The 72,089-nt window shown below is 47.4% G+C and overlaps 1 protein-coding gene across 1 annotated transcript; it reads right to left on the reverse strand.

The window, feature by feature from the left end:
* Positions 1-6,244: 6,244 nt before the first annotated feature.
* LOC147737741 (uncharacterized) lies at positions 6,245-10,511 on the reverse strand. Its single transcript, XM_086935242.1, has 4 exons — positions 9,581-10,511; positions 9,106-9,495; positions 8,721-9,020; positions 6,245-8,635 (listed from the first exon to the last, which is right to left on the reverse strand). The coding sequence occupies exons 1-4, from the start codon at positions 10,432-10,434 to the stop codon at positions 8,344-8,346; spliced, it is 1,836 nt and encodes a 611-aa protein (XP_086791368.1). The 5' UTR covers positions 10,435-10,511; the 3' UTR covers positions 6,245-8,343.
* Positions 10,512-72,089: the final 61,578 nt, after the last annotated feature.

A 72,089-nucleotide genomic window follows, 5' to 3' on the forward strand; every position in this document is an offset into this window, starting at 1 on the left:
TCAACTTTCGTCAATGCCGAAGACCAATGTTTTCTCCTATTTCGGAATTGTGTTTGGGGATTCCTTGAGTTGGTGCCCTTTGCTTACTCGGAAGAAAGGGGATCTAAGGAAAGCTTTTGCAGCTGTTTTTAACTTTGCCAGCAGAGTGGGAGGGTAGCCAATAGAGGATCTTTTGAAGATATATGAAGCCAAAAATATCTCAAAGGTTAGTTATGGGCGTGAGATATTGGGCCACATTGGGGTAGGGGCAGAGCAAAGTGCCTGCGATGGCCCTTTCTGTCCCACAAAGCACCCCGTTTTATGTCGTGCACGAAGAATTGGGGATGCCTTTCCTCTCAAATTTACTGGCTTTCCGTTCCCTTGATTTGTGGCTTAATATTTGGGCTAATCAAGAAAATACACTTAGCAAAGACGTCCTACATGACCGCCTTTCACTTGACCATGTCTCAAGCATCCGATGGCTCCACTATATAAGAGTTGGCCTCTCCAGGGTAGGTAGGAACTATTTGTTAACCCTAAGCGCATATGTAAGAGGGACCTTTCTCTGGTCAAAGAGTGTTTTTTAAGAATGAGCCGCTGTGATAGAGAGGGAAATGAGTGGTGTAAGCCTAGTGTACGTAAGTACATTGTGTTAAAAACTGTACCAATCACCGAACCTTATCTTCTAGGGCTTAAAAGCATCCATGATCATTTTCTATTGACCCTGTTTCGGCTCAACCTCTACCATTACCTCTTGGCACACCCTCGTTACTCCCACAGAGGCCAGTGCCTCATGCCCTGTGGCTGCAACTGTAAGTCTCCTCAGGACATGATGCACTTTATAATGTTTTGTAGTTTTTATGCTGTCCCTAGAAAGTTATTTATTAATCCCATTCTCAAAAAAGTGGGTTTTAGGCGGGGGAGACCAGCTCTTATCTTTTTACAACTCCTCTCTAAAGACACTGTTTTGAATACGCTTAACTTTTAACGGGTCGCTGTTAGACTTAGGTCAAACTGCGATTAACTTCTGTACTATAATTCATGAATTTTTATCTTGTGTTCTGATTAACTTGGACATATTATATTTGTCGATCTGTAACTTGGAAGATGTTTCATCATTTTATGTATGACTTTTGTGATTTTCTTTTATAAAACCGAATAAAGTTTGTTGATAATAATCACTAGTGGATCCATTTACAGGGTAGCATGGTATCCCTCACAATAACTCCAGGAGTCACAGTCCCCACAATGTACTTGCTTTGTTCCCCCTACCCCAACCTTGCATATACCCCCAATCACCTGCCCAAACCTCTCCCAGCTGATGCCAATGTGGTACTCAGTCAACCCGCAGACAATATTTTTGGCCCCTTTGAAAGCGCCCATACAATAAAAATGCTGCAGTTGTAAATACATATCAACTACCATTTGTTGTGTTTGAAACATTTTATTGAATAATAAAACCTAATAAACATAAGCTGATTATTAAAGCAAAACAATCAGTCGCCATACACATAAGAGACAAAAGTTGTACATAAAAATCAACATACCGTAACACAGCAAAGTTATTTAGAGCACAATTCTTAATTTCGGGCAATCTTTAAAGTTCAACAATAGAAACGTTCATGAAGAACAGGAAAGGAAAGAAGGTGGGATACAGTGATTTCAATAATGTAATGGCTTCTACATATAGAAAAAGAAATTCTATTATTTTCCTTAAGCAATAAAGTCCGCGCATTAAAATACTAAGAAATATATTGAACAATGAACATTTCATGCGTAATTAGAATTCAATTTGAATATTTTAACCTCCTCAGCATTATTTGACTCATGATTACAACCTGAATGCTTTCTGGAAAGGAACCGCCTCATGGAGTTCAAAATCATATCTTTTGCAACAATAGGATTCAAACGATAAACTTGAATTTCAATTCAATTTACTGATTTAGGCCTTTTTGGAGATCAACAATTTTAAATATATACAAAATACACACGCTTTTGCAAAATTGTCTCCTAAACTTGAATTCCATCCACTTTCTGATTAAACACTTTCCATTCCAGCAAGCATCACAGGACCACTTGTTGTTATCTTCCCATTTAGTGATAATGTTTCAGATGGCAACAATAATAAATATGTTTAGAATTTTACCTCCAAAAGCAAAAACATGCCATTTCTGAATCATGGTGCACAATAAAATGTAGGAACAGAAGGGCATCTTTAGGTATAGCATTCATTAAGGTTTGACCAGGCTTGAAACTAGAATTCCTGAACTTTTGGATTTAAATGTCATATTTTAAAAGAGTTCAAACAGACCCAGCACGAGCTCCGCGAAAAATAGAAGATGACTGAATTGTACTTAGAGAAAATGTGCTGATAAGTAATCTATTGATGTAAAATACAGTAGTCTGGCAATGCTTGTGGATCTAATATATTCAGATTTTAACTCCATAGTTTGTTCAATAAATTGACTGAGCATAATACTTGATGAAGGTCCATCTCTCAGATCAGTTCTATTACAGTTTTAGTTGCGATAACACTAATAGAGATCATTGATAAATAGATTTTAAAAGCCATGGGTGGGATTGACCCTTGCTCTAAATCTAGATTATAGTCTGCAATAGAAACCAGTACACACAGATCAAATATAAAAGCATTGAATATGTTTATTATAGTGGTTTGGAGTAAACTCAGAAGACACACATTGCTCCTGAAACTCAGAAAATGTATCTAAAGATTATGATTACATCCTATTTTATGTCCAGAGACTGCTTTAGAGGCTTTCCTGTTTAAGTAACAACATTTGCAAATATATTTAACAAAACATTAAAGCTGGATGTCAGGAATTCTGTCTTTAAGTATTGTGTAAGAGTTATGTGTGATGGTTTTTATTTGATCTGAAGCAACACTAACACTAAATAGGTACATGCACAGGTTATCATTCAACTAACATTATTAGTAAACTTAATTTGGAGGGAATTGAGAAAAAATGGCCTCATGTACCAAGGGTTTTATTGTTTAAAAAATCCACTGGTTCAGTAATTCACAGAGTTTGTAAATGCTAAACCCCTTTTTAAAATGTACTGAGCCCATTTAACAATTCAGAATTTGGAAGGTGAATGTTAATAGTTTCCCTTCTGAATATTTAATACATTCTTAAGGTATGTATTAAGCTTTGAAACCATATGTGGGCTGAAAACAGTAACAGGAGTTAGTAACCCATGAGGACATTTGTAAATCTGAAAGTAAAATGGTGTGCATTAAAAAATGTCTTTATTTAAAAGCAATCACAGACACAGTAGTGTGCTGACTCTACAAGCAACTACTTTTTTACCAAATGGATTATTATTGCATGAACTTCAGTATTTCCTATATTGCTAATATTTTTGTAATGTTGAGTAAATATTTGTTCCTGTTATTTCCCATTTCAATATTGTCATGAAATGTACCTATTCTTTTTGTCAAACATATTGAAATATCTTTATCACAATTTTTGGGGCATTCTAAAAAGTGTTTTCACTCTCTAACTTGAAGCTTCCTAAGAAAAATACTGACGCCAGTTCCTGGTTTCTCCTAGGTCAGCATTTTTTGTATAAGCTGTGTTAAAAGTATGGGTAGGGAAAATGGCTATTTTGGCCAAAGGCTCCCCTTTCTATATGCATGCTAGTTCTAATTTGTACACAGAATCACAAGTTTTTATGTGGTACGCTGTAATGTTAGATGAATCTATTTTACCCTTATGATAAGCAAGGGATGACGATGAACCGTTTTTTCGTCCCTGGTTTTAAACGGATTCAGGTTGGAACAGACGGGGTGTTGATTGACTTTGCCTCAGAAAATAGTTGTTTCCCACATGCTGCTTTCATGCAATTTAAATCCCTTCAGTGGAAGAGGCGGCTGCATGCCTGCATATATGGCCAGATCAGTACTTGGCTGTTTCGGTTCTCCAGTTGGGCTAGAATAGAAGCTGGTAAGGGCAGGGGCTTAGCTTCCTTTTAGTGCAGCAGGTGCGGTGGCACCAGGTCCCAGATGCCTTAAAGGCCCACTGAACCCTGATAACTGCTGTTTGTCACAGTTCAAACAGAGGCCTGAGGGGCCCACAGAACAATGATTATTGCTGTTTTCCATAATCCAAACAGAGGGCAGGGGTCACATTTCCTTGCTTACCTTGGGACCCAAGGCACACTGGCTAGGCCATTGGTTAAGGATGCAGTGGGGAAGAGGTGGCGAGACAGGTGGATTATTTAAACAGCTCAACAATTACTTCTTGCCTGGGTATTAAAGTATTCATCGCAATTAAAGACTGAAGCAGGAATAGATCTCATAATATAGGAAGGCCCATGTACAAATGCAGCTCGATCAGACAGGTCGGAAACGCCTAATGGCTTTGAACTTGATAAAGCCACATTAATCACTGGTCTTGAAATACAAATGGCAGCATTAGGCACGCAGAGGTGTATTCTACGTAATCTCATTATGTTCAGGGTATGGGAGGGTGTTTAGGGCATAAAGCACTTTGACAAAAACATTTCCGCCACCTTAGATATTCAATCTTCCTTGTCCTACCCTAGTATACAAGTAGTACCACATTCTTTGTATACCTGAATTAAATAGGCACACAAAATAGTACCGTATTTAAAGGCCCAGTTCAGAATTACATGGAAGGTGCACTGTCCCAGACTACACAACGGTGCAGTTTTCAGTGGGTGCTATCATCCCACACAGGGGGGAGCACACCAGATTATGCTGGAAAAAACATGTGGTGCCCCAACGTAGGCGCAGTTGTAAACCACCAGTCTGCTTACACAGTAAAGCGCCTGGCAATTATGAGATGAGGCGGCACGTTTCCCCTGCAGGTGGTTGGGGTCTGTCACCATCCTGTCAGGTGGGGGGTATACAATCAGTGCGCCTCCTGACTGCTTGTTTGCCTTTTCGCCCGTGTCAATAATACAGTGCAGTCCTTGGAGGAGGAGTCAATTTGTATTCATGAAAGACACTTGTGTTTCTCGGATGTGTAATCCCCAGATGATGCCTGAACTGTTCCCCAATTGGCTATTTGTACATGGTATTCCTCCTTACTGCTTGTCTCCCTCGGCCACGCAATTCCATCACAGATCTCGTCCCCTTTTGTCTACAGTAGGGTTTCTCAACACTGCCAGTGCCAGACCCTGCTGCAAACTCAACAGGTCTCCCAGTTCTTTCATGGCCATGGCACATAAAGGCAACGCCCAGGACATCATGCCACTGCGTGACCTGCCTATACAACTGGTGCAGCTGCAAAACCTCTTTGTGTCCTGCCAGACACTGACTCACCCTATTGTAGGCAGTATCCAACATATTCTCCAATGAATTAGATTGTGCCAGTGGCAGACCCATCTCCCTATTCCACCCAGACTTAACAGTGGCGACGGATGTATCACTTCTGGGATGGGAAGGCCAAATGAGAGACATAGATTAGGGAACCCTCGTCAGCGGCAGAGACTCAACTCCACATCAAGCTGTTGGAGTGGCGAGCATTTCACTTGAGGGTGAAGGTCTTCCGGCCCACCATCACCGGAGGGCTGGTGCAGCTTCTCACAGACAAGACAGTCAATGACGATGGTCCCATTAGGAAGTGTCACATTTGAACTTGTTTGACAGCGAGCCGAGGATTCACCTGCTGCAGTTGTTTGGTCCGACAAACGGGCGCTGGAACTATTAGTTGAATTTGACTTCCTCCCAGGACGCTGCCCCGAGATACAGAAGAATTCTTACTGGGTTGTATTGAATATAGTAGAGAAGCATATTGGAGAGGCGGCGATCTACCATCCTGATGAGACCATGGTTATTAACTGGAACAGTCGAAATATTAACTATACAGGGACAATTTCATATAGTGAAGTAGTGTGGCTCACTGGTTAGAGGCGGCAGACCCAAGAGCAGAGGACGGCCCGGGACCAGGGTTCAATTCCCGGCGCGGCAAGTTTCTGGACCAGGGTCAGCGGACTCGATAATTCTCTCGCCTCGGTGCCCACTCTGATCAGCGATCACACTCGGCAACTCTGGGCATTAGCTTGCCTCATCTTCACTAACGGCCCCACCAGACCGCCGGGGATGCCTGGTCTCACCCTGGAGATACCCATTAAGGGACCATCTCTCAGGGAAGCCAGGAAGGGTTTTGCAGCGGTCGAAGCGCCTTGGGACCCTACGGGTAAGTAGTGCGCTATATAAATGCCAATACATTTACATTTACACATTTACATATAAATTAAGTCTTCCAAGAATCGCCTTTGCTTAACTTGTATTGTACGAAAGTATTTTCAGCCCTGTTTTTGTGAACAAAATGTGGATCGGACTGTTTTATCATCATATCACTTTCATCTTGAGCACTGCACAGTCATCACTCAATGCTTTATATATACACTTGATGCTGAGAATACAATTAGAATTTTTGGAAATGAAAAGGCCTCATCTGAATTCTAATCATGATAAAAATTGTGAATTCATATCTGCCCAGGGCCTGCATATGTGATACAGACCAGTGAGATAATGAACTCATAGACCCCTGTATTTGTTCACAGTGCACATGGGAAGTGCTTCTATGCGTCTACGCTTGTCACTTCTGGAGCAGAATGATGTCGACACTGAGCTGCATGATGTCTCCTACTGCGTGCAGCAGGACTGCTATTAAGTTTGAGGGTCCAGTCTGGCGTGTGGGGAATATTCAGAAGGTGAGGAATCTGCAGGTAAAGGAGTATCCACCAGAAAGAGCATTACCAAAGGCAAGTAACTGTCTTGTTATGTTTTCCTGCTGTTGTATATTATCTAATTCTGGGTGGTGAACTCAGCGGAGCTCGCAGGGTTCCTAAAAACTCTCCTCCATGGAGCGTAGCAAGGTTTTTTTCAATGCTCACGCTCTTCAACGTCATGTGCTGGAGCAAGGCAAATCCACCACCTGATGAGATTTTTCCTTGCTCGAGCTCGCCAAGGTCTAGTTGGCGAGCAAAATCAACCTCCTAGCGAGATTTCTCAAAGCGGGTCGTCGAATTTCTCAATGTAAGTGGTCGTGGCCGGTCACAACCACTTGCATTGAGAAACCTTCCTTCGCATTGACAAAGCTGCCGCTCGAGTAGGAGCAGCTGCACCCTCTTGCGCTGCACATGGTGCCTTTCGCGATTATTTTTACAGAGCGGGACAAACACCCCTGGATCAAAATCACCACAAACGGCATGACCCTAATGTACTCCGCTGCTCGCGGAACTCCGAGTAGAGCGCCAGAGTTTTTTTGTCACTTCGCGGAGTTCTTCATTGAGGAACTCCACCTAAGCTTAATCTTATCATGAAAATATTTATATCAGTCATATGTTAAGAAACAAAGGTGAGTAGAAACCTTTTGGGTGGAGTAAAATTTAAGACGTTAATATTTTGATTTTTTTGGCAATTAGTTGATTTTTGCAAGCACTATCACTTCTCTGTATAAAGTAAAGACCTTGAGAGTTTTGTAACTTTTAGATACTCAAATTGTGGATTTTGTTGAAATTAAAAAAAATTTAAGGCCTGAAATTTATTTGGAGGTTGCATGCGGGCAGCCTAAGTTATCCTGCAAGAGTTTCTTGATGAATTCTATTGAAACTACAATATGTGCTCTCTCATGTAAAGTCAGGTTGTTAGAAGCTTTTCGGCAACTCAAGATACGCCTTACTTTTCACCTGGTGTGGATGCATGTCTCATGTTTAGTGAGATCTCCTTTCTGAGTAAGACGTTTCTGGCTTTCCCCTCCTGTATAAGGCTTTAGTCCAGCGCGAATTCTCTCATGTGAAATGACATTGTATTCAAGACTAAACATTATCTGACATTCAGAACACAAATAAGGTTTTTTCTCCCATGTGAGTTTGCTCATGACAAGTGAGAAGTAATTTGTAACCAAAACTTTGCTTGCATTTTGAGCACTCATAAGGTTTTTCCCCAGAGTGGGATCTCTCATGAAGCATAACACTGTCTTTCAGATTCAACCTTTTATGACATAAGGATTTTCTCCAGTGTAGAGCTTCTCAGGGTGAGATAGCGCTTTCTCTGCAGCTTTTCTGGCATTCAGAGCACTCAAGGTTTTTCATCAGTACGGAGTCGTTTATGGTTACTGAGGCTGTGCCTATCAAATAGGAATTTCTGGCATTCACAGCGTTGGTAATGTTTTTCCCGTGTGTGCGTCTGCTCATGTAGAGTGAGATTGTGTTTAAAATTGATGTTTTTCTGGCGTTCTGAGCACTGAATTGTTTTGATGGTGTGTTTTCTTATTGCGCTTGTATCCATCTCTACCTCTGAATCTTTTCTGAAATTTAGAGCACTGATAATTTTATTCACCAGTCTGGATTCTCACATGTTCAGTGAGATTAGATTTTTGGCTGAAACACTTTTGGAATTCGGGAACACTGATAAGGTTTTTCCCCAGTGTGGATTCTTATATGGTGACTGAGACCGCTTTTTTCACTGAAACATTTCTGGCATTCAGAGCACTGATAAGGCTTTTCCCCAGTGTGGATTCTTATATGCTGAATGAGATTTGTTTTTACACTGAAACATTTGTGGCATTCAGAGCACTGGTAAGGTTTTTCCCCAGTGTGGGTTCTTATATGCTGAATGAGACTGAGTTTGTTTATGAAACATTTCTGACATTCAGAGCATGGATAAGGTTTTGTCCCCTGTGTGGGTTATTGTATATCGAGAAAGACTTCTTTTGTTTTGGAAATTTTTCTGGCATTCAGAGCACTGATAAGGTTTTTCCCCAGTGTGGGTTCTTATATGCTGACTGAGACCGCTTTTGTCACTGAAACATTTGTGGCATTCAGTGCACTGATAAGGCTTTTCCCCAGTGTGGGTTCTTATATGCTGACTGAGAACGCTTTTTTCACTGAAACATTTGTGGCATTCAGAGCACTGATAAGGCTTTTCCCCAGTGTGGATTCTTATATGCTGAATGAGATTTGTTTTTACACTGAAACATTTGTGGCATTCAGAGCACTGGTAAGGTTTTTCCCCAGTGTGGGTTCTTATATGCTGAATGAGACTGAGTTTGTTTATGAAACATTTCTGACATTCAGAGCATGGATAAGGTTTTGTCCCCTGTGTGGGTTATTGTATGTCGAGAAAGACTTCTTTTGTTTTGGAAATTTTTCTGGCATTCAGAGCACTGATAAGGTTTTTCCCCAGTGTGGGTTCTTATATGCTGACTGAGACCGCTTTTGTCACTGAAACATTTGTGGCATTCAGTGCACTGATAAGGCTTTTCCCCAGTGTGGGTTCTTATATGCTGACTGAGAACGCTTTTTTCACTGAAACATTTGTGGCATTCAGAGCACTGATAAGGCTTTTCCCCAGTGTGGATTCTTATATGCTGAATGAGATTTGTTTTTACACTGAAACATTTGTGGCATTCAGAGCACTGGTAAGGTTTTTCCCCAGTGTGGGTTCTTATATGCTGAATGAGACTGAGTTTGTTTATGAAACATTTCTGACATTCAGAGCATGGATAAGGTTTTGTCCCCTGTGTGGGTTATTGTATGTCGAGAAAGACTTCTTTTGTTTTGGAAATTTTTCTGGCATTCAGAGCACTGATAACGTTTTTCTCCAGTGTGGATTCTTATATGCTGAGTGAGACCGCTTTTTTCACTGAAACATTTGTGGCATTCAGAGCACTGATAAGGCTTTTCCCCAGTGTGGATTCTTATATGCTGACTGAGAACGCTTTTTTCACTGAAACATTTGTGGCATTCAGAGCACTGATAAGGCTTTTCCCCAGTGTGGGTTCTTATATGCTGACTGAGAACGCTTTTTTCACTGAAACATTTGTGGCATTCAGTGCACTGATAAGGCTTTTCCCCAGTGTGAATCTTTCTATGCCGTGTGAGACTACGTTTTACACTGTAATATTTCTGGCATTCAGAGCACTGATAAGGTTGTTCCACAGAATGGGTTATTGCATGTTGAGAAAGGCTTTGTTTGTTACAAAACCTTTCCTCGCAATCCGTGCACTGATAAGGTTTTTCCCCAGTGTGGATTCTTATATGTTCAGTGAGTCTGATTTTGTAACTGAAACATTTCTGGCATTCAGAGCACTGAAAAGGTTTATACCCAGTGTGGGTTCTTGTATGCTGATTAAGCTTGTTTTTGTCAATGAAACATTTTTGGCATTCAGCGCACCGATAAGGTTTTTCCACAGAGTGGGTGAATGCATGGCGAGATAGGCTCGCTTTGTTACAAAACCTTTTCTGGCATTCAGAGCACTGATAAGGTTTTTCCCCAGTGTGGATTCTCATATGTTCAGTGAGTTTCGATTTATGGCCGAAACTTTTTTGGCATTCAGCGCACTGGTAAGGTTTTTCCCCAGAGTGGGTTAATGCATGGAGATATAGACTCGGTTTGCTACTAAACCTTTTCTGGCATTCAGAGCACTGATAAGGTTTTTCCCCAGTGTGGATTCTCATATGCTCAGTAAGATAAGATTTACGCCTGAAACTTTTTTGGCATACTTTGCACGGAGAGTGGTTTTCCCCAGTGTGGATTCTCATATGTTCAGGGAGAGAAGATTTATGCCTAAAACTTTTTTGGCATACATTGCACTGAAAGTGGTTTCCCCCAGTGTTCATTCTGTTAAATTCAGTGAGATAAGATTTATGGCTGTATCTTTTTTGGCACATGTAACTTTTTTCCCCAACTTAGGTTATTTTACCTTGATTGAGGTGGTTTTGAACACTGAATTTGTTCTCACAGGTCGTGTTTTTATAAGGTGTATTCCTAGAGTTAATATCTCTATGTTTAGTTTTCTCTTGCTTATATGCCACAGTAAGAGTGAACCCGATTTTAGAGTTGGGCTTGTTTAGATGATGCTCAGCATTTATCTCTAAAAGAAATTGTGTGTAATCTTCTTAACACTTGAATTGACCAAAATATGTCTGGAAGCAGCCCTGTAACACATGTCGAAATGTTTCTAGTAGATAATAGTCTTTATGTTATAGCCTATCTGGCAGCAACTTATTTTGTGACTGAAGTTTTTATCAAATCTATTTGTATAGGTTCTTAGTAATGCAGTGATAAGGTGTTAGTCTGATATTTAATGATTAAACTGATAAGTACCTTTTTGCACTGACGTAATGGCAGTAACTGAAGGCGTTAGAACGTGCACAGTACTATTGTGGATCATTAGTCGCAGAACATCAGTTCCTTTTACCCTTTCTATGTTTGGTGTAAGGTTAAGATTTGTAGATCTGAAGACGAGGATTTATTCACATTACCTATAGCGCAACGGTGCTCCTTTAATCCATTTTTATATTTAACAGTTTTACATATCACTCATGCACAGTAGATAATGTTGAGGTGATTTACATAGAATTACAGAACAGTACACAATAAAAAGGAAACTATCTGAGATGGTTATAACACAATAAAGTGGTGAATTTTTAAGGTTTTCGCAAGAGTGAGCATAGTTGGTTGTGGTTTTCTACCCATAGGCAGATTGTCTCAAACTTGTGTAACTGGTTAAAAACGATGTTGAACAAATGTTATTTTCCAATCTTTTGGTTGTTAACGTGTCAGCTTCGGAGTCTTCTCTCAGCGTCTTTTCTTTGATGGTCGGCAGAAGAAACATTTTGTTATAACTTTCTTTTATGTAGTGTGTGCTTCCTCTCTGGAATTACATGATGTTTTAGATGAAGGTTATTCTGTGCACAGATATGGCTTTGCTCTGGGTTGATGAAATGCTAAATTAGAGACTTCACTTACAGTATAGTACTTTCCTCAGCTCCCACTTCCTCGCCACACCTAGAGTTTGGAAATTGTTTAAACGTAGAATGCTGGATGTCCTTCAGTTTTTCAAAATAATCCTTCTTATGGCACTGACTTCAGTTGCTTAGTGCTAAATCTTGCTTTCTTCGTCAGTAATTTTAATCACCTATAGTATTAAAATTAAATAGTTAATACATGAAAAATTCCCAAAATATAATTTACAAGCCAAATCAATGCAGAGTTGCAGAATTTTGAAAATGTTGAGCTGTTTTTCAAACAGAGCAGAGTGTAGAATGGTAGCCTGAGAGTACGTGGATGTAGGAGTGAGGATTTATAGAATTTTCAACATTTTATTAAGCTCACAAAGGATACATGCACCCTATGGAGTTGTAACATAGAATCCCAAAGGCAGAAATTAAAGTCATATGCACTGGCACCAAACAGATATTTAAAAAAGGATACTATTAATTAATTTTTATTGTATATTTCTGGGACGGGAATATCCCCTCCACGGACAACAGGCGTTTTCCACCTGCCCTGAGTTACCACCTACTTGTATCTGGTATCCTGGCTTTTGAGTTTTGGCCTCTGCCTCAAGCAAATCTATTGTGTGGTGCGAGGACTATGCCTAGACCTATCCCTCAACTATGGTCCAGACAATGAATCAAGGGCAATGAAATTAAGGCATACTTTCATGTGCTCATTTTATTCAACCTGATTATCAGTTGTTGGGTTTTTCTGCACCTGGATGTACCGGGTGCAGAAATACAGGACACAATTTTGTTCCAGACAGGAAAATTAGACTGAAAAGACGCACAAGACTCTGGGTGCAGGAGAAGCAGCTAAGACTTATGCTGTTTTTTTACAAACTGTGGGAAACACACAATTCTTCCCTTTGTTAGACATTTCTTTACCCTTCCCTACCCTGCTTCACCCATCGCCCCCCAACCAATCACATGCATTTATCTACCACCTGCTTAAAACTAGTGGTAAATAAAAGCAGAAAAACAGGACAGCCCAATCCCCATGGAAGGGAAGGAGAGAGTTTCAGAAATGTCCTTGAGCAGCAGGACAAGACAGAAAATAAACGACTTTAAAAGCCTGCTGGGTACCCTAGATAACAGTTTGAAGCAAGTCGACAAACTAAATACAACTCAAGAGCTAAATCCAGATTTAAATCGGGACTTATCATCAATGTCTGCTGTCTCTATGTTGGATCTAATGTTGATTCTCTAAAAGACCCAGCAAGGTCTATTAGAAGTAACCCTGTCTAATAATACGGTGTTAAATAATCAAACTGTTTACCTAGGCAAAATAGAGGGGGAGCTGCAAATGATAAGGGCTCTCATGCCAGCTATGGTAAGACAAATCCCCGACCATGAGCCACAAACACAGGCACAGGAGGAACGCAATGAACCACCCTTATGGAAGGAGCATTTGCCAAAGATTGTAGATAAAACTCCAATCCCAGATCGGGACATTAAGGGGAAAGGTCAGCTACAAACTGATAACCACCTCAAGGAGAGCCATCAAGTATATATATCAAAATGGCCTATGAGGATAATAAGGAGAGCAGAGCATAATAGATGTGGACAAAGAAGTAGAGTATCCAAAAGAGTAAGGGCCCAGGTAAAAAAACTGTAAGTAAAAGGAAGCAAACAATTAACGAGGAACCAGGGATGAAAAAGGAAGGAGGTACACTGGGAAGGGACATAAAAGGATCCGTACATTATAGTACTACGTTAAAAAAGGAAACAGCAAAAGGGCAGTTAAATCCAGCGCCCCTAAGAAAAGGGGGAAGAAACTTGGAAAGAGGCCGCCCCTAAATAGGTCACAATTGCTGCAAGGATTTGCAAAATGTCAGAACTTGAAAGCAATCGGAACGAACGACCTAAGGGTAGTAGGGTTCAAACAGGCTAGAGAAGGGAAAGAGATTACAAGAGTTATACTGTACTCCAGTTTGGTAATAGAGACGATCAAGAAAGCAGCAAATGAGTTACAGAAGGAGGGAATTAGACTGCTAGAGGAGAACGAAGTATTGGTAGGCGTAGATGAGAAGGAATGGCAGGGACAACATTTCCTTAAATGTCACGCAGGCCTAGGAAAGAGACAGGTCAGGATATGTGAGCACGAGGATGAGGATGGGGAGACGCTAGGTAACATCAAAATAATAGCAAACAATTCGAATATCGACCAGTGGTGGGGGAACTGGAGCAAGGAGTTAGGGCAGGCAGGCCCACCACAGAAATTCATGGAAGAGCAGGGGGAGGAAGGTTGGTTAGAAAAAAGGTATGCCACATAGCATAAGACTAGTCTCCTGAAACATAAATGGGTTAGGAGATGATGAAAAACAAAAAAAGTAAAGAAATTTGGAGAAAATGTAGAAATTATGTGTATCCAGGAGACCTGGTTATGTGGCAAGACACTAATTTTTGATGGTTTCTGCCAGTTAAATCGACCTGCAAAGAAGAATAGATTTGGGCGACCTGCGGGTGGAATAATGACCCTGGTGTCTACAAGAATTATGAAAAAAGTAGTGGACATAACAGACAAATAACCACAGGTGCACCTCAGAGTCAGTGCGCATGATACAATAGATGCTTAAAGGCAGTTCTTTCAGTACGGCGGGCACATTCGTGCCAGTCTCACAGCCAGCGCACCTGTGGGTGGGAACAAAGGGGGAAAAAAGAAAAAGGGGAACAACTCCTTCCCTCCCCCCTCCCAACCAACTGCCCCCCCAACCCCCCGAGCCCCCCCCACCCCCCCACCCCCTGTAATGTGCCATCAACCACTCGCTCTTTCCCTGTGGCAGCTTGGCGTCCCCTCCTTCCATCAGTTGCCTACATGGGCCATTTAATCAGGCGGATCTGGCAGCGGCGTCAGCCGTAGCAGTCTAAGATACCTAGGGCAAGTGATTTCCTTGAATTCTGAACTTAACAAATTATGGAAGGGTGCCCACAGCTCCTCAAAAGTGTCCACCTCCCCCGCCACCACTATGGACAATTTCTCCATGCCCAGGACATGCCACAATCTGTGTAGCCAGCCGACAACAGTGGGGAGCGTGGTGGAGCGCCAGTGTATGAGTATGTTCTGTACTGCTGACCCCAGGGCTATCGCTGTCTGTCTACCTCTCTTAGACCTCAGAGGGTGCATTAAACCATTCGGCAAGCCCAGTAGGATATAGGCGGGGTAATTCTATCCCAAAGCACTTATCAACCTCATTAAGGACCTCTTCCCAGTAAGGAGCCAGCAGGGGACAGTCCCACAGTATATGAGTGAGTGTGCCAATATGGCCGCAGTTGCGCCAGCATGTCCCGGGTATCGAGTGGTCCATGTCATGTAATTTCTCAGGGGTGCGATACCAATAAGTTGTGATTTTGGTGAAGGTCTCCGTGAGTCCGGTGTGATAGGCGGAGTGACGCGCTCGGTAGGAGATGTGGTCCCATTCAGTGTGGCTCAGCACTCGGCCAAGTTCCCGTTCCCACCGCTCCCTTCCCGGGTTGTAGATGTGAAAGGGGGGAGGCTGCAACATCCTATACAAGTCAGAAATAAGCTTGGCGTCCGATGAGCGAGTCACTAGCCAACGCTCATACGCCGTGATCGTCCGATCTGCAGTCGCTCGCACCTGAGGCTGTAGCGCCCAGTGACGCGCCTGCCTATATCGCATGCGTTCTGTTTCGGGGAGGCCATAATCCCGTCGCAAGTCCTGGAAGGAAACGACACCCTCCGGGCCATACAGATGAAATAAAGCGAAGCAGCAGGCCGCTCGCCAATGGTCATAGGCTCCCGGCTCCATACCCGGGCCAAAGTCCGGGTTACCAACTAGTGGCGTGAAGGGAGAGGGAAAAGTGGTGAGGTCGTGCTTGGTGGCCACAGAGTCCCACACACGGAGCGGGACCCGTGTCACGAAGGAGGCATAGAGGATAGGAGGGCGGTGGGCCCTCTTCAGGAAGGGCACCTCCTGTAGCGTTCTGCCCGCCACCGCCTGGTCTTGAAACAGCCAGTGTTTGTCCGATTCCCACCGGCTCCATTCCACCAAATAACGCAATTGAGCAGCCTGAAAGTACTTCTGCAGGTCCGGTATCCCAAGGCCACCAGACTCCGGCGCCAGTGTGGCAATGGTTCTTTTTATCCTAGGCCTACGGCCTTGCCATACAAAGCGTGTGATAGCAGACTGAGTCTCCGCTAGCCATCCTTTGGGGGGCTGTAGCGGGAGCGCCCGAAACAGGTACAAGACCTGTGGCAGGAGGGTCATCTTCACTGCGGCCACCCTGCCCAGCAGCGACAACGTGCCCCTATCCCAACGGGCCAGTTCCTCCTTGATCTTCTCACTTAAAGCTGTGTAGTTGGCCGTGACCATAGCGGGGAGAGAGGGTGCCAGAAGAATCCCCAAATACGGAATCCGGTCCCGAGACCAGCTCAGAGGGAATAGCCTCTGTAAGTCAGCCCTGGTGGTGCTAGACAGCGAGATGTCAAGGGCCGCAGACTTTCCAAGGTTCACCTTGAAGCCCGCCACTGTCGCAAAGAGGTCCAGTTCTGCGATACATGCAGGTAGGGACCTCCGCGGATTGTCGAGTGTCAGGATTACATCGTCCGCATAGAGACTGAGAGCATGATGGAACTCTCCCATTCGGACACCTATGACGTCGGGATTCTGGCGAACTCTTTGCGCGAACGGCTCCATATAAAGAGCGAAAAGCAAAGGGGACAGTGGGCACCCTTGTCTGGTACCATGCTCTATTGGGAAGTGCCGGGAGCTGCACCCGTTCACCCGTACTACCGCGGATGGGAAACGATAGCAATTGAATAGCAGGTGCCTGAACTTCTCGCCGATGCCAAATTTGCCCAGGACCTTCTCCAAATAAGGCCAATGCACTCTGTCAAACGCCTTTTCCGCGTCGATGGAGAGGAGCATGCGTTCCCCGGGTATCCGCGAGGCCTTCTCCAGGATATGGGTACCCTCTTTGTATTGTCTACAGTCTGCCGGCCTGGTACAAACCCGGCCTGATCCGGGTCAACCATGCCCGGGAGGTGGAGCGCCAGACGTGCCACCAGAATACTGGTGAAAATCTTCAGGTCCGTGTTTAAGAGTGAGATTGGGCGGTAGGACCCGCACCAGTCCGGTCCTTGCCCGGTTTCGGAATCACAGACACTGTAGCCTGAAGGAATTCTGGGGGGATAGCACCCGGCTCCGAGAACGTATTAAAGAGGAGCGTCAGAAGTGGCGCGAGTTCCTGGCAAAAGGTCTTGTAGAAGAGAGGGATAAAATTGTCAGGTCCTGGGGCTTTCCCGTTCTTAAGCCGGGAGATCGCCGTGACCACCTCCTCAATCCGAATCTCCCGCTCCAGATATTGGGCCTGATCTGGCGTCTATGACAGGAGCGACACCGACTCTGAGTATTCTGTTTCAGCTCGCGCGGAGGGGGGAACGCCGGCGTAGAGATCAGCGTGGTAATCGCGGAAAACTTCCGCGATCTGTCCGTCCTCCATGACTGACCCTCCAGCGGGGGCAACTAACTCCTTCACCCGGTGCTGTTGATGCTGCACCCTGAGCTTGTGCGCCAGGAGCCGGCCGCACCTGTCCCCGCCGGTGTAGTACTTGTGCTTCAAGCGAAGCACTGCGTACTCCGCTCTGTCCGTGTCAAGTGCGGACAGGAGTTTCCTGGCGGCCTTCAATTGTCTCCAGACCCGGGGGGCACCTGTCCTATGATGCACCTGCTCTAGCTCCCGCACCTGGCGGGTAAGCTCGTCCCTTTTGAGCTGGCGATCTTTGTTCTCCGCTAAGGAGATGGCGATAAATTCACCATGGAGCACAGCTTTCAGGGCAGCCCATTGCGTCGCGCGAGTGGTGTCGTCGTTGTCGTTTACGCGCTGAAAGTCCGCTATGGACGCACGGATCTGTTTCACCGCCGATTGCCTATGCAGTAAAGTGTCCCTGAGATGCCAGACCCTCCTCGAGTGAGCCACTGGAGGCAGACGGAAGGTGCCCTCCACTGGTGCATGGTCTGAGAGAGATAGGACCCCCATGTCGGCGCTCGAGGCCAGTTCAAACATCGGGCCCGTCACTAAAAGATGGTCCAGCCTCGCGTAGGACTTATGGGCGTGGGAGAAATAGGAATATGCGCGGGTTGCGAGGTGGAGACGGCGCCACATGTCGTGCATATCAAGCTCGTCCAATCTGGTACGAACCGAGCCCGAAAGCTCCCCCGATTGTTGGCGCCTCTGCACCGACCTGTCCAGAGATGCGTCAAAGACCACATTCAAGTCCCCCCAAGTACAATGTGCCTGTCAGGAGTGGATGCCACATCTTCTAGTGCCCTGTGTAGAAACTGGTCCTGATGGTCATTGGGGCTGTATATGGAGCCTATAGTAAACACTAAACCCCCCACCTTGATCCTATATGCCAAGAGCCTCCCTTTCTGCTCCGCTACCTTCTGCAAAACTTCCCCCCTGAACCTTCTTGATATCAGGAGCGCCACTCCTGCTGTTTTGGAGGCACTGGAAGAAAAGAGCTGCGTGGGGAACTTAGGGGTGCGCAGCCTGGGACAATCCTTGGCCAGCAGGTGGGTCTCCTGCAGTAGGCAGATGTCGGCCTGGGAGTCCTGTAACAGGGACAGTACAGCCCGTCGTTTGACCTGATTGTTCAGCCCCTTCACATTCAAAGTAACAATTTTAAGGGCCATCAGTGAGGGGAACACCAGAAACGCACATGAAGGCGGGCAAGGCCCACCGGATAGAACTCAACAGCCACAGCAAGCGGCTCCATTGCACAGAGAAAGCAAACCACCCCACGGCACAGTACAGTCCCCAAACCCCAAAACTCCCCAACTGTGTGAACCCCCCCCCCCCCCCCGGAACCACGCACTCCCAACTCCACACTCCCCCCTTCCTCCCTCCCCCCAGCGAACCCCCAGACCCCGAACTTCCCCGGCCAACTCCCCTTCCCACCCCCCTCTCCCCAAACCATTCAAAAAGTGTCATTGTCCAAGTCCGGTCCTTAGCGGACAAGGCCGTGGAAAGTTGTTCTAGTGGATGTCCAGCCACCACCACCAGCACCCCCGCCACCCCCTACCCCCAGAACCCCCGCACCTGCGATGAAGATGGGCTAATGTAGACTCCCCCCGGGGTAAGTTCAGGCCGTCAAGGCCACATCGCCATTCGTCGTTGCCCTGGAGGCCTCCTGGATGGCGCTAGACATGTCTGCTCGAATCGTGGGCGAGTCAGGCCTCGCAGGCGGCGGGGATCGCCTCTCCCCGACTAGTTGCCAGCCGTCTCGAGTGCTCCGCCTGCGGCGAGGCGCCGGGGTGTCCGTGTCCGAAGCAGCGATCCCCAATACTCCGCAGACATCCTGGAGGGACCGGAGCTGGTGCAATGTTCCATTCCATCGGAAAATCAAACGGAAGGGATGCCCCCACGAATACTGCGTTTCGTGCTCCCTTAGGAAGTCTGTGGCGATCTTAAAGGTCTTCCTCTTCTGTAATGTGATCGTGGATAAATCCTGATAGAGAGCCACCGGGTGATCTCTAAAGCGGAAAGGCTGCTGCCGCCGCGCCTCGCGGAGAATCCGCTCCTTCAAGGGGAAGTCCGGCAAGAAAGCCAAAATGTCCGGGGGAGGCGCTGAAGCTCTGCGAGGTCGGCCGACCCTGTGCGCCCTGTCGATCCGAATCTGGAAGTCTTCGGACTCTCCCAGGATTTCGCGGAACAGGGCTCCCAAGTAGGCGGCCACGTCCTCACCTTCTTCGTTGGACGGAACACCCCGGACCCTGATGTTGTTCCGCCTGTACCGGTTTTCAAGGTCCTCGGCGTGGGCCTGTAGCTCGATCTGTTGGTCCCGCAGCCGCAGGACCTCCTGTTGCAAATGGGTGATCTCCTCGTCTCTGGAATGGCCAGCCGCCTCCACTGTGTTAACTCGCTCTCCCAGGGAGTCCACCTCTCTCCGGACTTCCCGAACCTCCCCGGCCACCTCCTGCTTCAAGGCCTGAAAGTCCTCTCTCAAGGAGCTGAATAGGGACTCCAGGAACGATCGAGTCACCGGGGGCTCTCCACCGTCGGCGCCCCTTGAGCTGGTCGGGGGGCTCGGGCGGGCTGGGTCCTGTCCTGTCTCGGGGCGCCGCGTCCCAACATGTCCGGCAAAGTTCTATCGCCTCTCCTCTGCCCCCTGGCATTCGACATCACGGAGAGGTGGGAGTCACCGATGTCCGCCGCCTCGGTGAGTAGGCGCAACAGGCCGGGGCCGTTGAGCAGCAGAGGCCGGCCGGTCACACAGCCACTGGGGAGGAAGCACTTCAAGCAAGGAGCCCTCGTACGAGGCCAGGCAGCCGCTCCGCACTCTTCAAAATGGCCGCCCGTACCGGGCCAGGGAGCCAACGCCCGGGAATCGTGGCAGACCCCCCTCGCGGGTCCACACAAAGGGCGCACAGTCAAGGGCTAGGCTCGCAGGGTGCGTGACAGCTGGAGCCAGAGGCCGCCAAGGTGTTCAAGTGCGCCGGAAGCCCGACCTCACTCCGTAGCGGCCAGAGGAGGGGACCGGAGCGGCCACGTGGCGCAGGCCCTCCCGATCCCCGGACTTGCGTAGTTGCTGTAGGCCGGCTCCGCCTCCGCTGCCACCGTCTACGCAGCTCCGCTCCGCCGATGAAAGCCGTCTCGGCACCCGCCTGGGTGCCGGGTCGCGTGCAGACTGGCGGCCGGTCCGTAGTCGCAGGATCACCACGCCGGAACACCAAGTCCTCAAGTCTTGCGGCTCTTGGGCCTCCCGCAGGTCTCTCGGCGGCCACCGCTCCGGCCGGTTCTCGAGCAGTACCCCCGCCGCGGCAGGGCAACCAGGGCTCGCAGGCTGTTCTACACCACCACGGGGAGCACCGGGTGCGTTTTCCGCTCGATCTGGGGGAGATCAGCGGTGTGGAGCGGTGCAGGGTTTCCAGGGGCTCGGGAGCTCACGGCAAGTGCGTCCTCTCAGCCCGCCATCTTGGCCACGCCGAAATGGCTCTTTTTAAAGAGGATCTGGTTTCTCTATGTGAACAGTACTGTAAGGACATACTTATACTTCTTGGAGATTTTAACCATAAATTACACACAAAGAATGTAGATTGCTGTTTCCAAGAAATACTAGCGGCGTATGACATACCACAGACAACATTCCCTGAATGTTTACTAGGTGCAAAGGATACCCAGTTAGTTAACTTCCTAGGAGCTAAAAATATCTTTTGCCTAAACGGAAGGGTCCCCCAAGGCTGTCCCGCCAAAAGAACCTTTAAGTTGGGTGCACAGAGCTGCCCTATTGACTATGTTTTTTGGGCACCCTGGAACTTCCACTTAGTCTCGGGGTTTAGCATTACAAATAGAGAAGGGAGTGACCATAATGTGCTATCCCTAGAGTTTCCTGAAGTGCAGTTAAAACCCCGCCCTCAAGTGTTAAAACAACAGATGGATTACCCTAGACGCCGCACAACTAAACTAACAGAAGAATACATCTCAAGACTAATAAGGTTGCAACAAAATCTAGATTTAGAGACAGTTAGTGGCCAAACTCTAGACTGGTATGTAAGAAAAATCGAGGAGGTTGTCCAAATACTCTGTAAATGATTAAGAGATGGAAACGGGGGAATAACATAACCAAAGTGAGCAATAGAAAGATAGGGAAATTAGCAGGCTGGTTTACAAGGGCATGTCAGGAGAAGAAAAGAGAACCACAGTGCGGGCTCAAAATGGGAATCGGGCCAGTGGAAATGCTTTAGTGGCCCTAAAAAGAGAGTATAACATGCTAACTAGGAGGGTAAGAAGAGAATTTAAAGAAGGATGTTGGTTAAAACTTCTGGAGACGATTGAAACAAGGAATCTACGCCAGTTCTGGAAAATAGTGAATTCAGCAGCAGAATGCCGCCGAGGGGCAATGAACTGTATTGTTGAAGAGGCTGCCTGGGAGGAATATTTACAGGACCTGTATAGCGCAGAAACAGATCGGGAAGAGAACCTGCACACAGACTGGAGCGGTCTGGTAGTCGGTATGAAACCCGAGTTTTCTGTCGCTGAGGTTAGAAAAACGATAAAGAGTTTAAACCTTACAAGAGCGGCAGGCCCTGATAACCTCACAGCACTGATAATTAAAACACAGCCAGACTAGTGGGCAAAATTCTTTGCGGATATGTTCCAAATAGTCCTCGAAACCGGGAGACTCTCAGATACCTGGAAAGGGGCCATAATACGGCCCATACACAAGAAAGGGGATATGTATAGTCCTAAAAACTATAGACTAATCAATTTACTCGACATTGGGGAGAAGATTTTTGCCAAAATAGTGCTAGGCAAATTAAAAAACTGGGTAGAAGCAAACCTAATTATCCCTGTGGAACAGGGAGGATTTAAGGAAGGCCATTCCACAATGGACCACTGTTATGCACTCTGGGCACTGGCCCGGAAGTCGATAGAGCAAAGGGGAAACATGTTCTGTTGCTTTGTCGACTTCTTCCGGGCAGCCTTCCACTCAGTGGACCGCGGGAAACGTTGGGAGTGCCTGATTAAATAGGATATTCCAGCTGACCTACTAGTGATATTAAAAGAACTACATAGTAGAAACTGGGCCCAAGTAGTAAAAGATACACAGGGAGCACTCACAAGGAAAATAGCTATAGATAATGGACTACAACAGGGATGTTACTAGTCTCCTATGCTCTTCACACATGTTTGGGTTCACCAGGACCTCTCATATGGGGTATTCCAGTTGATCAGGATATAATATCAACTGGAAGAAGTCCTTAATATTCCTGCTGGTGGCAGGGACCCTGCAGCTGCACTCTAGGTGCACAGTTAGGGTGGCACTACATGGCTTCAAATATTTGGTTGTGTTCATTACAAGAGAGCACAGACAGGAACATACTCCAGAAATTAGACCGTCTTCGCTGTGATGCCCCACTCTTGCGGACACTCCCGATCTCCTTACTGGGCCAGGTGGCCCTATTTGAAATGATGACGCCCCAGGGTTTTCAAAAGGTAGTCTGAGAACTTCAGCTCTATTGTGGGATGGCGGCACGTCACGCTGAGTAAGTTGCAGAGGGGAGTTTATTAAGGTGCACCGGCGGTCCGGAGCATTCACAAGTATTACTGGGCCTCGCAGCTGGTGGCAGTAAACAACTGGGTTTTTGCGGACTGTGAGGATCATGCTTACCGGGTAGATAGATTGGCCATGGGCAAGAGAGGTTACCCCACCCCGGTGCTGTATCGAAGAAGGTATGAGTGCACCCTACCTACTCATACCCAAACATTGGTAAGGGTGTGGCAAGAGGCTACCAAGTATTTAGGCTGGGAAGGTAAGCTGACTGAAATTACTCCAGTGTAAGATGGTGATCTCTTACGTGCAGTGGGAGGATTGCAGGGCTTCACAAAATGGGGATTGATTAGCTTAGAGCAGCGGGGCGATGTGTGGAGGGTACAGGCACTTGTGTCCTTCATGATCCTACAACAAAAGTATAAATTAGGCGACTAAAAACAGTTCTGACATTTGCAGGTGGCCACGCTCTGCAAAGTCACATCCGGGAAGGGGGGCAGTTGCCTGATGCATCCCCACTGGAGAACCAGCTGCTAACTAATCCCGGACCGAAAAAGCAATCTCAGCCATGTATAGGAAGTTGATCTACAATTCTCTAGATCCCTTGGGGACACGGAGAGCTGTGTGGGAGAGGCATATAGGCAAGCTTGGCGATGGCGATTGGGTGGAGGCCATTCAGGATGCCAGGGAGGTGGCATTTAGAACTCATTTTTGTCTAATGTAACTACAGATACTGATACTGCCAAATCAATGACCCTGTTTACATTAAAGAGCAGCTTGAACCCAGAGCTCAACAACAGACTCGATTGAATAAATGACCAGCACACTGCTTATCTTGCCAAGACACAGGTACTTTGTAAATCTCTTTTTATTGAACTAGTGCTCAATCGATAGTGTTGATACCGAAAATACGGTGCACATTAGTGAGAGTGATTAGACCAAAAACACAGAGGGGCATATTACCAAGCAATAGCGATAATTATCGCTATTGCTTGGTTAGAGACAAAAATTTACCGCTGAGCTGCGGCGATTTTTACCGCAAATAAACCTTGGTATTACCAAGGTTTATCGCAAATGCGATAAAAATCGCCACAATGCATGAATATCGCTGAAAAGTCAGCGATATTCATGCATTACCGAGCTAATGCTCTTAGCCATGTTATCCACCTCCCATTGGATAACATGGCTAAGAACTGCTCAGGGCAGGTGTTAGCTTTTGGAGATATTCGCGCTTAGCGCGAATATCTCCAAATGTTGGTAATAGGAGATAGCGATGTTAGCGACTGTTTTCAGTCTCTAACATCTTGGCACGCCCACTTTGCATGTCATTAGTGATAAATATCACTGACATGCAAAGTGGGGCCCAAGATGGTCGCTATCTCCTACTAGCTGTCGCTAACTGGTGTTAGCGACAGCTAGGTAATAGGGAGATAATTTTATCTCCACTTTCTTGGCTTTTAAAGCCAAAAAAGCTGAGATAAACCCCCTTGATAATATGCCCCAAAGTCTGCAAATATAGAGTGAGTAACATAGCTTGGCTTGTCCTGACACTCCCTGGCCAAATCCCACTACATAAAACTAGATTGCCCTTTATCGAAGGCAGGTAGTCCTCCCAAAGGTTCTGGAGATCGCTAGGCTGCAAGTCCATAGTTCTCTACAGATCCTCACCAGCAGAGAAGGCCGCAGTGCCCGGCTCTTTTTAGGTCGCCAAGAACTGAAATTCAGGGTCTGGGGATGCCACCTAAAATCTTGATTTAAGGGTGTTACAAGGCAGTGACAGGTAGAGGCTAATGGGCCCCTTTCCTGGGGTGTCTATACCCTCTATCATGCCCACCTGTGGGGAGGGGACGTAGTCCTAGCCCTGATTGGATAAGTACCACCATCTTCAAGATGGTGGGCACTACAAAGTGTACTTCACCTCGCCTCCAGCACCTGAGGGGTGGAGTTGACAGAGGTAGCGGGGGTGCACCTCCTGTTGTATCTAAGGTTTCCACCTGTCCTTGCACCTAAAAGGGGGTGAGGACAGGAAGATCGCTTGCTCCCTCTAACAGAAGAGGCTGGGGTCACATTACCAAGGCCTTTGAAAATCCCTGCCACAGATGGCTCTGCCTAACCAGGGGTAGGTGTGAACACCTCCACCCAGGAAAGGCATTGTTATCGACCTCAAAGTGCGCAGGCACTCTACCCATGAGGACAGGACACTATCTGGTGGTAGCAGGCTGGCTCAGGCCAGTCGATGATCACAATAAGGATTGGTAGATCTTAGGGGACCCCTCTAAGGGGCACTCTGTGTGCAATTCCTTGCGTGGCTGCTTTTTGGACGTCAACTCGGTCAAGGAGGCCACGATGGTGCCATAACCCTTGACGAACCTGCGGTAATAGCCAGTGAGGCCGATGAAAGATCAGACCTCCGTCTGAGGTTTGGGGGGCTCCCAGGCCTTGATGGTCTTAATTATGGCCTGGAGGTTGCACCTTACCTCCGTCCACCAAGTGTCCCAGGTACACGACAGAGCCCTGTCCAATCTGGCACTTACTAGCCTTGATGGTGAGGCCAGCACGTTGTAACGCCCGCAGCACCTCCTGGAGATGCTGCAGATGGTCCTCCCAGGTGCTACTGAAGACAGCTATGTCATCCAGATAAGCTGCTGAGAAGGAATCCAGGCCAGATAGCACCTGGTTCACAAACCGCTGGAAGGTGGCCGGAGCATTCTTGAGCCCGAACGGCATCACTCGAAATTGGAAGTGGCCCTCGGGGGTGGAGAACCCTGTCTTCTCCTTCGCTCCATCGGCCATGGCAATCTGCCAGTACCCTGATGTCAAGTCGATGGTGCTGAGGTACTTGGCGGCTCCCAGCCGGTCAATCAGTTCGTCCGCCCGTGGTATCGGGTGAGCATCTGTTTTGGTGACAGAGTTCAACCCCCGATAGTCCACACAGAACCGAAGTTCTGGTGTGGTGCCCGGTGGAGCTGCTTTTAGGCACCAGTACGACCGGACTAGCCCACGGGCTACTCGAGGGTTCGATCACTCCCAGCTCCAGCATCTTGGTCACCTCACCCTGGATGCTGTTCTTCACCTACTCGGACAGCCGGTAAGACTTGGTTTTCACTGGCGGACTGTCCCCTCTGTCCACATCATGGGTACACAGATGTGTGATTCCAGGCGTGAGGGAAAACAAAGAGAAGTGCTGCGCCAATACCTGGCGGCAGTTCCTCTGTTGTTCCGGATTCAAGGATGAGGAGAGGACAACTCCGTCCACTGAACCATCCTTCTCCTGAGCCGCTAGAAGGTCAGGAAGAGGCTTACTTTCCTCCTCCTCGCTCCCATCCGTCACCATGAGGAGAGCAAGCTCAGATCGCTCATGGTGAGGCTTCAGGCGGTTGACGTGGAGCACCCGGTGGGGCTGTCGGGGGTTCTTCAAGTCCACGACGTAGGTGGTCTGGCCTTGACGCTCCACAATCTCGTACGGACCAGTCCACCGGTCCTGGAGGGCACTAAGCTTCCCAGGCTCCATGACCCACACCTTCTGTCCAGCGTCCAACTCTACCGTCCGAGGGTTGCGGTCATACCACTCCTTCATGAGGGCTTGGCTAGCCTCAAAGTTGTCTGAAGCTTCCTTCCACAGCTTGGCCATCTGGCTGCGGAATGCCTGCATGTAGCTGACAACATCACGGGGAAGCTTCTCCGAAGTCTTCTCCCACCCCTCTTTGACCAGACTGAGGGGTCCCCTAACGGGATGGCCATAGAGCAACTCGAAGGGGCTGAACCCGACTCCCTTCTGGGGTACCTCGCGATACGAGAACAACAAGCAAGGGAGGAGGATGTCCCATTTCTGCCTCAAGTCTTCTGGCAGGCTCCGGATCATCCCCTTCAAGGTCTTATTGAAGCGCTCTACGAGCCCGTTAGTCTGTGGGTGGTAAGGAGTGGAGAACCGATAGGTCACTCCGCACTCCTTCCACATGGCCTGCATGTAGGCCGACATGAAATGTGTGCCCCTGTCCGACACCACGACCGTGGGGAATCCTACTCGGGTGAATATCCCCATCAGGGCCCGCCACCACAGGTGCAGTAACGGTCCTCAGAGGGATGGCCTCCGGGTACCGAGTGGCGTGGTCCACCAATACCAAGATGAACCGATGTCCCGCAGGGGTCGGAGGGTCCAACGGCCCAACGATGTCAATACTGACCCGCTCGAAGGCGGTCCCGACCACCGGGAGTGGTTCCAATGGGGCCTTCAATTTGGGCCCCCTCTTGCCACTTGCCTGGCAAGTCTTGCAGGTCTTGCAATAGGTGTCAGAAGCAACTCTCATCCTGGGCCAATAAAAGTGTGGGACGAGCCTCGAAAAGGTCTTTTCCTAGCCCAGGTGTCCAGCTAAGGGTATCTCATGCGCCAGTTCCATTAAAAAGGCCCGGTAGCACTGGGGGACCACTAAGGCCCTCGAGGACCCATGCACCGGAACCCTTGGCTCACTGTACAGGAGGCCATCCTCCCAATACACGTGATAACTGCGGATCTCTTGGTTGACCGCTTGGGCTTCGGCCTGTCGCCGCATGCCTTCAAACGTGGGGCACTCCTTCTGCGCCCGACAGAATTCCTCCCGGGTAGGCCCTCCTTCCACATGCCACTCGGCAAGGGTCGGCAAGTCCTCCACGGGAACGACATCCACCTCCACGGACTCCGGGGTTACCTCTGCGGGCTCCCCATCCATCACACAGGGTGTGTCCTTCACAACACTCTCCTCTGGACCGACATTGGGTTGGGCCGCTGTTTCAGGCTCCAACTCGGGTTGAGCTTCTTGCCGGGCAGCCATGGACCGCGTGACTACGCAAGTCCACCCTGGTAATCCCAGCATCTCAGTGTGTGCCTTAAACTCCACTTCCTTCCAGACGGTATGTTCGAGGTCATTACCGAGCAGACAGTCCACAGGCAAGGCAGGGCTGATCGTGACTCTCAACGGGCCTGACACTCCTCCCCACTCCAAGGGAACTTGAGCCACCGGATAGTAGCTCATACTGCCGTCAGCCAACACGGCCGGATGGTACATATCAGGAACAACCTGCTCAGGGGACACCAGCCGCCTCACTACGGTGGTCATGCTGGCTCCTGTGTCCCTCAGAGCGTCCACCTCCTCCCCATTGACCTTCACCCTCTACTGGTACTTAGCAGTATTCGATGGTAAGGGCGTCACTGCGAGCATTTCTCTATCCCCAAGTGAAACCAGGGTCAGGCCTGTCCACTCCCCTTCTCTATCTAGGGGCAGCTCCAACCCAAGCGCTACCCTAGCCACCCCGGGACTCTTGCCACCAATGGGGACTGGTGGTCGTTTGCGACACTGGGCATCTCCCTTGTAGTGTCCGACCTCTCTGCACTCATAGCACCGGACCACTTTTGGCTGCTGACTCTTGTCAGGGTAAGTAAGTTTTGGGGAATGGTTCTGAGATGGAGTACCTACTCCTTTCCCAAACTGTCTAGTTTGTGGGCCTCGTGAGAACTCCGGTCTTTTATCTCCACCCTCTTTCTTCTGAGGGGCGCCCTGTCCGCCTTTCGGGCCATCTCCCCCGGGGCCCTTGTGTGACACCCGGGTGCTAACCCAAGTATCCGCCTCCTCCGCAAGCTCACGGGGATCAGTAAGCTTGCGGTCCACCAGATGTTGGCGCAACTCCGGAAAACACTTATCCAGGAGGTGCTCTCTCAAAAAAAGGTTATACAGACCCTCAAAATCACGCACCTCGCTGCCACGCACCCAACCATCCAGAGCCTTACGGGCATACTCAAAAAATCCACCCAATTCTGTGTGGACAGCTTATGGCTGCCACAAAACCTGTGGAGAAGTGTGGCTCACTGGTTAGACGAGGCATACCCTGAAGCTGAGGTCAGACCCGGGACCAGGGTTCGATTCCCGACGCGGCAGGGTCCTGAACCCAATTGTCCACAGACTCGATAATTCTCGCTTCGGTGCCCACTCTAAGCATGAGCTCACACTATGCAGCTCTGGGCAACAAGCTTGCTTAATCTCCACAACGGCCCCCCCGCGGCGGGATGCCTGGCTTTCACCTTGGGGATTCCCAGCACGGGTGATCTCACAGGGAAAAACCAGGACGGGTTCCCAAGGCAAGCGCCGAGATGCCCAAGGGTACATCGAGCGCTATATAAGAACATACATACATACATATACATACATACCTCTGGCGATACCTTTCAGGGTTGAGGCCAAAATGCTTGATAAGCGCCTCCTTCATGGGGGAATACCTAAACTGGTCTGCCTTATCCAGATACAGAAGTGAGTCCCTGACGTCAGGAGGTATATACCGGTACAAGCCACCTCCCCAGTGTTTCTCAGGCACCCCATGGGCAGTCAAGGCCACTTCATACGTCTCCAACCACCTGGCAATGTCATCCCCCTTGGTGTAGCTCGCGATCACCTCCTTTGGTAACCAGAATCTGGGCTCCTGCTGAGCCTCTGGTACGCTGCCACCATTAGGACTTCCTGGCGCACTCAACTGTAATGCTCTCAGCTCCATTTCCTTGAGCTGAAGCTCATGCGCCAGCTTCCTTTCCTCCATAGCTAGTCTTTCTCTCTCTAAAGCCAGCTTCTTATCTTCCCTCTCGTGCTCTAACTTGGCAAGCTCCCACTTCAATCGCCTGTCCTCCTTCCTGTCCTCGTACTCCTGCGACGATGCACTCCCCCCTAGATACACTACTCCCTGCCCCAGAACGTCTTCCTGGCAACACATTGTCGGACATGTCAATGTTGAGTAGGCCTGGGTCTTCCTGAGTGTCCGCCTTCCCGTGTGTGACCTGTTCCCCATCGTCTTCCTCCTCTGGGTGGGCCCTTACCCATGCCCTCAAGGCGGTACAGAGCTCTTCTTTGACAGCTCTCGTCTCCACAGGCACCCCCATCCCCTGACAAAACTCCCTTAACTGCACTACAGTGTACCTATCAAGGTCAGCCAGCTGGAACTCTATTTTGTCAAGTAGGGACCCAGATAACCTGAAAGAAAGATTCTAGGACATAGGCAGCAAGGCTGGGTCAACACAGGTTCCTACACACTTTGCAGACTAGACAGTGGTGGGCAATTGAGTTTGCTTGTAGCACGATAGGTGTCAAATTAATTGCAGCGCACTCTGTCCCACTGGAGGGTGTTAGGTAAATGCAGGTCCTGGATCCCACTGCTGCCACCAATGTAAGAACTGGGACCACCAGTTCTCCGGTGGGTAGCTTGGCTCGAGCAGGAAGGCAGCCAGGGGCTTACGTGTAAAGCAGCTACTCAACACACGCATCCAATGAGACACGAAGTGGGCGCAATAATGGAGTCCGCACCAGTAGTTGTGTTTGAAAATCAAGTTCTTTTATATAGGCTTTAGATCAAAGCAAATCATGCATTAGCATTGCATTAAAGTACCACATTAAAACATTTCATGAACGCCTTTCAAATTGCATTTCCTGTAAAGTGGTAAAACATTTCATTAAGTGCTTTCAGTACAGCGGAAAACTCCAAAGAACACAGCTTGTCACGTTATACTATACAGCAGGCTAAAAGGTAGTTTCATAAGCCATGGATTAACCTGTAGGAAGCCACCATAAACATTTCCTCTGGTAAGTATCAACAGTCTTGCGACCAAAATCAGACCATCAGAATAACACTGGAATGAATCAATAAGTATCACAGTTCGGTCCCATCAGGAACTGTAGAAGCCCGCCCCTGCAAGAAATTCAGTACAGTGAAAAAGATCACCATTCCATTAGCAGGCTTGTAAATATTGGCGTAAACATGAGCACTACAGGCCGGAAACTGGCAGGCAGAACAATACAGTGGGGAAAGTGTCTGTCCCCAAGCATCCCAGTTCTCGAGGCACATTAACGGGGGGTTGGAGGGGGGACAACGGGGCCCAATCTCAGTTTTCCCCGGGGGAGGGGCGACCTCGGGCCTTACCCGGCCTACCGTCCTCCTCCCCGGGGGTTACCTGGTGTTTTTTGGCCCTCTGGGGCCCTTGCGCAGACTCTGGTGGAGGGGAGGGGTTCGCGACCCTCCCGTGGCATCACTCGGCCCGGCGCGGTGCAGGTACGGCTTCTAGGCACCAGCGCCGGGGCCGGGGCGAGACCAACAGATGGGGCTGAACGGAGGGGGCTCGAGGGCTCCACGACCCCCTCCGCGATGATTATGGGCCGTCTCAGGGCCCACAGGCAAAGCTCCGGTCAGGGCAAATCAGGACCGGGGCCGGGGCGGCTCCAGCCAACCGCGTCGTCCGCCTCGAAGGCGCGTCTGCCTTAGCCAATGGCAGCGCGGCGCCCGGGGGCGGGGCGGAAGAGCGCCCTGGTCACGTGGGGCCCGCTCTGGCTTCGGGCCTACCGCAGCCTGATGCACGGGATACGGCGGCCCTCTCCTCACATACGGGGCCGCCGAGGGAGAGATCGAGGCCGGGGCAGGTTACCGCGCGATGACGGTGAGTGGGGGGTGCCAATAGTGCCTCGAGGAGGTGGTATCCAGGCGCCGCAGCGCTACTCGTGGGGGCCAAATCAGCGAGCACAGGAGAGCGCGTGGTATTGAGCAATCCAGCGCTCGGGGTGATGCTTCTCGGCGCTTGGCAGGGCCACAGAGTACAGCGCTTGGCCAGTTAGTCAGAAGGCAGTGCTGGCAGGAGGGGAGGCAATCTCACATACAGCGCTGGGCAGGGGAATTGAATATAGCGCTAATGTTCACAGTTCAGCAGGGGCTGCAGGCAGAATAGGGAGCAGAACAGTTCAGTCAAGGGGAGACAAGTGGGGCAAGGTGGGCCCACTGCAGGCAGGGGGTGCGCAGGGCAGCACAGTCGAGTACCTGGTCGATCCCCCAGTAGTCTCTGGTCATAGGGAAGTAAACTTCTTGGCGCTTAGATGGTTCTGCGCCCTTAGATGTTGGTTACTTGAAGTTGAAGAGGGGGGGGGGGTTTGAGTTGGAGGCTAGATGAATTTTCCTCAGTCACTGCAGATGGACCCTGGGGTTCCCTGCGCTGGGCCAGATCAGGGGGCTAGTCCAGGACACCTCACCCAGCTTAAGAGGCAGCACCTAGATCCTGTTACTCCCAGTAGCATAGGTTCCTATCTAGGCCCTCCCGCCTAAAACTGCGGTGTGGGTTCCCCAGGTCAGTGATGCCCCAACTGACTAGAAAAAGTTCCCTCCCTTGCTTACGTATGCCCAGGTCAGGTGACCACTCTCTAAGGCGGCAAAAATCAGATCCGCCTTTCTTCTGGAAGGTTCCAGGAGCTTCCCCACTCTACCTATGGACAGGGGATGGGTGGCTGGCATTGCAACATTGTATGGGGATCCAGCCTGCTCCTGGCAGCTAGGGTGCTACACTAAAAAGACCACGATGCAGTAGCAGGGGCTAGTGGCAGCCATGTTTGAAGTAGAGAGCACCTGCACCCTAACATGGATTAGCCATGAAAAGGTGCCCGAAGACCTATGGGCCAACAAAAAGAAGATGGGAAAAATAAGGCAAGGGCAAAAAAACATAGGGAAAGACCACCCTAGGGCTGACAGGTCTAACAATCGGACACTGCAATCAATGCAGGTTTATTATGCTGAGATGTTTGGTATCAAATATCCCATACTTCAGAGAAACCTTCATGAGGCTGGGGAACTCGTAATGACAAGTGCGCAGCCAATGTACTTAATATAGAGCTTCCCTGGTCACTTGCAATATCCCGGAATCGACAAGGATATTGCTGGGGCATATCTGCTCATGCAGATATGCCCTCACAGGGGATATCTCTAAAGCAGCCTGTAATATAAGGCCTGCTAGAGGGGTGACTTACTTATATCTCAGACAGTCCCTATGGGCATCACATTGCATACAGGGATGTGTGCCATGTCGACTCTTCAGGTTTGTCTGCACCAAGACACACAGCTACAGAGGCAGTATGTATGTATGTGTGTATGTATGTATGTGCTTGGTGAGGGGTACATTAGCGTGGCATAATGTGTGCTGCAGCCTTTAGAGACCCTCTTTAACAACAAAGCCCTTGGTACCAGAGGTATCTTTTACTAGGGACTTATATGTGAGCTAATGAGGTGACAATCGTGGAAACGACAGGTACACTTAAGGGAAGGAGATCGGGCTCAGGGAACCTGGTTGGCAGGGACCCAGTGGACCTACCAGGACATGTAGTAAACCATTAATTTATGTATCTGTAGGATAGGATTGCATTGCAAGTCAATTCATATGTCACTATTTTCCGCACACAACATACAACATAGATTCCTCACATGCATACCCTGATGAAGGGAGAACCCCCAAAATGAATTGGGCAGACTGAATTTAAATTTGCTTGCAGAACAGTGGATTTTGAAAGTGATTCTATGAGAATAAATATGCTTAAACTGGAATACAAGTGGATTTGCTTCCAAGGGAAGGAGACATTGAGGCACTTTTACGGGTACAAGCTGTGGAGCAGGAGACACAGACCTGATCTAGTCTGACGCTATATAAACAACTGTAGCCAAATACATCTACCTTATGGCACGCGATGAGTGGATTACATAAACAATACAATAATGAATGAAAAATACACGGCAAGCATAAACAACGTTTGCTATGTGTTGTAACCTCCCTCTTTCTCCCAACCACCCCTCTCCCCTCTCCCCTCCTGGTACAGTCCACTCTGCCTCCGCGAGTGCGTGTTAGAATGTTCGTTGTGAGAGACTGCCGCCAAGCTGGGAGCACCTGTTATACTTATGACAAATAAACTTAATGTTGGAACCCTCAACAGTAGTGATTTATTACTACATTTCTGGCGACGAGGGCAAGGAGCTGAGCCAGGGTCAGTTAGGTGCTTTCCCCCCTGGATATGTGATGCTTGTGCGGAGCTTTGAATTGAAAAGAGAGACTCACCAGTTGATGATTGAAGATCACTGGACAGCAGACGTATCGGCAATCCAGGCGGTAATCATCGAGGTGTTCAGATTGCAAAGGGGCAGGGAGTGCAAGGAACCCCTGTTGCGGAGTCATTACAGATTTTAGGCAGCACGCCTTGGGAGGGACACGTAACCTCTTTGTATCTGTGTCAGTGGATTTACAAGGGCCTTAAACCTACAAACGGCACAAGCAAGACATATTTAGTGATTTCAGGGAGCCTAGAAGGATAACAGTAGGTGGAGTAGGAATGTTTCCTTCACATTTAGAACACTAGTGCCCACAGCCTGCGCATTACTTTCAATCTGCTCGGGGCGACAGAGAACTCTACAAAGCGCACTTGTACCGCCACCTTTCTGGTGAGGTGGATATCACATCTTCACGTGAATTCCTAGAGATACCGGTGCATTCAACATGGAGTGGGGCCTAAGGTATAATTTTCCGCCACCAGTGCTGTCTATGGAGGTGGATGAAATAAACACTGCAGAATGGAGTGAGTGGAAAGAGTACATAACAGTCGTCGAGGAAGAGGAAGTATCCCTTATACCGGAGGAAAAGGCTGAAGTATTACTTCACAGCTTAGGTACTGAAGGACGGAAAAAGTACCACGAAATGGGAAAAGTATTCACGAAAGGGTCAGTCAGAAATGTGAATGAAGACATCGTGAGTGCGTGGGAGGAATATAAAAAATAGCCTCGTTGGTAAAGGTACAAAAGGAAGAAGTGAGCAAGGAAAGAATGGTTAGCCAAGAGAAAGATAATACTAGAAAAATAAACCCGGAGTGTACCACCCCCATAGGTGGAGTAGGGACGGATATGATCTTAGTTTCAGGATCACGCTATGAGTTGGTAAACAAGAGCGAATGGAATAGAGACTTTGCTAAAAAAAAAGAATGGAGATGAATTCAAAGAGGCCAACATATCCCTAAAAATGTACACAGGGGAGGACATCAACGCTATAGGTTACAAAGTAATGGATTTAATGGAAATAATACTTGGAGTATCAGATGTATAACGAAAAGAGGATCCACCAGGTCAGGGTGGAAGGATCAAAAGAAATTGGAAACATCAAGTTATGGAAGAAGAAAAGAACACGTGAGTGTGCTGGCACAGATCCAAGGCATGCAGGGAACAAACAGTGAAGCATGGAAGACTCGTGCGTTGACATCAAAGGATTTGGGTGTTATTGAAGGAGCTGCAAGTAATAAAGAGTATGGAAAAGAAGTTAAGAAACATGTGAAAAAAAACAGTGAAGGAAAAGGTGAAGGAAAAAGAGAATTCGAAAGAAAGGGAGAAAGCATAATTATTACAGCTAAGGAGCGGCAGAGGATAAAATGTAAGAGTAACCAATTCAATCACAAAGGGAAGTGGAGAAGAACCACATCGTCTGAGCCCAAGACCAAAATGATGGAGGAATATGAAGACAAACATGAACAGGAAAGAGATACAGATCTCCACAGACCGGGGCGAGAGGAAGCTCTTAAAGGGAGAGCGACCGGCACGGATGCAACCAAGGGCGAAACATGGATCGCTCGCACGTTCCCGTCAAAAGGATCGGTAGTTTTTCAAGAAGCTGCAAACAATAAAGGACGAGGGGAAAAAATAGCAAAGGACAAAATAAGGAAAAAACCTGAAATGTACCAAAGTTGGGTGGACGAAAGAGAATTACGTAAGAAATGCGAGAGAAAAGCCAGAGGAAGTGAAGTTGTGAAAAACGGAGAATTCGAGAGAAAGGAGGAGCGCATAGCAAACGCAAGAAAGGAGCGAGAAAAAATGAAATGTAGGAGTAACCTCTTTAATCGCAGGGAGACGAGGCAAAGTACCACACCGGTTGAGTTCAGGACTGAAACAAGGGAAGAATATGTGGACTATGGTGGGCAGAAAAGAGAAAGGGACTTAAGTTTGTCGGAGGATAAGGGTGAGGAGAAAGCTAAATACTTTCAAAGGCCTTACAGTGGTAAGATGGAGAGTGAGAGTGGGGAAATGCTGAAAATGTCAAAAGGTCTCCCACTAAGAGGCCTGTCAGGGAAGAAGGGTCCACTCGATAATTATTGGAGCAGGCAGGAGTGTCATGGCCCAAGAAACACTACGGAGTTCTTCCAGGGGAGTCAAGGAAGGGAGCAGAATGACAGACTAAGGTCAGCAGAGACTGATGCTAATGTTCCGGAGCTGTTGAAATGGAGTTCGATAAAGGTCCGGATTCTGCTTACGGCCAAGGTAAGGAGGGTAGAAGAGGGACCAGACCAGTCATCGAGGACGACATTGAGAGAGAGTCTTATCTTGTCAGAGGGAGCAGGCGGGGTGTGTCCGGGCCCCAGCTACTGCCCAAGGAAGAAAACAGCGTTACCGCCTATACACCCTCCCCGAGGGGTATGGAAAGACTAGTCGAAGAGTGCTCAACTCCAGGTGGGAATAAACTGTATAACTTGTTCACACTTAGAGGACCCTAAGGGAAAAAAGTTAGGTTGCACTCTTTCCTGCCCTTTACCCATGCCTTGAGACTTATCATGCAGTTAATAGAAACGCTTTGGCGGGGTGGCAGGAGTGGACTTCTAAGGATCGGCATAACCGGCTACACTTATTGTAGCACCCAGGGTGTTCATCCTTTGGGAGAAAGGCCAGGACTCCTTACGGATCCTATAGGACTTAAGGAACCAAATGCTCAGGACTACTTCTTGTCAGTTCCACACTGAGGTTAACGTGATGGTTTTATAGTTTGATGTTTAATGTGTTCCTTGATGTAGCCCCAGCTTTCATGTTCTCTCTCTCTCACTTCTTTTCTTGTCCCCATGTTCCCTCTCCTCTCATCCTTTTCTTCTCACTCTCGTTTCCCCCCCCCCTCCCCGCTTGGGGCGCCGCTTTCCCTTTCCTTCTGTTCTCCTTAGAGGGGAAGGTGTGTTGTAACCTCCCTCTTTCTCCCAACCACCCCTCTCCCCTCTCCCCTCCTGGTACAGTCCACTCTGCCTCCGCGAGTGCGTGTTAGAATGTTCGTTGTGAGAGACTGCCGCCAAGCTGGGAGCACCTGTTATACTTATGACAAATAAACTTAATGTTGGAACCCTCAACAGTAGTGATTTATTACTACACTATGTAACATCTGGACTCCTGTAAACCTAAACAAACACCAGTATTCAGACACTAGGGACATCACCTGAAGCTCCTAAGATTTTCCTTTTGTTTGGTATGTTGTTTTTGGGAGGTGGGTTTTTAGGATAAGCTATTTTTGGGTGTGTCTGGGGGTGGGGTGTGTCAGGTAGCCCCTGTGATAGACGATGGTATAGAGGTTAAGGAGTGCCATGCCATCCCTTCATATATTTCTCGCCTCCTATATTCACAGCCCCCTTTTACCAGTTGTCCGCTTTGCTGTCATCAAGAAGTGGAGAGAGGGGAATCGGCAGGTGGCCCCTTTAAGCCGGAGCTGAGGCCTGACATCAGAGGATACACACTTGAAGAAGGCGGGGCAGAGAGCACGTCAGGTTGGTCAGTAGTTGGTACAGCTACACGCGGAATGGGAACGCGAGGCGGAGAAACCAGCGGGGGAAGACCGGAAAGACAGAGAAGGACTAACAGCCTTACGAGAGAGAGAACTGGAGCCCAGGGGAGGTCACAGCTTGTCGGCGAGCAGAACACCCGAACCTGGCGGAGGAGGGAAAGCTGAAGCAGATGACCAGACCTCACTGAAGGGCGCGGAGTCACCACACCATGGCCCCGGGAGGGACGTGGCTCTTCCAGGTGCGTCGGCGTCTACGGGGTTTTTGGAAAGGGGCTGAGTAAGAGAGGGACGGGAGGGGAGGCTGAGGGGTGAAAGGACCCAGGGAAAAGGAAATAAGTGAGACAGAAGCAAAGACAAGAGCAGAAATCATCGGCTACTCTTTTTCTTTTGGTTGCTCACATTTATGCATAGCTAATATTTATCCCTCACATCCTCCCTTGACTAAACCATAAAGCAAAAACACTTACCTGAGCCTTTTCCTACTGTCCGAGGGACGACGGCGGCGAGGCTCACCTAAGGGACTGAAGAGAAAGACCCTGTGGGAAAGAAGAATATAACAGAGACAACCAATCATTGTGATCTCCTGTAATACTAATAAAAAGTGCATACAAAGAAACTATTCAATGCAGTGAGCTCCTTCTTGACCGACTCTTCTACAACGGGAAGCTACATACTCTCCCTACAGGGAATGGGAGACAGACACACAGAGACCAACAGACACACACAGACACACACTCAGGAAAGCAAAGTAGGAAAACGCTACGTACAGTTTTTATATGCTTGCATATGTACATTGTTTTAGAAAGATGGTGGAACTATTGATTCTGTTCAATGTGCTTATTTTGCTAATTACTTTTATCTGCTTCTATTATCATTGCAGTTCAGGCTGGACTCTTCCCATGAGGCACAGGGTCAAGACTGATTTGCATATGGCCATGTCTGAACTGGGGTGGCATGGTGAGCAAAATAATGATGGATTTAACCCAGGTCTCTTAACTGGCGGTGAATGTTTTGATTTGTTCTGCATTCCGTCCATCAATTGTGTGTCTTTTGCTCTATTATCATTGCTGCACATAAATTCTATACAAGAATTACGATGGTTAAATTAATAATGAAAATGCTAATGATATGTTATTTTAATTTGATATTGCACATGAATTACCACTAAGCAGAAACTACTTTAACCCCTTTGATGCTCATGACAAGCTGAGCTGATGACGAGCTGAGCTCGTCATGAACAATGGTAACTCTGTGAGTGCAGCACCGGGGGGGGGGGGGAAACCTCTAGCAGCCAAGGTGTTAAGGAGAAATTTAGGATTGGTACGTAGAACCACTCAATCTTTGTGAAGTTGAAAGAAGGGCTCTTGTATAGTTAATGCCTGAAGTTCATCAACTCTCCTTAGTGAGTTTATCGTTTTGAGGAAAGCAACTTTCCATGACAGGAATTGTAACGGACATTTGTGCATTGGTTCAAAAGGCGGGCCCATTAGCCTTGTAAGGACTATGTTTAAGTTCCACTCTGGAGCAGGGGAAATACTTGGCGGTAAAACCCTTTTTAATCCTTCCATGAAGGCTTTAATCACTGGTACTCTGAAGAGAGATAGATGTTGGCTATTTTGCAAGTATGCAGCTACGACTCCCAGGTGTAAACAAATGGACGTGTAAGTGAATCCTCATTGCTGTAAATGCAACAGATATCAAATGATGTTCTGCACAAACGCATCAAGATGATTGATATTGTTGTTGTTACAATAGGCAACAAAACGTTTCCATTTGCTGCATAACATGCTCTAGTAGTAGGCTTTCTAGCTTCCTTGAGAATATTCATACAGTCTGATGGTAGTTGTAAATAACCAAACTCTATGACTTCAGGAGCCAAATCGCTAGGTTGAGTTCTCTGTGAATTGGATGTCTGATTTCTCAATGGCTCTGAGTGAGGAGACAAGGTGTGAGATGTAGCTTTTGATGTGGAACCACTGAGAGTTCTAAGGATGAGAGTACCACGGTTGACAAGAACATGTGGGGGCTATTAAGATCAGTGAGGGACATTTGTCTGAGCTTCCGAACTAGTAATGGAATTAGCAGGAAAGGCGGAAAAGCGTAAGCAAATATCCCTGACCAAATCAGCCATAGGGCATTGCCTTCGGATGCTGGGTGTGGGAACCTGGATGCAGAGTTTGGGCATTTTGCGTTGTGCACTGTGGCAAACAGCTCTATCTGTGGAAAACCTCAGTTTTGAACGTAGGGAAGAAGAACTTGGGGATGAAGTTCCCACTCGTGTATTTGCTACCTGTGTCTGCTGAGCAGGTCTGCAATCTGATGGTCTACTCCTGGGAGGGGCTCTGCTAGGAGATAGATTTTCTGGCGAATCGCCCAATCCCAAATGCTTTGTGCAAGGTGCGACAGCTGGAGAGAGTGATTCCCTCCCTATTTCTGTAGGTAGTACATTGCTGTCATGTTGTCTGTGCGAACTAAGACAGTCTTGCCTACAAGTTGGGTGAGAAAAGCTGAGTGCTAGGAACACTTCTAGAAGATCCAGGTAGTTGGTGTGGAGACGTTTGTGTTTGTCCGACCGCAGCCCCTGGACTTTGCAATGTTGAAGATGGGCACCCCAACCGGTTACTGTGGAATCGGGTCTATGAAAGGCCGCCCTTTTGCTAAGTTTTGAGGGTTCCACCACTGCAGCGAGCGATGGTTGCCGCTGTCTACCAACACTAGGTCGGTGTCGCAAATTGCGAGGCTCATTAATATTAATGAGCCTCCCACAATTTGCGAGCCCATTGGGAAGGCCGCCCTACCAGGGATGGTGGCCTGCTGGGCTCAGCAGGCCACCATGTCTGGGACTGCTTTTTAATGAAGCAGCTTATTTTTTTCTTTCTTTTTTTTAAATGCAGGAAAACGGGATGCATTTAAAAAAAAAATGAAACTTTTTCGTTCCATTCTTTAAGGGCGGGCAGGCAGTGGTCCCTGGGACCACTGCCGGCCCTTAAAAAATATTTTTAGACACAGTCACAAAGTGGAAGGGGTAGCCTGGGGACCCCTTCGAAATAGCGACTGCAATAACACCCTCTTGAAGAGGGTGGTCATTTGCAAGTGTTTTGCGACCGCAATTGTGGTAACAAAACATTCACACATAGCATTGCGGACGCAATTAGGAAGGGAATGCCCCTTCCTAATTGCGACTCGCACCTCAGGCATACCTCCAACAATATGTGCAGCGACCATCAAAAGCCGGCCTGGACTCCTTATTGGTACGAAGAAGCATCCGCTCCACTCCTGTTAACTGCTGATTCTTCCCTTCCGCAGAACCCAGGAAGTTATCCGGAAGCGGAAGAGCTCACTCACGTAGGAGGCGGGAACGAAACCTCAGCCAGCCAATCCGAGAGAAGAAAGAGGTCACGATTGGCTGGAAAAGGGGGACGACACTTCAGAAGGCGCGCCGGACAGCCTAGGAGCAGACGTAGGAAACCGGAGCCGAAGACTCGCCCTGCAACCAAGCCGACACCTAAGCAGCGGACCGGGAAGACTTCGCAGCCCACAACGCCGGAGCCTGGGGTCCCCGAGACGACGATGCGGAAACGTGAACCGAAGAGTGGTGGATTCCGGAAGTCGTGCCCGCCGCCACAACTCAGGCGAGTTGTGGCTCCTAGCGGTACGTGTTGGGGAAAGGGGCTTAGGGAGGGGGAAGGGAGTGTGTTAAGGGCGGCGGGTGGCATTGGAGAGACGCAGTGGTGTATGTGTGCAACCAAGGGTCAATGGGTGATCTTAATGCCTGAATCACGCTCTGTCCGACACTTCCTGTGCACTATACTGCCTGCTCTACCTAGAAGCCTTACCTCAAATACCCGCACACCCGCCACTATTCCCTCAGTCACAGCTCTTTCCCACTCACTTGGTTCATTTTGGTGACGGTATCCTGATAAGAATAAAACAGGGGAATCTTAACCGTATTCTCTCTTGTTTTTGTTTTGAGACACTCCCGGAGATACAACTGTAGAAGCCCGTAATAGGCTTCTGGGCCACGTAGAAGACCAACCTACCAGGGAGCCCTCCGAAACTTGAAGAAGCTACCTAACTCCTCTTTGTTTGCTACATTTTGGGACTGCCAAGACTGTTACTTTTGTCCACTTTTGTTACAATCCCAAATAAAACCCTTCCAATACTGACCCCATACGGCCTCCTCGCTTCTGCTTCCGACCGTCCCTCTGACATTTCCTAAATAGCGAGTCGCAAATAAACTGCGACTTGCTATTTTGGAATTGTACATGGCCAACAGTGATTTTGCATGTGCAAGCGGGTTCGCAAACCCGTGTGCGCATGCAAAATCACGTTGTACATCTGGCCCCCTGTAATTGATTCCACTGACTCGCTAGACATAGTTGCAGAGGACGCATGTGAAGCCTTGCATGAGGTACGATTGCAACGCAGGATGCCATCATTCCCAGCAGATGCATGAAGACTCTGGCTGGTAATGATTGGTTGAGTTGAAATTGTAAAAGTATGGCCTGGATATTGTGAATTCTGGCTATATTGGGAGTGGCTAGAGCTTTGAGAGTGTTGATGGAAGCTCCCAGATAAGATTGCACTTGTGCGGGACACAGGTGGGATTGTTGTGCAATTATTGTAAAACCCAACTGGTGAAGTAGATGTACTGTTGTCTGATTGTGTCCTTGGTGAGAAAGAGGATGACCTGGGCGTCGTGGGCGTAGGATACTATACTGAGTCCGTGCTCTTTGACGATGGTGACGAGGAGGGCCATGTAGATGCTGAAAAGCGTATGGCAAAGCGACGATCCTTGTGGTACTCCGCAGTTGATTTCTGTGGGTTTGGAGAGGAAGGATGGCAGTCTGATTCCTTGGGTTCTGCCGGTGAGGAAGGAGCGGATCCAGTCAAGGGCTGCTCCCTTTGTACCGGCGTCGTGGAGTCTGCTGGTGAGTGTGCAGTGGAAGACAGTGTTGAATGCCGCAGAGAGATCGAGTAGGATCAGAGCTGCAGTGTGCCCTTGGTCGAGCAGGGTGTGGATGTTGTCTATGGCTGCGAGGAGAGCCGTCTCGGTGCTGTGGTTGCTTCGGAATCTGGATTGGGAGAGGTCGAGATGGAGTTTTCTTCGATGAATTTTTTTAGCTAGGCATGGACGATCTTCTCTGTGACTTTGGTCATGAAGGGGAGGAGGGAGATTTGTTGGTAGTTCTTGAGGTCGGTGGGGGCGCTGAAGGCTTCTTGAGCAGGGGTCTGCTTTTGGAATTGTTTCCTCTATATCCTCCTCTGTAGAAACCTCTAGAGGAAAAGGATTGGATGTTACCTTTGTAAGAGGAAGCATTTGAGTCTGAGGATGATGTTTTGGACCCTGCTATGTAAAATGAGTGGTGAAAGGAGCCTCTATTGGATGGGGACTGGAGTGCTCCAATGGAATTTGCTACTTCAGTGTCCTTTTGCTTCTTTTCTAAGGCTTGGTCAACTGCAGGACCAAACAGGTGTTCTTTGTCAAAGGGAGTGTTCAAAATGGACTGTTGAACATCATGCTTAAACCCTGATATCCTAAGCCATGCACGCCTTCTGAGGAGAATGCTGGAATTGATCTTCCTAGCTGAGATCGTAAGCCATGCATGTCTTCTAAGGTGAATGCTGGTATTGATCTCCCTAGCTGCGGTGTCCGCTGCGTCTGAAGCACATCTCCTTGAGGAGTTAGAAATGAGTTTCCCCTCTTCAACTAACTGCTGTGCCTTAGTTTTGTGTGAGTCTGGGAGATATTGGAGCAGTTGCTCCAACTCATCCCAGTGTGCCCTGTTGTACCTAGCTAGTAGGCCCTGTGTGTTTGCAATGCGTCAATGGGTAGTGGCTTGAACAGCTACTCATTTCCCCGAGGCATCTGTAAGTTAGGATTCTTTATCTGGGGGAGGTGTATCCCCATAGGTTTGCGAGATAGCTTTTTTGCGAGAGTTGTAGAGAGTCAAGAGATAATTGTCCCTTAATCAGTCAGTCAGTCAAAAGCTTTATTATCGGTTGATAACCACAAATGCACAGATCCTCAATGGATACGGAAATCAGACCAAGATTAAGAAGATTAAGAAAATAGAAGCGTATTTAAGACAATATACAGTACAATTTGGGACTCGCAGTGGGACAACCCAGACAGTTTATAGTAAAGTAAAGGACCTCCCGACTGCAATCATCATACAATCCCCAGGTCAATAGATAATGGTTTAGCATTTTTTAATATTGCACACCTTGAATACTACAAGGGCAAAATAAATCTTGCTGTTGCAAACACTGTCAAAGGAGTTGTGTCAAATCTGAGAATTCTGAAAACCTCCCTATAGTCCCTTAAGCCCCTGGACTTACAAAACTGAATAATCCATTTGGCTCTTGCCCTGGCGTACGAGAGGCAGAAGAGCAGAACGTGCAGACCCAGCTCTCTTCTAGTCTACACCCTGGACAAGAACTCACTGTAGGGGAAGCATTTCACCACTTGTGGGTAGCATCCCTAAGGGGCAATAAACCATGCCTGAACTGGGTGTAAAGTTTCTTTTAAAGTGAATGTGAATGGGGGGGGCTGGATGTCATCCAGAAATTTCTCAAAATTAGGGTAGGCCTTAATATCTAAAAAGGAGTTGGTCAGCCTGCCCATTGAGGAGTTTGTTAATAGGAGAACCATACGGTGCTGTTTTAGTGCCGAACTCAGAGATTTTTTTAGAGAGCAGGGCACATGCCACCTCAGGCGACGACCACAGGTCCCCCATATCAAGAGCCTGGGAGAGATGCTTAATGTACTTTAACCATGGGATCTTCCCCACACCCCCTCTGGACAGATGATCCCCCAGGTCTTCCCTGTAGCTCACGAGCTCCGGGGTGGACCAGAGTCGTCTCCAGTATAATAGCGGGCGGTTAAAAGCAATTTCCTGAATGGGCACCAGGCCTAGATCCAACCTTAGGTGGATTAGAGGGGTACTCCGGGGAAGACGCAGGAGACGCCTAATAAAACTGTTCTCGGTGAGGGTTAACGAGGCCGCACTGACGTGTCCGCACCATAAAGCGCGCCCCCTCTCGCCTGGGCTTTATAGATTAACGGTCGGTCCCAATAAGCCTCTTCCTGTGCCAAACCCACATGCCCTTCCATCCTCGCGCACAAACAGGCCCCTCCGATATCCTCCTCCCCTGCACCTGGCTGTTCGATCAGATCCCAGGCCATAACCAACCCCTGCGGATACAGTTTATTGCCCCCGTACAATAAAATCTCATCTCCCATCAAAGGGGCCAGAATTGATCAATGCCGCGACCCCAAGAGATCCGACTGATTGCGCATATTTCAGCTCCTGCCGGAATGCCCAGCTGCGCGATAGCAATCACCTGCTGAGATTGGGGTGAGGGACATTTGCTGTTGGGTATGTGTGGGAACGGGCCTGAAGCGGGGATTCCAAAGATGTTTTACGATGCATTAAAGTAATGTCAGGAATGTGTTACCCTGCAATTAAACGCTACAAATGTGTATAAAGGGCCAAGCCACGGATATACAGTCAGAACACATCCCTTGTGTCAGACCTGACGTGTTCGCCTTCGGAGAAATAAACCTGTTCTTGCTTTCCAGTTCCCAGCGCCTGCCTCTTTATTTTGGTAACTATTATTGGAGGGAATTAGAGGCGTCTTGGGCAAAACAGCCTGGGCATTCAATAGAGATTGGCTGTTTTTCCACAATTGGCGTCCCAACGTGGGGCCCATCAGCGGCACGAGGTCCGGTAGAGAGGTCCTAACGACAGAGTGAACGACTCCAACAATCGGGAAAGTGCACCTGCCTGAAAGAGACCCTCGTCTGGCAGCCGATCATCCGAACTTCACCAGTTCCGAAAGGATCTCTCTCAAATGACTTACGGTCCTGACTGGGATCCCACAGGAGTGCCATGGCTAATACAGAGAAAAGAGGACGACCGAGTGCTGGAAGTGGAAGACGAAGAACTGTCCATACGGTCCGGGTAAGGCCGTGAAAACGACAATTGATTGATTGTTTTGATTGTATTGGAATTGTTTGGCTTGGAAAATACTAGTATTACTCATTGATTAGCTAACGAGGTTAAACAAACCAATTGATATATTGGTTCTCTTTTAGATATTCTCTGTTTGCAAACAACGAAGAATATAAATATTCTCTCTCTCTTTGGGGATAGTGAAGGATAGGTAGTGTGGACCTTTGTCCACAATTGTTTGAGATCTTCATTTGTCCGATTAATGGAGGACAATCTTTTTTAGAGAACCGCCCAAGGAGGGGGGGGGAGAAAGAGCGGACACCGTATCAGTACAGGGGACAGTATCAAAGGAATCATCAACAAGATTATCAGGGAGGGCAGAGAGTGACCCATCAACACAACCAGGCCCCTCAAGAATATCTCAACACAAGGAGTCAGAGATATTGACGTTAAATAAGACTGAAACCCAAAAATTTCCTATTATCAACCTTTCAAATCATGACCTTAATAAATTAGAATTAGAAGTCCTGGAAAAAGGGTTCACATTTGCACCCACCACGAATGTGAATAAATTTAGTTTAGAAAAGGACCTTAAGGCATTTTTTCGCAAGATCAGATTAAAGGAATTTTTTTTAACTAGGGAATACACTCAAGCTATGAACATTTCAGGCTTTTGAGAAAAGTCTACATTTACACCAGCAATTACCCAAGTTAGTAAAAATATCGAAATCTTTGAGAAAGTTGTGGAATCGAAAGTCAGATAAATGTTAAGTGATGCCCACCCAGATACAAATACCATGTACAGAGAATTGAGGAAGGCCATGATGGATCTTAAAAACAATTTGCAACTTACCATCAAGCCTGCAGATAAAGGTGGGGGGTGGTTGTATTCAATACAGTTGATTAAGACACCAAGATGTTACAACTACTGGATGTCAAAGAACACTATAAGAAAGTACTGTCTACTAAATTAGATTCTTTGAAAAGGCAGGTAACTGAAACAATCAACACCGCCTTAGAAAATGGGTGGATCTGTCAGGCTGAACAGAAGTTTCTAAATAATGAAAATGCTACAATTCCGGCAATATACGGTCTCCCCAAAATCCATAAAAACCTTAACAACCCTCCGATGAGACCTATAGGCCGTGGGGCGTGGCTTGGACGCCGATCGGGATGGCGGCGTGAGCTCGCAGCTCCGCGCGGAATCCCGCTAATTCTCCTGTTTTTCGGGACCCTAGGCGACCCGGAGACGACGTTCCTACCCTCTGAAGGGTGAGGGGACAGCTGGACGTAATCGGTGAATCGCTGGGGGACTGCTGGCCCCGGGGAGATCGAGGAAGAGGCGGCCGAGGTGTAGACCGGGGTGTGAAGAAAATGGCGGCGTGGAGGTCGGACGGTCCCGAACTTCAGCCCTGAGTCCGACTGTCGCCAAGCAGAGAGGGACCTTGCACCCGGCTGCCCGACGCACTGGGATTGGCGGCGCGAAGCCCTGAGACCGGGGGACGCTGCCCGATTCGCCCAGGAGATCGGGGGTTCTAGTTGGCCACCGTCCCACGGCTCATCCTCCCCCCACAGGTCCAGTGGGGGTGACGGAACGGAGCTCATCCGCCTGATCATTGCTCCTGAGACCATTGGCGGTGGCATTGCATTGCCCGGTGCCCGGTAATCGGCACGGACCCACGGGAGCACCCACAGTACGGGTGACCGGACTTGTGACGCAGCACCCTGACATGGCGGCGATCGGAGGGCCGATGCCCGGGAGCCGCGAGGGGGACTCGGCGACATCGACCCGGCTGGGTGAGAGTCCCTCCCCGGAGCTTGACCAGGAACAGCGGCTGAACCGGCGCTTGGATGCCATCCTTGAGGCGATCACTTCCACCAAGGAGGCGTTGCACAACTACATTGCCCAAGTGGCCACGGGCCTGGGGCTACTACGCGCGGACCACGCGAAGCTGGCGGATCGGGTCAAGGATCATGACCAACTGTTGCTGGACCTGAAGCCCTCGGTGGTGACCGCGGAGCACAGGATTACAGACATTTTGGCCCGACTGGACACTCTAGAGCGGAGGGCGGAGGATGCCGAAGGCCGCAATAGGCGGAACAACGTGCGGGTCGTAGGCCTGCCGGAACGGATTGAGGGGGAGGATGCGGTGGCCTACATGGAGAACTGGTTCCGCACTGTGGTGGCGCCGGAGGGGCTTACTCCTTTTTTCACTCTGGAGCGAGCTCACCGGGTGCCCGCTCGCCCGCCGGGGCTGGGCCGCCCCCCCGACCGATGGTGGTGCGGCTCCTCCACTACAAAGACCGAGACCTCCTCATCCAGCGGGCCAGGATGTCGGGCCCTTATGGGGTGGAGAACAGCAAGGTAACGATCTTTCCGGACTATACGCAGGCGGTCCAGAAGGACAGGGCATCGTTCCTAGCTGTGAAGAAGGAGCTCAGGGAGGAAGGCATTCAGTACTCCTTGCTCTACCCGGCCAAGCTGCGGATTATCATGGATGGCACCACACACTTTTTCCTCACTCCGGACGAAGTTTGGCACTGGCTTGAATCGTACAGAGCGGGGACGGACAGGACACACCAAAGTAGGCGAGACCAGCCCAAGCAGCCCCGGGTGCGGCAGTCACAACGCATCAGGTCCCGCAACAGGCGCCAGCGGGAGAAGCGGGAGGCTCAAATGGCGGCGGAGAAGAGGGATGCACTAGCAGCGACGGCGGCCATTACAGGGTCGCAACAGAACAGTGAACGGGCCGAAACGGACTCGGGAGGAGAAGGCAGCAGAACAGGAGAGGAACTTTCGGAGGCAGAGAGCCAGAAGGGGCCGACAGTGACCCCACAGACCTCGGATAATATTTGCTGCGGCTAAGATAGACTTTGGCCTAGACTGAGACTTCATGGTAGGGTGATATCCTGTTGCTGGAGGGCGGGTTGCCGGGTGGGGGAGCTGAGGGTATCAGAGGGGATGAAGGGCGGGACGCGGGCTCCGCTAGCTGGGGTCGGCGGCGACTCACCCCCCCTAGGCCCTTAAGGCCGACTGTGGTGGAGACCACAGGGTAAGTGTGCGAGAAGTTGCATCAAGGTTTGGATGGGGGCGGCCATTGGGTTCGTGTGCTCTGTCCTGGGGAGTGGGGTTTGGGGAATGTTTCAGTTTTGGGGTTGTTTGGGGGGGGGGCAACTGCATTGGGGGGGGTCATGGACCGTCGGAGTTTAATTCGGACTGTACGGACTTGGTATGGGGACGTTACCTAATTTGAAATGCCTGACGTGGAATGTCCGGGGGCTGCGGACTATGGTGAAACGCCACAAAGTACATGCATACCTGGTACGCAGGGGGGTTCAGATAGCCATGCTCCAGGAGACTCACCTTACCAAAAAAGAGTGCGCTGCCTTGCAGAAAAGGTGGCGGGGCCAGGTTTTTGGCACCACTTATTCGGCGTATGCCAGGGGGGTCTTGATCTGGGTGAGGGCGGGGATACCCTTTCAGGTGCTGAATCAGGTAATAGATTCGGATGGCAGGTTTATAGCGGTGGAAGGGAGATTGTATGGACGGGATGTGGTTTTATGTTGTGTTTATGCACCGAACTCTGACCAAGGCCGATACTTTGATAGCCTCTCGGGGTCCTTGGCCTCTTTCCTGGCGGGCCCAATAGTGCTAGGGGGGGACTTCAATTCGATTACGGATGTGGCTCTGGATAGGTCCCATCCCCCCCTAGTAGACTCTCCTGTGCGCAGGCTGGCCGCGCACAGGAGGGACTGGCAAGAACGATGGGGGTTACTGGATGTCTGGAGGGAGAGGCACAGGGGAACCAGGGATTACTCCTTTTATTCCGCTCTACATGATTTACATGTCAGGATTGATTCGGTGCTTTGCGGGAGCTCCCTAGCCCCAATGATTACCCATGCTGAGTACCTTGCTAGGACGATATCCGATCATAACCCCCTGTTGGTACATATCCAATGGCAGAGGGAGCGCTCAGCAATACCAACATGGCGGCTTCGTCCGGAGACGCTAGAGGATTCTGTGTTCGACGATGCGGTCCGGCAGGGTATTGATAGTTATTTCGGTGTGAACGAAGGAACGGCGACGAGCAGGTCTGTTGAATGGGATGCAATGAAAGTGGTGGTGAGAGGGGTGTGCTTGGGCAGGTTCTCGAATGCTCGAACGACTGTGCTGAATGACTTAATGAAAGCGGAGGAAGCTTTGAGGGACCTGGAGTGCCGCAGGCCCACTAGGCCAGATCTACAGGCCCAGTTATTGGAAGCGAAGGAAGCGGTAGCCGCGGAGACGGAACGTTTGCGATGCTATGATTATAGGCAGTACATTATCAGGGCACACGCAGAAAGGGACAAGGTGGGTACCCTCTTAGCCAGATTAGCTAGCCCGGAACTTAGGGGTTGCCCGATCCTCAGCATTATTGACGCGCGGGGAGAGATGGTGTACTCCCAGGCAGCTGTATTGGACCGCTTTAGGGGTTACTATGAGGAATTGTACCGGAGCCAGCTGGGAGTGGGGGTCCAGGACATCGTGGAGTACCTGGGGGAGAGGCCGCTTCCGGTCTTGGACGAGGACGACGCGAAGGACCTGGGTAGCCCGTAATAAGACGCCCGGGGTGGACGGACTCCCAATCGAGTTTTATCAGCACTATGTAGACGCTCTGGCGCCCAGGCTGCTGGTGGTGTATACGGAGGCCTTCGAGAAGGGGGCGTTGCCTGCCTCCATGCGGGAGGCCTTGATAGTGCCACTCCTCAAGCCCGGCCGGGATGCCGCGGACGTGAGATCTTATCGCCCGCTGTCCATGCTAACGGTGGACTATAAGATCCTGAGTCGCATTTTAGCCTCTAGACTAGCCCCGCACATGACGGGCCTGGTGCACAGGGATCAGGCCGGGTTTATACCCACGAGGAGCACGGCGATGAATATCCGCCGCCTGGTGGGAATAATGGACGCCATCTTGGATGGAGAGGGGTCGCCGGCGGTTCTGTCCGTGGATATCGAGAAGGCCTTCGATAGTTTGGAATGGCCTTTCTTGGATGGAGTGCTGGAGCGGTTTGGCATGGGCGATGGGTTTCGGAGGTGGACGAGGGTCTTGTATAATTCGGCGACGGCGAGAGTTCGGTTGGGCGGCCTGGTATCTGCCGCGTATCCGGTGGGCAGGGGAACACGACAGGGATGCTCTCTCTCCCCTCTGTTGTTTGCCCTGGCGATGGAACCCTTGGCGGTCCATGCGAGGTCAGGCGAACGATACGCGGGAATGGTGAGTGATGGGCAATGGCATTATATATCGCTCTATGCGGATGACCTGCTCCTATACCTAGCTGACACTTCGGGGGCACTGGGTGGAGCGATGGATCTGCTGTCCGAGTTCGGCCGACTGTCGGGCCTTAAGGTCAATTGGGCGAAGACCTGCGTGTTTCCGCTGAGAGCGGGATCGCCAGCCCCTAGCAGCGACCTGGGTGTGGTGTGGGAACCCTCTTGCATCACCTACTTGGGTGTCCGCATCTACCACTCGGCTACTGACCTTTTGGAGGGTAACATTGGCCGTTGTGTCCGGTCACTGCGGGGTAGCTTGTCTTTCTGGTCGACCCTCCCGCTGACAGTTCTGGGCAGGATAGCGTTGTTGAAAATGGTGGCGCTCCCCCGCTTCCTTTATTATTTCCGAACGCTACCTGTCTGGATTCCCCAGGGGGTGTTTAAGGAACTGCGGTCAATGATTATTGGCTTTCTGTGGGGGCATGGCCGTCGCAGGATAGCCTTGAGCACGCTACTTCGCCCCAGGCTGGAGGGGGGCATGGCCGTACCCGACCTGGAGCTGTATTATTTAGCGGCGCAGTTGCAGGTCCTTACGCAGAACGTAGCCAGGGTGTTCCGGGGGCCGGAGGAAGACCGGGGTCGGGGGATACAGCGCCACGTGCTGTCGTACATCATTATGCAGCAACGGCTCGAATTACGGGCCCTCACCATGGAGGAGCGGACGCTCCGGCTGTGCTGGCAGAGGAGCCTCCGGAGAGCGAGGGCATCACGGCCTTATGCCCCGGAGATTCCGATCGGGATGTTGACGGCTTTGCCGCACGGAGGGGATTGGTCCCCGTTGATGGATTGGGAGGACGCGGGGTTGCAGGTGGTGGGTGACTTGTATATTGATGGGGCGTTGGCACCGTTCGACGTGCTCCGGGACCAGTTCGGACTGCCTGAGGGGGGCTTCCTACTGCACGCGGCTGTAGTGGCTGCCATACAAAAGCACTGGAAGGAGGGGCTCCTGGAACCTGCGACGACTATGGCATGCCAATATGTGGTGATGGCGGCTGGTACATTCAAAGCTGTAACGTGCCTCCATAATAGGATGCTGAACGACGGGCTAGAACCACTCCATGGGCTCAAAGCTAAATGGGAGGGGGGCGTTGGCCGGCCCATACCGGACACGGCATGGGGCCATATCCTGCGACGCACGTGGAAGGGCACCAGGAACGCGCGCTTTCAGCAGGTCCATTTTTATGTGCTCCATAGGGCCTATCTAACCCCAGAGAAACTACAGCGGCACTTTCGGGTGCCGGATGCCTGTTGCCCCCGGTGCTCGTCCCTAGGGGCGGACATGGACCACTTGTTTTGGGGGTGTCCACAACTAGGAACTTATTGGGCGGAGGTAGGGGAACTCCTGAATGAAGTGACTGACAGGGAGGTAGAATTCGACGTGGCGACGTGTCTATTGCTCTGGTTCCCGCATACTAAGCACACCAAGGTGACCAGTAAATTCATAGATCTGGGTCTTATATTGGCTCAAAGGGAAATATCGTGGCACTGGAAGGCCAGGGGGGGTCCCTCATTGCGTAGATGGCAGAGTGAGTTGCTGCGTTGGTCTGACTGCGAGAGCGTGCTCCGGATGAAGCAAGCAGTGAAGTTGGGGAATGAGAAGGCTCTGGATGCGGCGCGTGCATGGGAGTTAGTGGTACAGGCTCTACGTGATGCTTTGGTTGAGGACGAGGACGGCGAGGACTAAGCCGCTGGACACCGCGGGGCGAACACAGAAGTATGTCATTACGCACTGTAATGGAACCATCCAGTTCGGTAGAGCGAAGTACACACCTTAGCAGTTGCCAGGGGGGGGGGGCGTTGGGGGGTTAGTTGTAGGGGGGCTGGAGGGGGCCGGAAGCCATTGGAGGGTTGCTGTTGGAGGCCTAGACCCACTGGGACAGGGGGTATTGAGTGGCGGGCGGACTGATTGGGTGGGACGGCCTGGCACGAAGGCCCGAATAGCCTAGAGCAGGCCCCGACGGGGGCAATTACGTTGATACCATGGGGATGGCTGACGGGAATGTTGTTGCGGGTGGGGGGGTAAAAGCAGATACGTAAAACGATCTTACGCCAGGGTCCCAATGGGACGTACACTGTGTTGTGCTCCTCTAGAGCGATCTGATATGCCGCCCGGCCTCCGGGATGCGGGCTGAATGGCTGTGTACAACTGTGAACTGTTATTGGACGGGGGGGGCCCACAAGTGCACTGGCTGTTTACTTTTTTCCTGCTGTTTATAACTCTGCAATAAAAATATAATTTAAATAAAATGAGACCTATAGGCCGTTGCATTGGTTCACTACTTGAACCTCTTAGTCAATATGCGGACACGCTCCTTAAACCATTAGTAACCCAACAAAAATCCTATGTTCGCGATTCGGCTCACATCATCTCAATGATTGAGGGCATGAATTTTGATTCGGAAAATCAGATCTTAGTGACCCTCGATATAGAGGCACTATACACTAATATACCGCAAGACAACACCATTCAGGTTATTGGTGATATTCTTGAAAATGCAGACCTTAGGGGAGCAAATAAGGACTTCATTATTCAATGTATTAGACTGGTGTTGAAAAACAATATGTTTTTATTCAAAGATGAGTTCTTCCTCCAATGCAAAGGTACCAGCATGGGAGCCACCTGTGTGCCGAGCCTCGCGTGTTTGTATGTGGCTAGGTTTGAGGATAGGCATGTTTTCAATGAGGCGGCGCCCTTCTTTGAAAACATAAAGATGTGGCGTCACTTCATTGACAACATTTTTTTCATTTGGAAAGGAAATATTGATACTCTGGAGGAATTCCTAGCATGGTTCAATCTAGGAGATGGGAACCTCAAGTTTACAGCAGCATATGACAACAATGCGGCTAATTTTTTGGATATTACAATCAAAAATAGTGAAGGAATCTTAGAAGTAGAATTATACATCGAGTCTACAGACAAAAACACACTCCTACACTACAGTAGCTATCACCCCTGTTCCCAACGTGACAATGTACCCTTTGGACAATTACTCCGATTACGGAGGAATTGTTCCAATATGGCAGACTATCTAAAGCATGCAGATAGATTGGGTGAAAAACTGAAGGACAGAGGCTACCCCAAGAAATTGATAAAGAATTCTTGCAAAAGGGCACGATTTTACAACCGTGACAGCATGATACATCCAGATCCCAGCTCCAGTAAAATAAAATCTAATACAGATGCCAAGTTAGTATTTGTGAGCCAATTTTCTAACATCAGCAACAGACTAAAGAATGGTATTCACTCTAATTGGAACATTCTTAATGATGGTAAAGATGAAAAGATTCCTAAACCCATTTTTGCGTTCAGACGCAATCAAAACATCCGTAATAATTTGGTTCATACATATAGAGAGGAAAGCCAGACTAATCAGAGAAACATCACAGGGAACAAAGCGGTTGGCAACTACAAATGCAGCAAGTGTTCGATATGTGACAACTGTCTTGTTACTAAAACACTTACCCACAATGGGTATACCATGACACCTAAAACTTTAAATAACTGCAGGAGCAGCAATGTTGTATATCTGCTGCTCTGTCCTTGTGGACTAGCCTATGTAGGTGAAACTGTAAGAGTGATAGGACTGCGTCTACTTGAGCACAGACCCGCATTGAAAACTAGTAACATGAATGCCCCTATGGTTGAACATTTTACTAAACTAAAACATAACCACACTGAATTTTCTTCGTTCATTATAGAAAAGATCATAAGCTCAAAGAGAGGAGGAAATGTGGAAACCAAACGTAAAAACAGAGAACAGTGGTACATTTCCACCCTCGACACTGTAAACAAGGGGTTGAACACAAAAGAGGATCGGATGCAGATTGTAGTTTAACAACCCTCTCTTAACTTAATTGACATCTTTGATCAATGGTGGCAAAGTCACAACAGTGGTGCACTTCACTATGGTTCGTAAAGACAAAAGAGACAGAATTAATTTTATAAGTGAAGTTGTCAGGTTACAAATCCAATACAAATAACAAATATATAAATAACTAACAGGCCCCAGTTGTCATACTATGAATCTAGCGCAGGTATAAATTAGAATCAGGAAGTTGCCCCTGTGCTTTTTAAAGTTTTTTTAAGTTTATAAAATTTGTGCAACATTAAATATGACTTAAAAATTTCAAATGTAGATGGGGTTGTGAAAAGACCTAATCTTTAAATAGGTGAAACTTTGTGGTACACAAGGGTTTAGAAAGTGTATATGATCTGTTAAGTTCTAGTTTGAAAAGGTATGCGATCCGATAAACAACAAATCGGACGCGATCCGATAAACAACAGATCAGACATGGAATACATAGTGAGTGTTCGTTAAGATAAAAACAATAAAGTTATGTTCCAGAAAAAGCCAGAGCGTATTGACCCATAGCATTGACGTCATTCACCGACGCGCTAAAAAATGGCCCCGTAATGGAGGTTAGTCCTTTTACTATTTTCACGCGGTCCCACAGACGCGGAAGTAGCAAGACACGCCGGGGAGGTCTGCTGTAGGAGTAAATAGGTAAGGAAATATTGGATAGAACAGTTTAACATTCAAGAGCAAGTGGAAATGGGCATACTTATGTGGTGCCCTTTGGGTATAAATAAATGGCACCAATAGGATCTTGTTTAGCGACCCTGTGGATATACCAAGCATTGCTTTAGATTAAATAATAGGCGGGGGATGCAGAGTACGCCAAACTGATGCGGTCAGTATTGTCGGGGGTTAGAATAGAGGGTAACGCAGGAAACGTAAATGTGTAAGGATTAAATTTAGAGAAGACTCAATGATAGACCAAATTGCAATAGTACACAAGGAGTAAAACTACTCATTAATATTTCCGGTAGCAATATTCATCGTCACGGCATGCAATGCTTTATAATCAGGCATTAGCGTTCGAATATAGAGGTCCAATACACCCTCGAGAAAAATTAAAAAAATAGAAATGAGGTCTAGATAGGAGAATAAGCAGGAAAATTTGAGTTAAGAAGTAAACTTGGAGGGAGGAGCTACGCTAGCAAACAAGATGGCTGCTTAGGCTCCCAGCTCCGCCGACCCCCGCATCCTGCCAGATGATACTGTCGATAATCCTGTTTTTACGCCCGACCTCCGTGTAGATGAACAGATGCACAATCTGGTGGTGCAATCCTGAAAACTTAACCGGCTTGGTTGACGGAGTTGTGTTGAGTTGAAGTTTGCGGCCTAGTCCAGCGGGAGAGCCGGGCCTCGAGTTTTGACTCAGCTGGGTTGCAGTTGAACAACATCGGCTGTGAGAATCAAGCAGGGTCCGGTCTACCACAGTGGAGGTCTTTTTGCCCGATTTTGAAGGCGATCATTCTGATTGACTAACATCTAGATAGGAGTGACGTGGCACAATAGTGGCTGTGGGTGGAGGTCCCTGTACCGCGGACCCGGTTTGCTGCCGCCGGGATTCGGTGGGTCGGGGTCTTCGCTTGCGGCAGCGGAGTGCAGTTTGGAAACCGATCAGCCTCCCTCCGACGCCGTCCGTTCCGCTCCTATCTGTTCCCCCGGAGAAACCGGGCTCTCTGGGGGAAGTGAACATGATCGGCACTGAGCGAGGAGAAATGGACCGGACGGAGCATGAGCCGTCGCTGAAGACAGTATTGGCAGCCATCAGGGCATTTCACTCACATATGGATGCCCTGACTCACAAAATGATTACGGGCTTAACTGAGAAGGAGTGTGTGGAACCGGACCCTGCTCCACTGCCAGAACTGCTGCCAGCCACGGTTTACATGACGACCATTTTGATTCTGGACGAGGACCTCTTGCGACAAGAGGTGCCGAAGCCCTCGGTTGGTACTCTGGAGAATCAGGAACCCAGTGTTTCGGACGTATTACTACACCTACCATCATTGCTGACTTTGGGAGAATCAATTGGCGTTCCCTTCCCGGAGACTCCTGTTGGTGATTGTTCTTGGACTTCTGTTTCATCCTTTCCCTCTTTGGTGCCCTTACGATCGTGGAGAAAACAACATTGGGACTATCCGTCCATGAGGGAGCGTTTTTGTGCTGATGGAGTTCTTGAGGAATTACCAACTTTAATTTGTTTTGGACGGACTTTTTTCAGATTCTTTATGCACTTTGATTCACCTGTAGAAGTAGTGGTCCTACCGGGAGGGGTTCGCATGATGGTTCGGAAGGGCCAAGGCTGAGATCGATTGACCGGGGTTGGTACTATGGCCTTAATGGATGTGGGATTCGTAACTGTTGGTTTCATGAGAGGGTATTGGAGCAAGGGGGAATGGGTTTGGATATGTGCAAGGAAGTTATGGCGCTCTGCGTGTTCCTTTGGTTCTGGTAGTAGCTGTGATAGTGTGAGGTCCGGTGCAAGCAGGTCAGGGGAACAAACCCAACGGAAAATCAGCCCCTGCAAAGGTAAGGAGGTGCCACTCCTGTACCTTATAACATGAACAAAATCCTGTGCACACGAAAGATTTTAGTTGTCTCCAGGTGGAGATTCAAATTTGAGCAATGTTAGCGAAAAGATACACACGATCTGTTTGGTGAAAATGTGGAATTTTAATCGTGGAATGAATGTTCAGTATATCCAAGTAGCAAGTAGTAGACAAATTAGATGAAGCCGACACGTGTTTCGTCACAGCGTGTAGCGGCTGTGACTCATCAGGGCTAAGGGAAGGAGAGACGGTAGGTGAGTTAAAACCAAATTAAACATGGAATGAAAGGTGTGACGATGTGTATCAGTGGTTTAAGAGTGGAGACCCTAAATAAATTAAATGGAACCAATAACAAGTGTAACACACCTAGAAGTGACATGTGTGATAAGTGTGTGGGAACAATCAGCACGGGTTTCACGAGAGGCTGGGCGGTGTATCACGGCTCCCCCTAATGTACTTTTTCTGAGATTGCAGATAAAATTGTATTTTTATCATAGGGGATGCCTGTCTCTGGCGGGGGGGGGAAGGGGACCGGGAGCCCATACGGAAATGCCCTCCCCCATGCTTTCTCTTTTCTATTTTTAGAACCTAGTTAGTGGGGCGACAGGCACAATGCCAGTTGGGGTTAGGCGATAGCCATATGCAGGGGCGCAGGGTGGGGGGATGGGTTTATTGTTTTCTTTCTGTTCTTGTTCTTATGGTTTTCTTTTCTTCAATCTTCTCTTTTGTCTTTCCCTTATTAGTAATATTAGCAAAATATCCTGATTTTGTTTAGATTCCAGTGTCTGGTTGCCATGCCTTTTCTACTATTCTGATTTTATGGGTGGGCGGGCTCTGAGGGCCTGCGCTTAAATTGTTTGTCGATAGTAATGCCACAAATCCTGCTTCGTACTCACTACCGCAGGCGTTTCAGCGATTCTTCTGTTGCTTCACGTCTATCCTGTCATTGTACCTGCGCACCCTATTATTATGTATGAATGTATGGCACCGGATATGTCTATTCCTTTTGCCTTGTTTTTAAAATAATAAAAAGATTTATAAAAAAAAAAAGAAGTAAACTTGAGTTATGCATCTTTAATTAGGTTTAATAGAAAAAATGTTTTTGCTTTAACGTTCTCTTCGTACTGACTACAACATAGCCACGAGCAAGGATTACCTGGTGTGGGGGAGAGAAAACAGATCTGGATAACTCCGGCTCCCTAAAAGCAAGGTGAGATGCTATGTCATCGAATTGATGGTGGAACGCTCGGGTATTTATCAACAAAATACCACACAGATATGTGGAATATAAAACGGTTGTATATTTATAGACTTTTCCTACCTTTAAGGTGAGGGGCAAACAACAGAGACCATCTTTCTGGCTCAAGTAAATGTAAATGTAAATGTATTGGCATTTATATAGCGCACTACTTACCCGTAGGGTCCCAAGGCGCTTCGACCGCTGCGAAACCCTTCCTGGCTTCCCTGAGAGATGGTCCCTTAATGGGTATCTCCAGGGTGAGACCAGGCATCCCCGGCGGTCTGGTGGGGCCGTTAGTGAAGATGAGGCAAGCTAATGCCAAGAGTTGCCGAGTGTGATCGCTGATCAGAGTGGGCACCGAGGCGAGAGAATTATCGAGTCCGCTGACCCTGGTCCAGAAACCTGCCGCGCCGGGAATCGAACCCTGGTCCTGGGCCGTCCTCTGCTCTCGGGTCTGCCGCCTCTAACCAGTGAGCCACACTACTTCACTCTACTCTACTCTACACACTACTCAAGTGAGGAAACAAGAGGTGAAAGAAAAGACACCTAACCACGAGGTAATAATTATCAAAGCCTTTCGATAAGATGTAATCTCAATGGAGAAAAAAACACAATATTTAAAATAATTTATTTTCTAATAGGGCAAACAGGACGGGTTCTGACCATTGTGCGATAGGAGACCACGCAAAATCACGTCACTGAGTCCTGTGTTACTAAATAATTCAGTAGGTATCCTTCAAACCACTGACAAAGAGGAAATTTCCTATCATAAAAAGGCATGATTTGATATATATTGCCTTATGGCAGCTAACTAGCTGTATTTCATTATATCTGACAGTATTAGGTTGCGGTCACAGAGAGAGAAAACTCCATTCACGAGCGGAACCTAAATAAAAGAGTCTCACCGCTGTGCCTTACTTATTTAAGAGGGACCAGTAGGAGTGTATCGTATGGGTGTGGTGCTGAATAGGGGATAGTAGGAGTATAATAAATGGACCGGAGTGAAACACTTACAAGGCAAAAATATATATTTCGAAAGAGTAATGTATAAAAAGTAATATGGAATTGTTATCAACATGTTAAAGAAAATATGAATTCACTTTGGTATCGAGAAGCAAGAATGATGTATTTACAATGTTTAACATTTTTTTTTATTTACAAAATAAAAAGATGTATGCATATAGGCAACATATTCATGAGGTCAAAGATATGTTTTATGTCTATATTAGGTTACACGAAGGATACGGAGAAATAAATATTTTACTGTCCTGAAGAAGGTGGCTCAAAACAACAAAAGCCCCCGAAACGCGTCAACGCACTATAGAATTGTTAAATTTGGAGGGGTCAACAGTTAAAGGGGGAAAGGGAAGCCCAACCCTGTGTTGCCCAGAGAGAGTCCAGATTAGCAACAATAAGACATAGTTGATTGTCTTTCCCTTTTCTCCCGTGTAGTTTCATGAAACATGTTTTTATTGTTATTCTGCTTTTTTAACATATGAGTTTTATATTAATTGTACATTCAGTGGAAAGTTTTTTAACATGATAATAAACAGTCTGTTTTTATATAGTGGATTTTTTTCTTTGTAAGTGTTTCATAGTAGTGATCAAGTGTACTGTACCCTCAGGGAAGAGGGGTGTGTGGATTAAGTGGACTGACTGAATGAGTTTGTTGCTGTTAGTGGATATACTGAAAGGGAAAAACTCTGCTTTTACTTTACAGTAATTTGGTGCTCCATTCCCTTTGGGTGGTAATAGAGCCCCTCTCTTTTGTTTTACGATTATACGTCATACCTATCTTCTCCCCACTGATTGGTAATTGGTTCAGCCCGGACCGTTTATTAGAGGACTAGGAGTGCACCCCTAATAAGGACATGTATGTAAAGTATGGACTAGTCGCCGTAGCTTATAGTAAACTATGGCATAAACACACTAAGAAATATCGAGAAAGTCAGTGGCCACTGATGGGATCTTTTGACCTCGCTAAAATAGAAGCGTTAGAGAAAGCTCTTCGCAAACAAAAAACTACGCCAACTATGCTTGATAGTCTTGGCATGTGGCGAAAAGAAACAATGCCCTGGAAGAAGAAAGACGAAGCAAGAATAGATAAGGAACTACGAAAATCAGCTCCCCTGGCTGGTAAAAAGTTAGAAAAAAGAAATTAAGGAAAGAGAAAAAGCTAGAAAAGAACGAGAATCAGAAATCTCAGGCCAATGCCCTGTCAGAACACCCTCAGCGCTTTACCCTGAGCTACGATCGAAACAAAAGCTAAACGATGATCTACTTTTAGGTCCTTCGATCATCCATATGCCCCCCCCCCCTTATGCCCCTACCCATCCTCTAGCACAACCCCAAGAATCCCAGAATATAACTGAAGGTAGTGCCAGGGCATTGGTATCCACGGCCTCTGCGCCGACCGAGCCTCTCACGCCTAATGCCTTACCACATAACACATCAGAAAGAATTGGAATAAAAGGGCTGGTGAGAATCCCACGATTAAGTACAAATGAGTGAGCAGGTATCGATAGGATAGTTAAAACCCTAGTAGACCGGAAAGAAAGAGAGGATTACATAACAGATATATGTAACTCCTATGCCGACAACCGCAAACAACACTTTGTCGTGCGCTTTTGTTATTACACACTCACAGCCTATGAGGAAAAGTATAGGAATAAAGGGCCCGACCGACTTGTGACCCTGTACAGTAAGGTAGATACAGAAGACGAGAGTGAATGCGATGTAGCAGAACTTTTTTCCTATACATTAGAAATCTTCCGCCACCTCATGGAGCAAGGGCAGGTAGACAAAAATGCAACATCTGCAATGACGGGACCCCCAATAGAGAGAATAGATAACATGATGCCTATTAAGGAAGCTGCTCCCTATTGGGTCCCCCCTAGAGGACAAGGAACTCACTGACATAAATCACCAAGACGATATGGGAAGGGTGGTCTATAATTGGGTATACCATCCCTGGGATAGACAGGACATTCTGACATTCCAAAAATCCCTGCCGGACTTACGAAAGAATCCTACTGCATTTTACAAGGAGTTAGGTACAGCCCTAGGTTCGACAATATTGACACTAGCCGACATCGATTTGTTCTTTGGGCAATGTCTGCCAGCCGATGTGTGGAAGCAGATCAGGAAGGTAGACCACACAGACCTGTTCGGTCATACCTGGGGACAACTCGATGGGCTGGATAAACAGCGAAACCCTGGACAGAAACCCTTGAAAGCCATACTAGACCTCCCTGACAAAATAGTTCAGAAGGTAAAGACCCTGATTCCTGAGACAAAGATAGATTGGTCTATCGTAACAGCTTACCGCCAGAAACCTCAAGAAGATGTTTCCGAATTCTTCTCCCGGTTCGAGACAGTGTTCTCCGATTATAGTGGACAAGACATGTCCACTGCGACTGGACACCACTTGTTCGTACAGAACTATGTTAAAGGACTGTTGCCAGAAGTCTCACAGAAACTACAGACCAGTGAGAGCAGTTGGGGGGGCCTCTAAACCAGCGGCCTTTCTCCAGATGGCCCAGTACTATGAACACCAAAAAAACGAAAATGAAAGGGCCAACGTAAAGAAAAAGAAAGATTTGAAAGAAAGATAGCGCAGCTACAGGGTGTAAATTCAGGAAGGGAACAGTACAAGGGCGGATATCAGCAAAATACCCCTAGAGCACCACCACCACCTAGAAATAGCGTGCCTACCCCATACAACGGACGCCAAGACTTAAGAGAAGATCAGTGTGCATTTTGTAAGGGGTACGGACACTGGAAATCCCAATGACCTATCCAGGCAGAAATAAATAAAGAAAAAGGAACTAGCAAATGGACCAAGAGATAGAGGACGAGGAAGAGGGTACGCAAACGACGTTAGTGAAGAGAGGCCAGGTAGGACAAATGCTTTTGACCGCCCCCAGCAGAACCAGTATCATTAGCAAGTCTTGTTCTATTATATCAATAGCAGATGATACAATGCTGTCCAAAGAATATATTCTGGAGGGCAGAGTTGTTAACCCATTGTCAACTACAGAAAATGATTTTTCCAAATTAATACAATCAATTTCTTGTATTTTCTCAGCAGTTTCAATCTGTGTTACTTTCCAGGCCTCATTGTAAAAGGCATATATACCGGTCCATATGAAATGTTTTTGACGCTAGTTTGCGAGGTCCCGATAAGAAATCTCGCAAGTCAGCACCTTCTTTAAGTAATGTTAAGTGTTGCTTGATTTCGGGAAGTGTGGATTTCTGTACCCATTCAAGGCAAAGTTTTCCTACACTATAAGTGGTGACCATCCTTGGATGTTGTCTCTGGGAATATCTTGGGTCTGACCTGTTTTGAGTCAACCCCTGTGTTATGTTCAGGAATCTATTTTGACAGTTATTAGTGTCTGTGGGCCAGATCAACCATTTTCACCAATTAGGATTTGATCTATTTTGGTTCAAAATATGGGATACGTCTATCTCCTCATCTGTAGTTATGTTGCTATCAGGGAAGGGCTTTTGTATAGACGGTTTGTTCAAATCTTTTATCTTGGCTAGGCCAAAACATGTTGTTTGTTGAATTGCAATCTCCAAAAGATTCTGGTCTTCTACCAACCGACTCGGTCTTTGAGGTCGGAATCCCTGTTTCTGGCGGTTGTTCCGCGTGTGAAGAGAGCTCGCCTGGGAGGCCGCTCTTTTGGACTACTGGCGCCACAGCTGTGGAACTCTCTGCCGCTCACTTTGCAGGGAGCTACCAGCCTACTTGCCTTTAGAAAAAGCCTTAAAACTTGGCTGTTTACCCAGTAGCCTGTTTTTCCTGTATACGTTCGTTTGGCCTTTTGTCCTTTTCTTTTTAACGGTGTTATGTGATTGTGTTGCAGCCTTCCTTTTCCAATAAAGCGCCGGGACACTCTTTTTGAGTAGCCGTGCGCTATACAAAAGAATAAATAACATAACATAACATAACACTTGCCAATCTTTTGAACCCCAGATCGATTTTGTTTCTATGTTTTCTTTCCGAAATTCAAAACCGAATGTTGATTATTGTTCATAAAATTTAGCAGAATATATCTGTTTTGTATTGGTCAACATATGCTTCACTCAAGTCTTGTTCACAGTTTTAAAATAAAACGTTTCTGGGTCTGTTGTGTTATACGCTAAAAAGTATGGGAATTTCCCATAAAATGTTTTAGAGCTACTTTTAGGTGGTGTTGGACAATGTTCCCACTGATTATACATTAAAACATTTCTAGGATTTGCAGATTTATGCAGATAATGATGACCCTAGTGGTTAAAACAATACATTTGTTCGTAATTAGAAGATCCTTCTAAGTAGTCATGGTTAGTAAATTTGGCTGACATTTCTAAATCTGACATCATATCATTAATTCTTTCAAAATCCCAATCATCAGCAAATGTATTTGGTGCTGCAAAAGTCACTTAAGGAAACTTTAAATTGGTGTGGATATCTCAGAAGCTCTACAGGGCCATATAAGTCTTAGTTTGTTTCGTCCCATGCTACACCGCCTGGTATTGGTGTGGCTGTGATGTTTACCAATGACAGTTCTCTTTTTTCAGTATGGGATGATTTGTGGGGCTTTAGAACCAAGTTGATGCTCTGACTTGCTGCGTCCATTGTACTGTATTTTCCATCATTCATACTGCCTAAACACAAAACTAAAATGAGCCAAAGCAGGAGGAAAATGAATGCTAACACAATCCACAATTCAATCCATGGTGAAATCAGGTATAAATCTCCTAGTTGATGAAAAAGTTATTTTGTTTTTTCTTTGAAAGTCTTTGTTTCCGGCTTTTCCATGGATTCACTTGGATCCTCTGAAAAGTCATTGAAGTTGATAAAATAGCCAGATGCAGTTCTGTCAATTGTTTCAATTGCTTCCGGATTGTCTTTGATATGACTGTTAGATTCAATTTTTAAGTCATTATTTGATTTTTCTTGAGAAATACTTGTGTATTTAGACGCCACATCATTGTAGATTGGTGATTCTCTATGTGTTGTTTGGATTTGGGTTTCAAGAGGCACAAGTTCCATTGCTTTGTTGCACAGTCCTTCATTTCTCACTGTAGATTTGTCAAAAGTGATTATTCTCTCAGTTTGAACCTCTTGAATTGTAGCAAGGTTTGGTCTTCTGCTATATCTTGGGAGTCCATTGGACCTACTACTTATTATTGGTCACATGATTGCGGTTTAACCAGGTCGATTGATACAACTCTTATCTTTTTTACCAGCAAGTGGCGGTAGTACTACTGATCTTGTTCCTCGAATTTCCAAGACAGGTACTGCTTTTCTGTAAGAAGGCCCAAATTCCTTCTTTATCGCTATCTTTTCTCTGACCAGATCCCCAATCTTTGGAATCCAGACAGGTCTTGCTGGGACAGATGGTTTTTCTTCAGTGGCCGTTGGCTTTTGCTTTGTGTTACTCAGAATTCTTCTTGTTTCATTTAAGTCCTGTAAGATAGCCAAACGATCTTTCACATTAAAAGTCTTTTGTTCCACCACTGAAGTATGACAATCGAGGTCTTTGATCAGCATTCTAGTGCCAAACAGCAGTTCATACGGAGTGATTCCCCCTAGAGAATTTCTTGGTAGATAGTTAAGACTATGTTGGACACTTGTTAAATGTTTGACCCACCCATCACCCGAACCGAATACCCTAGCTGTTATGGATTGCTTTATGTCACGTTTTTTTCTTTCCACTACTGCATTTCCCTCAGGATGGAAGGGTGAAGAATACCGCAATACAATGCCCAAACTGGCCATGGCTTCTTTGTAAGCTCGAGAGTTAAACGCAGGAGCCTGGTCAGAATGTAGCGTGCCAATTGCGTATGTGCTGATAAAGACTCGCAGATCCTTTATAACAGTTCTGGCGTCAGCCGAGCGCTGGGGCCACATTTTAACTATGTTCTGTCTTAACATTTATGGGAGCGCTTTTGTCTTTTTGGACATTTGCGTGTACACAGCCTTATGCTATCTAACAGGGGTGTCTGGGCTTGACTGACGATATTGGAGTCAGTAATCTGGTCCGGTTCACCACTGCGATCTCTGTTGCAGTTGTCACAATTATGTCACAATTTTTTGTGAATATATAAGCTTGTACGCTTATTCCCGGCCACCAGTACAATGTTTGTAATTCATCTCTAGTATCACTAAGCCCTTGATGACGCAGACCCCATCCCGTGTGTCCTTCTTCTATAAATTTTTCCCTCCATTCCCTGTTTGGAATTACTCTGTCACCCACTCCAGGGAGTCGAGCAAAAGGAACGGAATTCGCATCAATTACCTATTTATTTTCTGTCGGATAGTTGAATGGTAACGCTGCATAGCTGCCTGTCATTGACACTTTTACAGCTAATAATGTTTCCCCGTCTATTTTTTTACTAGTACGCTTTACTGTATCTACGGAAACCGGTTGATTGGCTGTCCTTGTGGCTGTGTAAGCCAATGAATTCCCTCCAACGTGAACGCCATCCCGTCGATGACTCAGTGCGTCAGTCACATGAGCCTTTGGTAGTTCTTTTCTTTAAAAGAACTACTTGTTCCCAAAGCTTCTTATGCTTTATTGTGCCACCTTTTGTATCTTTGCAATCGTTTTGGACCCAATTCTGCAAATCTCTGTTGTAATATTGTGCACAGTAGTACGAATCGCACACTATTAGTGTGGGGAATTCGTGATCGGTACTTTCCAGCGCCATCTTAAATGCCTCTAGTTCACCTCGCTGAACTGTACAGTAGTTGAGTGTTTCAAGTTTAGTGACCATAGGTCTGAATTTACCATTGTGCCAACGACCTTTAGTTATTGAGCACGTAGCATGACAGGCATATTTGCTTTTTCCCGAAAGTTGCGCTGTTCCATTCGTATAGATTATATTTCTGTATTGTTGCAGAGGCAGAGTCTCAACGGGCATAGTATATTCTTCTTTATATTTTAGATGTTCTAGTTCTTTCAACGTTTGGTCAAAGAAATGTTCAACCTTTTCTTTAGTAAGTGAGGTAACCCATTTTAACCATTCTTGATCTAAGACCACTCCCATTCCTGAGTTAGGTCCGGTTAGTGCTTCAAGGGGAGATATAGGTGAGAATAATCTTATCCTATTCCCCCCAGCCAGAGCTCTCTCACTTTCTACAGCAGTTTGAACAGCTCTTATAATCTTCTCTATTGAAGTAAGCTTCATTTCTTCTTCTGTGTACAAATGTGATTTGTAAGCTATTGGTACCATCTCTCCATCATTTAATGTTAGGTACATGAATCCACATCTTCCTGGGATGACTTGGATTCTTAGGTCATGTTCAGTATTGTGTTGCTGCAGATTTGTCTTAGTTAACATGTCTGTATGCCTAGAACGTAATATTTCAGTGTGTTGTTGTGTCCAATTTTCTAGCTCAAATTCAAGGTGATCTAACTCTTGTAAGTGTGCAAACCTAATTTTATAATTTGGAACGTAATATTTTCCAAAATTCAGGAAACCTAGAATTGATTGTAAGTTTTTCAGCGTTTTTGGTGCTTGGAGCACCGCGCACTTCTCTAAGAAGTTATCTGCCAGACGTTTGCCTTCACTTGATAACTCATATCCAAAAAATAGGACTGTGAGGTGGGTGATTCAAATTGAATTTGTACCCCTCAGATGCGAACCCAAGTATAATGGTGTTCACTCTTCCCAAGTGTGTGTCTAAGTCATCGTCTGTGAGATAGATGTCATCGACATAAGATAACGCTTCATCATCATACATTTGTAGTAACTCTGTTACCCTTGCTGAAAATAATCCTGGGCTATTCTTGAATCCCTGGGGGAGACGACAGAATTGTCTCTGGGGCCCCATACTGGAGAAACCGGTTAAATACCTGCTTTCTGGTGCAATGTTTTGACAAAAGAATCCATTAGAGATGTCTAATGTTGTTTTGTACTTTTTGCGCACAATGTCATTCATTAGTGCTGCACTGCGTGAGTTTTGTACTGCAAATGTCTGGCAACAAGTGTTTAAGTGTCTTTAATCCAATACCAGACAATATGAATTGTCTAGCTTAGAGACAGGAAACAAAGGATTGTTCATTTGTGAGGTGCATTTTTCAATCACCCCCTGATATTCAAGTTGATCCAAGAAATCCCTGACCTGTTTTTTAGCTTCTTGCTTAACTGGGTACTGCCTTTGTGCAGTTGGTTGATTTTTTATTTGGATTTTATGGTGAGAGCCCTCATCCCACCCTACATGATTTTTATATAGTGCTGGAGCCTGTGCTACAGCCCATTTTCTAGCATAGGTGTGTATTTTATGTATTGGAACATGTTTAGAGAAGGCAGGCCTAATTATTTCTTCGCCATGTGGGCACTCCCTAACAAACTCTGGTGATCAATCTTTCTCTGCTAGCAGGATGTCGTACCCCTGTGTTAATTTCTCCCAAAAAAGTGTTTTAATTTTTCTAGTTATGTCCCCTTCTATACGGAATGTTGTTTCATATAATTTATGGGTAACACTCACTCTCGTATCTGCAGTTTCCACTTGAATGTGTTCATTCATGTCCACTGTCTCCAGAAGATTCATCAGGTTCTTGCGAATTATCGTCACCTCTGCTGCACTGTCTAGCATTGTTAGAGCCCATTCTCCGTTCTTGAGTTGTGCCCTCAGAATCCTCGGCATGTTTTTACCTTAACGCTTGCTACCTTCTTTTTTTCAAATTTTAATTTTTTACTTTGTAGAGCAGGTTCCTTGTCTTTGGACTTGACGTGCTCTTCTTTGTGTTCTGACCGTCCCCTTCTTTCCGATTTCTGTGAGAAAGTCTGAAACGATCGAGAGGAACGTGTATCAGTATCTTGATATCTGTCAGGTTTTTCCAAATTATCCCTATTTCTGGAGATCTATTTCTCCTCCGGGGTGACCTTCCTCTGGCTTTGAACTGTTTCTCCCTGGGACCAGTTTCTTTATTACCTTCCCATTTCTTTTTTGGAGTAGCTGTACTATTTTTATCAATGATTTTCTGTATTATCAGTTAGTTGTGGTTTCAGTGGTTTCCCACCCAAACTGTCACTACCTAATTCTTCATAGCACATTTCCATTATTCTGCAAAGTTCAAAAGGCTGGTCTGCTATATCTGTTTCTTTTAATTTTTGGCGGATCGCCACAGATGCTGCTTCTCCCCTTACGTTTGCTAATAGTATAGCAGAGACTTGTTTAAAGTCTTTCAGTAATTTCATACCTAGATTTAAAGCTGGTTCTGGACCATATTCATTCTGAATCTGCTTCAGTACGGCTGGTATTACCGCAATAGACAGAACACCATGTGTTTTTTTATAGATTGAAGCAAAGACAGTTCCCCAAGTATCACAGTCCTCCACATGTGGTGCAATCCCAATTGGTAAACAAATTGTCAGAAATCTGTGTTTTTCATGAGGTGTACTATCAGGGAATACTGCCTCTATTTGAGTAATCTTTTGAGCTAACCAAATTGGAATTTGTTCCTGTTTTGTCAGTAATTTACCAATGACTGATTGTATATGTATAGTCTGTGGTGTTATTTTATTTGTGTTCCCCGGTTGAGGGGTGTGCTGTGAAATTCTTATTGTCTGTTGGACTGTTAGAGTCCTCATGACATATTTGGCTAATTGTCTATGTATTTTAATCAGTTGACTTAGCTGGACCATTAGTTCATCTCTTAACATTTGCTCTAAGTCAGGATGTGGTGTGTAGCCAGCTAATATCGGCCATGTTGCTCCTGGTCTGCCAAGTGGACCGAGCCTGGTGATGAGACTGTTGTGTTGTAGGGCACCATTAAACCACATCTTGTGCTGCTGGTAAGTTAGTGGAATTTCGATTTCCTCATAAGGAACGTACTCTGTTGGAGTTACCCCTGGTTGGTAGTAGTGAAACTCTTGTGTGTCATAGAATTTGTTGCTGGGAATTGTATCCATGAATAGAATACCTCTGTCTGCCGATACTCATGTCCCTCTACCACAAACACAGCTGCACCACCTCTCAATGATACTACGCTGTGTCTGAGTTTGTAAGTTACATTTTTCCTTACATTTCATGGGATGAGTTTAGCATCCGGTTCGTTTTGTAGAATAGTGTCGTCACCAGCCATCAGCTGGTTAGCCACTTCTCTTGTTCTGATATCCTCTTCGTCGTCTGTTCCCGTCATTTTTTTGACTGAGAACTTTGCAGAGCAAGTTTCAAGGAAACAAAGATTAGGTGCACAATATTTTGGAACACTGTATCCTTCAACGTTGAATAAACCAAAAACCTCTACATAGGATTCTCATCCTACTCAGTTCTGGCGGATATTACCCTTTCACCCACTCCAGACGTCTATGGAGTTTTACGGAAAAGGGGTCTGCGTGAAAAGCACGACTGAGTTACTCTAGCCTCTAACGTTAGATTATCGTCTTACCAAACCGTTGGGCTCCATGTAGTGTAGTTCCTATATTCCCAATAGGCATCTGCGCATTGGAATATTATAGACGGCAGTGTAGACCAGGGACTGAGGTCGATCAGGTCTCTGCTGACTATATTAGACTTAATTATGAATGCCAGCTAGCTCAGAGGTCACTAGAAACTTTCTTGAATGTACAAGAATGTTTTATGTTTCCTGAATAGACAAGAAAGGATTAGTTTCTGACAACCATACAACATGACAACTTTGCATCTCCATGAATGAGGAGGGAATCTCCAGAGTCGTGAAAAACAATAGATGGTTATTTTACTCAGTCATCTGTGCATGCTTCGTTTCACCAGAAGTGTAGAGAAAGTGAGAGACTGGCGTTTTCAATAAAAAATGTTATTTATTGAACAGTCTGCTTTCTCATACATGAGAAGTGAATTGCTACAATTGCAATACTTGTCATAAAGTAAAGTGCGTACAGTAAAAAGAGTATTATGAAATAATACTGTAAAAGCATGATATGGTTTCTAAGCCATAAGATTAATCTAAGACGGATAAAATATATGCAATGATAAAATGACTAAACGTACTCAACTGGTGCTTCTAAATTACGCCTACCCCGGTGTACCTAACCTAAGCCTAGTACTGGGAAGAAGTAAGTGAGAAGTACCTTAAGTTAAATAGTTTCCTACCAAGAATCTAAGACCAAGAATTCTCTTAGAGGCTAATCAGCTCCGTACCTGGTTTAGAATGTGGGAGGTCTTGTATCTCTCTCTCTCTCTCTCAGAACTCGATCTCCCAGCCACCCGCAAGGGTGGCTGGGAAACACTGGAGTTGGATTTCTCAGCAGGAGAAAAGACAGTGTCTTTCTCAGTGCGTCGAACGGGAGGGTCGGCTTCCTTCAGCACTCGCAAACCGCAGGGCGTCAGGCAAGTAGTTAGTCGATCTGCTCCAAACCACCGTGTGTCTAACTAGGCAAACATGGGCATACTTATACTGAAAAGGAGCCGGGTTTGACGTAAAGGGTGGACATATTAACGTCACTAGGAACATGAAGTGCGCAACACGCTCCAGGGGTCTGGGACAAATCAATACTGGAGGCAGGGAATTCCCCCGGAGCTACAGTAGGCTGGTCATGTCTCAGAACCTGTTGTACTTTCTAGGATCTTAGTGGCAGAGAAAACGCCATTTTAGGACTGCGTTGACTCTGTCTAAATATGGTCATGATTCTCGTGCCCATATAAGGGTATAATAAGTTAGATCCATATTTGGGCATGAATCGGGAATTTATAACAGGGTCCTAGATTCCATCACAACACTCTCTTCCAACACCCCTGGCACCATTATGGGTCTCGACTTACTGAAGCACTTCCGTGCAACTATTCGATGTTCCCCAGACGGAGTGCGAGTCATCTTATATGACAACCACCAGCACCAAAGAGATAGTCCACGCATGTATCCCATTTCCAAAGCAGACACATCCCTACTGGACACTTTACCATTGCACTTGTGGGCTAGGGCTGACTCAGGCGTAGGACAAATGATGATTGGCCCAGTGCGTGTAACAATACAACAGGACGCGACTGCCAAAGATACCGCAGTACAAAATCTCACCGGAGGGAGAGAGAGCACTCCCAGACATCATTCACTCACTCGTAGAAGCAGGGGTGATTGAAGAAGTGGTGAGCAACATTTGTAACAGTCCTATTCTGACGATCATAAAGAAACAGGGAGAGGGAGACGGAAAAGCCTACTGCTTTATCATTGACCTAAGGGAGGTAAACAAGATTGTAGTGCCCCAATATCCAGTCGTTTTGTGGTTCTGAAAATTGTGGGCCCTGCTATAATATGGTACCGAGGTCCAACACTCGTGTCAGCAAATATCATCATACCATGACGAATTTGGTATCGGTAGACCGGTAATGACTAGGACATTACACCTGCGCATTTGCGTCATGATCGAGCCATGCAATCACCTTAAAACAGTAGTTTCTGTCTCGAACCCTCGGGTTCCATTTGTGAGCGGCATCCATCTTGTGGTTGCCCTTACATAGTCAATTGACCGAGGCTGAATTCGAGCTGAAAGGACACGTCCACCTTTCCTGACTCTTCTCTGACCTGGGCGAGCTGCCTTCACGCCTCCAGCCAAACCTGTTCGGGCAGTCCCCAACCCACTGGCCGAGCGAGATTAGCATCAAGGCACAACATGTCATAAACCATTCACTGCATACAAACCACGCTTTATCATACACACACCTGTCCCTGTTTCTTCTTTATGGCTAGTTTTACAAGGAGGAGGTGCCCGATTTTATTGGGGTTTCATTGATATCTGATGGTAGTTCTGGGCCTGGCCAGGTAATCTATCACGAACTGGACATACGAAAATATAGGCTGGCCATCATGACTTTGCTTTTTCTTTGTTGTAAAAATATGTATATGGTTGCATCGTAAAACAAAGAATTCTTGCCTGAAGTGTAATATTGTGTATAAAAAGAGAAGGCTGGCTCTGTAAAAACGAACAGTCTCCTGAGAATATACAAACCGTGCTGTTGTACTTCTAGGATGCTTGTTACTTGGTTGCAGCCAATAAAACTCGATCTTTGACATCACCTAGAAGACTCCGTGTTTCTGTGGTCCAG

The sequence above is a fragment of the Lissotriton vulgaris genome, chromosome 1_1 (genome assembly GCF_964263255.1).
Source record: "Lissotriton vulgaris chromosome 1_1, aLisVul1.2, whole genome shotgun sequence".
In the NCBI taxonomy this organism is placed as follows: domain Eukaryota; kingdom Metazoa; phylum Chordata; class Amphibia; order Caudata; family Salamandridae; genus Lissotriton; species Lissotriton vulgaris.

Excerpts from the sequence above, each read along its gene's own strand:
- LOC147737741 (XM_086935242.1), bottom strand. The coding sequence starts at position 10,434 with ATGAGAATCCACACTGGGGAAAAACCTTATCAGTGCTCTGAATGCCAG. Across the intron at positions 9,496-9,580 it reads CAGCATATAAGAATCCACAC|GGGGACAAAACCTTATCCAT; the intron begins TGGAGAAAAACG and ends ATAACCCACACA. Across the intron at positions 8,636-8,720 it reads ACTGGGGAAAAACCTTATCA|ATGCTCTGAATGTCAGAAAT; the intron begins GTGCTCTGAATG and ends AAAACCTTATCC.